Here is a 72,089-nt window from a genome sequence, read left to right as displayed (position 1 = left end):
TGCCTTGCAATGTGGAAACCAGGTAGTTCAATCACTGGTACCATAGAAGTCCAACTTCTACCACAGAACATGGAAGATCCAAAAAAAACCTAATCCCGAAGACAGAATAAATATAAAAAAGAGGATCCGTGTGTCTATGGACCAGCTACACATTTACATATATGAGTACACTAAAAAACAAAAAAACGTACACAAAAATTTTATAACAAAACCAACCGAACAGATCGTATTGCAACATCAAATAAAAAACATGCATAAAAAACGACGGAAGTTCTAGCACAAAAGGTGCAGAAGTCCAACTTGTAAGACATACAATAGAATCAATGAAAAAATACACACTGTCGAATTTGTTTTTCAGATTTAATCACTTGAGTGACTACAACTTCTCAGTCCGCGACCTCGAACGATATCCTACTACGCCCTAACATCAAAACATAAAGCCACCAAGCTGTCTCATCAAAGAACCGAACCAACGCGGGCGGAAACAAGATCCAATCGCCCGATTTCAGGTTGTATGCGCCTGCCCGACCAAATTAACAACGTATGAAGGATCCAATCTAACTACTGCAAGCAAATTCGCCCTCTGTCTTCATAGAAAAACAAGAAATCTACAGAAGCCACGGAAACCACTCCCGCAGATGAAGAACACAAAACCCGAAATCAAATCCGTTGAAATTAACGACAAATTGTCCACGAAACTCGTACCTACACCAAATTCACATCATGTTAGAGGTTCGAGAACATCCAGTGCATGCATTAAACTTGTAAACAGACACAAATTCATCCGCCGCGAGAGCGAATTCGCCAAAATGCAAAATTACGAATCAAAACGAGCATTTAGATGCAAGTATGGGTATTTGGATTACACTCACATCCCAAACAACTCAACCAACCGGAAAAATTTGCGGGGGAAGCCACGATTGCAAAGATAGCCCGAAGGTCGGGATTCTACAGAGGGAAGTTCAGGTGCGTGTAACACCCACGATGCGGCTATATCTCCCACGTGTCGGAGCACGACTTAGAGGCATAACCGCATAGTAGGCATGTCACAAGAGGGGTAATCTTTACACATCCCATGTACTGAATAAGAAAGGGATAAATAGTTGGCTTACAATCGCCACTTCACACAATACATGAATATAGCATTACATCATCCAGAATACAATCAAGGTCCGACTACAGAACCAAATAAAAGAAGACGACCCCTAATGCAACAGATCCACGATCGCCCCGACTTGGCTCCACTACTGATCAACTGGAAAAAACGAACACGATCTTCATCGAGCTCCTCCTTGAGCTCGGTTGCGTCACCTGCACGGTATCATCGGCACCTGCAAACTGGTTTTGGAAGTAAACTATGAGTCACGGGGACTCAGCAATCTCACACCCTCGCGATCAAGATTATTTAAGCTTATGGGTAGGAAAAGGTAGTGAGGTGGAGCTGCAGCAAGCACTAGCATATATGGTGGCTAACTTACGCAAATGAGAGCGAGAAGAGAAGCAAAGCACGGTCGTGAACTAGAAGTGATCAAGAAGTGGTCCTGAAACTACTTACGTTCAAGCATAACTCCAACACCGTGTTCACTTCCCGGACCCCGCCGAGAAGTGACCATCACGGCTACACACGCGGTTGATGCATTTTAATTAAGTTAAGTGTCAAGTTCTCTACAACCGGATATTAACAAATTCCCATCTGCCCATAACCGCGGGCACGGCTTTCAAAAGTTCAAAACCCTGCAGGGGTGTCCCAACTTAGCCCATCACAAGCTCTCACGGTCAACGAAGGATATTCCTTCTCCCAGGACGACCCGATCAGACTCGGAATCCAGGTTACAAGACATTTCGACAATGGTAAAACAAGACCAGCAAAGCCGCCCGAATGTGCCGACAAATCCCGATAGGAGCTGCACATATCTCGTTCTCAGGGCACACCGGATTGTCCAAGGTTCCGGTAGGCCAACCCAGAGTTGCCCCTGGTGGCCGCCGGTAGCTGACAGGTTGGACCAACACTCAGAGGAGCACTGGCCCGAGGGTTTAAAATAAAGATGACCCTTGAGTCTGCAGAACCCAAGGGAAAAAAGGCTTAGGTGGCAAATGGTAAAACCAAGGTTGGGCCTTGCTGGAGGAGTTTTATTCAAGGCGAACTGTCAAGGGTTTCCCATTATAACCCAACCGCGTAAGGAACACAAAATCAAGGAACATAACACCGGTATGACGAAAACTAGGGCGGCAAGAGTGGAACAAAACACCAGGCATAAGATCGAGCCTTCCACCCTTTACCAAGTATATAGATGCATTAAGTAAATAAGATATATTGTGATATCCCAACAATAAACATGTCCCAACAAGGAACAAACTCCAATCTTCACCTGCAACTAGCAACGCTATAAGAGGGGCTGAGCAAAGCGGTAACATAGACAAACAACGGTTTGCTAGGACAAGGTGGGTTAGAGGTTTGACATGGCAATATGGGAGTCATGATATAGCAAGTGGTAGGTATCGCAGCATAGGCATAGCAATAGAGCGAGCTACTAGCAAGCAAAGATAGAAGTGATTTCGAGGGTATGGTCATCTTGCCTGAGATCCCGCAAGGAAGAAGAACGAGTCCATGAAGAAGACAAACGGATGTAGCCGAACGGATCCTCACAACTCCGGAACGAAACCGAAGCTAACGAGAGAGGCAACCCGGAAAGAAGCAAGCAAGATAGTAAACAATCATCACATAAGCATGGCACGATGCGCAAACAAGTATGATGCATTTCCGGTTTAAAGAGGCATGGCATGGCAAAGTGCAACAAACAACACTACAAATTAAGTGGAGCTCAATATGCCACGGAGTTGCATATTGAAGAAAACACCACATGACTTATTTAGTTCTCTCTCGTTTAGGTACTCAACAATATTAAATGTTGGTTAGCATGGCGAGAGGTGAAGCATAGTAAAACTACCTATCTAGGCAAGTTTAAATGAGGCCGGAACAACAAGCAACAATTCTGGTAAAACCTCATATGCATTTATCAATTTGGTGCAACAACAATTTTAAACATTTAAATGTTATTATCATGATGCGGATGACATGTGCAAGTTTAATGAAATTTTTATTAAAAGTTGACATGAGCGTGATGACAGCATTTGTGTCACCGTGGTAGAAAGAAAGGGGTGCCACGGCGACGAAACGGAAATGATGCCGCGACAACATTCCAATGATCCGATAGCTCACGGGTATACCGGTGCAAAAGGAAGTGGGTGCGAGTGTGTCATGCAAGAAGATGGGGTGCTCCCGGATTCCGGGTTCCCACATGACGGTGGCAAGGCAAAAGAGGGGCTTCATGCAACGAACAATTCGGACACGGAGCAACACACGGTCCAACTCATACATCGCAAGCATTCATCCACAGGCGTCGTCTCGGTGGTATACATTCGAAGCATGCGTTTCGGGCGGAACGAGTTCGTAGAGGGAAGTAGGCGTTTCTCGTGACGGTAGTTGAACTTGATGTTCGCGTTACACGGGTCTTCGGCGACGGTCGTCGTACATGGTCCGGAGTGGTACTTGCATCTTCGGACTTGTCGGTCTCGATTCTTGCGACAGTAGCAGTATACATTTCGTTTTCGGAGAGGTACTTAACGAATCCAACGTCCTCGGGGCGACGGTAGTTGTACACGGTCCACGAGACATCGATCGTTCGGGGTCCGACTTGCGGGTCTTGCCTACATGAGGGGTACTTGGCCTTTTTGTGTAGACGAACTTGGCGCATCTGAAGGGTCACACTTGTCGTCGTGGGAACTTGGTGAATCCAAGTTCTTCGAGGTTGACGGTAGTTGTACATCTCATAGTGGAACTTGACGGATCCGAGGACTCCGACGTAGTGGTACTTGGCGTCTCATCGTGTAGTCATTTATCGTAGTCAGACTTGATAAAATGCACACCGGCTATAGTCGTGGTACATGGCAGCAGAAAACACACAACGTGGGCACACGAACTTGTCATAGGTAAGTTCTCCGGGGACGGCCTTCGAGTTTGACAGCGTGTGAAGCAGGGAAAGTGGCGGCAGCGTCAGGACATGGCAGCAAGGCGAGGCAGCGCTGCTGATGGGGGGGGTTCAGCGAGATGGGACCTGCAGGCACGGGAAACAACAGGGATCCACCGGATCTGACGAGGGGAACCGGTCCCCGATGTTGTGAGTTGAACAGGACGACGACGGGGCCTTCGAAGCCTCGCCAGAAGCGTGCGGGCGCGGCGACGCTGCCGAAGAAGATGCAAGCGACAAGGAGGGTTCGAGATGGAGATGTCTGCATGGCGAGGAGCGCTCGGGCTGCGGCTTGCTCGCCGGCAATGCCTGGAGGCGGAAGTTGCCAGCGTAGGGAGGTGAGGTAGCAGGCCGGTGCCGGGGTTGGTGCGGTCGGAGGCCAGGGCTGCGGGGCGGAGCTTGGCGGCGGCTCCCTGTCGGAGATGAAGATGGGGAGGCGTGGAGGACGCTGGCGCGGGCGGAGGTCGGGGCCGGAGCTCCTGGCCGCAGCGGCGCGGCGCCGGAGCAGGGTCCAGCGACGAGGAGGAAGTCGAGGTCCTGGAGCAGGGTGACAGGGTACGCTGCGTGAGGGAGAGAGCAAAAAGAGGGCAGAGTCCTGCGAGCGAGAGGAAGAGGGAGGGGAAGGGGAGATAGAGCGAGGCAGCACGCTCGTTGTCCCTTGGCGATGCAAGGGAGAGATCGAGAGGGAGAGGGGAGATGGGATCGGCGTGCTAGGGTTACCGCGGGGCACGGTTGGGCCTTGGAGGCCGGCCCAGAAGAGAAGGGGGTTGTGCCTAGATCTTGGTTTGGCTCTCTCTCTCTTATTCCCTCTCTTTCCCTTCTAAAGCCCAGATAAAAAATAGCAAAGGAAAGAAAAAGAAAGGAAGAGTGGAGACAGGATTTAGACATGGGGATAAATTTTCTGGACTCGCAAAAATGTGCATGGTCCAAGAAAATAGAAAAGGTCAAGTTTGAAAGATTAAATTCAAATTCCTTTGAATTTAATTCAAAAGGCTTGAACTAGGACAGGTTTTTCAAAGTGCCCAAAAATGTTGAGAATTTTAGATGGAGCTCCGGAAAATGACGAAAGGACATATGGCAAAGTTAGAGGCCAAGAGTTTTGATAACTAAAGCATTGGGATTTTTGCAAGTGTGTTGTGGTGAATTTGAAATTAAAGAAATATTGAATATAGCTCCTTACTATCGGGAGGATATGTTTTAAAGAGAAACCACCATGTGAGTTCCCTCGATTTAAATGGATCAAAGATCCATGCCATTTATTTAGTTGAGTTAATAAAAAGAAATGACATGATGGCATGATGACATGATGCAATGTACATGATGCAATGATGAATGTAACAGACAAAACAAAATCACACAACGAAACTCGAAAAACATGGAACACGTCTGAGGCTCCAGTCTTGGGGTGTCACAACACTACAGAACTACGAGAGGATCTCGTCCCGAGATCTAGGATGGCACCGGAGGAAAACGGAAGAGGAAAAGAAGAGGTAAAACTAAGTTGCTTCTTTGACAAACGAGTGAAACCAAAGAACCTTGAGAGGTTAAACCATTTTGAGAAAACAAAACAATGGAGATGATCGAAGTTGAAAACACTCCGTTAGAAAAGAGGAACAAGGAACATTACGAGAACCTTGTAGGTTGAAAGACAAAAGAAAAGGATTGCAATGGACAAGAAGTACATGCAAACACTCCGGTAGAAACGAGATGTACAAGGATTGATAAAGATCAATTGTGACAACACTCCGGTTAAAATAAGATAGAGAAGGAATAAGAATGATATAATTTGGACAGCACTCCTACTATAAATGGAAGGAATTGAACATGATCTTGACAAAACATGATGAGAAGGAACTTGAAAAGAGGACATGACACTCGGGTTAAAAGGATAAGCACGAAAAGAACACGATCCTCATAATTCGAGATGATGAGTGAAAAGAGCAACATCACAAAGCCTCCGAGAGAAAGAATCGAGGATTGATCATTGGAATGAAAGGATGGAGAAGAAAATGACAACTTCTGCCACCAAAGAGCTTGGAGAGCACCCTTCCAAGAAGGTTATAACGGATTTGTTGGGAAAAAAATCAGCAACAAAACGAATAAACTTGTAGTGGGCTTATGGAAAACATCTCAAAATTATGCGGTGAAATTCTGCCACTAACGGAAACAATAGATTGGATTGATATCAACAAGGAGACGAGAAAATTATTTCACCGGATGGGTAACTGAAGAACTAGGGTCATTTATAAGAACCCTAAATAGCAGCAACCCTTAGGGGAAAGCTTTAGGTGAAATATAACCCAAGATAACTCCAATGAAGAGATTGATTGGTTGCAAAGGATCTCAAGAACGAATTGAAAATGATGGGTTTAAAATATGTCTTTCCGGACAACTTGTGAATCATGAAACACGAAGGGAAATTGTCAACAATGACATAACACCACCTCAAAAGATGAGGTATGAAAGAATTGCACTTTGGAATGCAGGAAGAAGAATACTTGAACTCCTTTGAAAAGAATCTCGATGAAAACTTCGAGAAGGAATTAAATCATTTATGCCCCCAACATGTAGAGCCTTCGTGAGAACTCCGGTAACAAAAGGATGATCAAACGAAAAGAAGGATGAAAATAATAAGATTGAAGCCTTGTAATGATTAGATGAAGTTTTGCAACGAGATAAAGTGGAAACTTGGAACTCCGGAAGAAAAGATGAACAAATGAAATCAAGAATTTGATGAACCTCCGGAATAAGGAATTAATCACTTGGATGAAACAAGAATAAGAATTACGTTATGTGTATCCTTCACCAATTAAATTGATGACCCACATTGGATTTGGCATGCTACTTATTCTCGTAGAAAGGATTAAGATAGATATAGCGTCAAACTTAAGACGGTCTTCAACGATCCACCGGTAGGATTGAAAACAACAAATACATTGATATGGTAAACGAAGGAAGAAGAATCTTGAATGAACCACCATAAGAATTGAAAATGAATGAAGATACTTGAGTGAATCAAGATGCGAGAGAACGAAGAGATCACGAACTGATTAGAGAACACTTGAATGATACACCGGTAAGATTTGGAGAACAATAGTTGAAAGCTGAGAATGAATAACTCTGAGATGATGAGCTCCGAAGAAACAAACTAAAAAGATTCCTGAATTGCTCCGGATGGTTGAAAAGAATTCTCACAATGGAAAAAAATTATGAGAGGATGGCATCACGCTTGAACTAAGAATCTTCACGAGAACGGATATGATTGAAGAGAAACTCTTCCTCGGTCTTCAAAATCCGAGGATGACGACGGAAACACCATCAAGAATTGTTTAGACACTCCGGGAGAATCAAAAGTGAAGAGGTTGAGCCAATGATGAAAGAATTTTGAAAGATCTTGGAGAAAGACATTTGACTGATGACAATTCATTCTTACGTCAAACTTTGAAAAATTTAAGAATAACTTCGGTAAAATTAGAAGAGTCAGGTAAGATCCTGGGAAAAGACCTGTGGGTTAGGGCCCACTCAAAAGAAACACCGTTGAAATCATTACTTGAAAGATATTGCACCGGTTGATTTAAATGGCTTGAATAAGGTGACAACCACGAAATAACTTGAATAGAATTAGGAATGGAAATGCGAATCTTTGAGATATTTTCAGCACTCCGGAACAATTGAATAGCAAGCGGGGAATGATTAAGAGGTGCATCGGCATGAGAAAGCATTTGAAACAAGGAAAGGAAATATGATCAACAATGAAAACTTGAATTGAATCCACCGGAGAAGAAAAGGAATGAAGAATATTGAACTTGTAGCTTCCTTAGCATCTTCATGAGAATCACCGAATAAGAACATTGACGGAAAGGAATGGAGAGACTTCCCATCAATAAAAGGATACATGATTAAGAAATCTAAGTCGTTGAAGAAAAAGGGTGGGAGGGTGGGAAAACAAAGCCAACTTGGGACAGATAAAACAAATAACGTTGAGAAGACTTTGAGTTGATCTTGCGGATGTTGAAAATGATCGGATCCACTTGACGAGAAACATGCCAGTTGGAAAGAATTGACATGACAACCTCGATGATCAAGAAGGATTAGTATTCACATAGAAATATGAGAACACCACTTAGGCAAGGTATGGAATCAACATTTGACTTCGAAGCAACTCGAATACCACAACTGAAAACAAAAACAAAGGATTGGCTTGCAGAATAAGCCGGAACAAACATATGATAGAGATTTCGTCCGAAGTTTTCGTGGTGGGGCCCACACGGGCTTGATCGTACAGCACCATCATGTACAAGGAAGTGCACATGACATACGAAGCGTCCCCGAGTCAGCATAGCCAAGGACTCTTTAAGACACAACGAGACCACTATAAAACCAACCGTGGATAGGCAGACCACTAGACGTCGAACCCCAATCTCATATCATGCATCTGTCAGAAAGATATCCTAAGAGCTACTTGAATTCCCACTTATAAACTCCCAAAACTTTCCAGTTATGCAATCAGGTGTTGGGGATACAGGGGAAGCATAATATCTCACCCAAACTAACAATACCTACATCCAACTGTATCCATCCTTCAACACATAACCAAGAAACCTTCGGAAATCATTTACCACAACCTTCGAAAAGCATCCGTTATACGAGTTATGGCAATACTCCCGAACTCCCGCCCCAGTACTGGGTGGCGTCGAGGTTATCTCACCAACAACTGCATAAAGGAGATTTTCGATGTCGGTGGAACTCAGGTATTCCAAAACTGCAACGATAAAATTGTGACGACAACACCTCGGAGCTCAACTCCCCGGGATACTGTCACAACCCCTAAATGTCAGGAGGCACCAAGAACAATGTTCTCGTCACAAAACCATCGGAACGATTCCAAAATACCCACGTGATCCTAAAAAAATTTAGTGAAATTTGAGGAGAGAAGAGTCAAAACTCTACGTCGGGAGGCGTCACCAGAGCGATGAAGGGACTGAGGAGTAAAAAGAATCCTACTCTCCGATAAATATAATCTTATAAGACTCAAACATTTTTCTAGACTCAACAACGCCAGCGATTCGATCAAGCAGGGGGCTCCTAAGTCGGGGAAGGCTCTGATTACCAACTTGTAACACCCACGATGCGGCTATATCTCCCACATGTCGGAGCATGACTTAGAGGCATAACCGCATGGTAGGAATGTCGCAAGAGGGGTAATCTTTACACATCCCATGTACTGAATAAGAAAGGGATAAAGAGTTGGCTTACAATCGCCACTTCACACAATACATGAATATAGCATTACATCATCCAGAATACAATCAAGGTCCGACTACGGAACCAAATAAAAGAAGACCACCCCTAATGCAACAGATCCCCGATCGCCCCGAATGGGCTCCACTACTGATCAACTGGAAACGAAACAACACAACGAACACGATCTTCATCGAGCTCCTCCTTGAGCTTGGTTGCGTCACCTGCACGGTATCATCGGCACCTGCAAACTGGTTTTGGAAGTAAACTATGAGTCACGGGGACTCAGCAATCTCACACCCTCGCGATCAAGACTATTTAAGCTTATGGGTAGGAAAAGGTAGTGAGGTGGAGCTGCAGCAAGCACTAGCATATATGGTGGCTAACTTACGCAAATGGGAGCGAGAAGAGAAGCAAAGCACGGTCGTGAACTAGAAGTGATCATGAAGTGGTCCTGAAACTACTTACGTTCAAGCATAATTCCAACACCGTGTTCACTTCCCGGACCCCGCCGAGAACAGACCATCACAGCTACACACGCGGTTGATGCATTTTAATTAAGTTAAGTGTCAAGTTCTCTACAACCGGATATTAACAAATTCCCATTTGCCCATAACTGCGGGCACGGCTTTCGAAAGTTCAAAACCCTGCAGGGGTGTCCCAACTTAGCCCATCACAAGCTCTCACGGTCAACGAAGGATATTCCTTCTCCCAGGACGACCCGATCAGACTCGGAATCCAGGTTACAATACATTTCGACAATGGTAAAACAAGACCAGCAAAGCCGCCCGAATGTGCCGACAAATCTCGATAGGAGCTGCACATGTCTCGTTCTTAGGGCACACCGGATTGTCCAAGGTTCTGGTAGGCCAACCCAGAGTTGCCCCCGGTGGCCACCGGCAGCTGACAGGTTGGACCAACACTCAGAGGAGCACTGGCCCGGGGGTTTAAAATAAAGATGACCCTTGAGTCTGCAGAACCTAAGGGAAAAAAGGCTTAGGTGGCAAATGGTAAAACCAATGTTGGGCCTTGCTGGAGGAGTTTTATTCAAGGCGAACTCTCAAGGGGTTCCCATTATAACCCAACCGTGTAAGGAACGCAAAATCCAGGAACATAACACCGATATGACGAAAACTAGGGCGGCAAGAGTGGAACAAAACACCAGGAATAAGGCCGAGCCTTCCAACCTTTACCAAGTATATAGATGCATTAAGTAAATAAGATATATTGTGATATCCCAACAATAAACATGTGCCAACAAGGAACAAACTCCCATCTTCACCTGCAACTAGCAACGCTATAAGAGGGATTGAGCAAAGCGGTAACATAGCCAAACAACGGTTTGCTAGGACAAGGTGGGTTAGAGGTTTAACATGGCAATATGGGAGGCATGATATAGCAAGTGGTAGGTATCGCAGCATAGGCATAGCAATAGAGCGAGGTACTAGCAAGCAAAGATAGAAGTTATTTCGAGGGTATGGTCATCTTGCCTGAGATCTCGCAAGGAACAAGAATGTGTCCATGAAGAAGACAAACGGGCATAGCCGAACGGATCCTCACAACTCCGGAACGAAACCGAAGCTAACGAGAGAGGCAACCCAGAAAGAAGCAAGCAACATAGTAAACAATCATCACATAAGCATGGCACGATGCGCAAACAAGTATGATGCATGTCCGGTTTAAAGAGGCATGGCATGATAAAGTGCAACAAACAACACTACAAATTAAGTGGAGCTCAATATGCCACGGAGTTGCATATTGAAGAAAACACCACATGACTTATTTAGTTCTCTCTCGTTTAGGTACTCAACAATATTAAATGGTGGTTAGCATGGCAAGAGGTGAAGCATAGTAAAACTACCTATCTAGGCAAGTTTAAATGAGGCCGGAACAACAAGCAACAATTCTGGTAAAACCTCATATGCATTTATCAATTTGGTGCAACAACAATTTTAAACATTTAAATGTTATTATCATGATGCGGATGACATGTGCAAGTTTAATGCAATTTTTATTAAAAGTTGACATGAGCATGATGAGAGCATTTGTGTCACCGTGGTAGAAAGAAAGGGGTGCCACGGCAACGAAACGGAAATGATGCCGCGACAACATTCCGATGATCCGGTAGCTCAAGGGGATACCGGTGCAAAAGGAACTGGGTGCGAGTGTGTCATGCAAGAAGATGGGGTGCTCCCGGATTCCGGGTTCCCACATGACGGTGGCAAGGCAAAAGAGGGGCTTCGTGCAACGAACAACTCGGACACGGAGCAACCCACGGTCCAACTCATACATCGCAAGCATTCATCCACAGGCGTCGTCTCGGTGGTATACCTTCGAAGCATGCGTTTCGGGCGGAACGAGTTCGTAGAGGGAAGTAGGCGTTTCTCGCGATGGTAGTTGAACTTGACGTTCGCGTTACACGGGTCTTCGGCGACGGTCGTCGTACATGGTCCAGAGTGGTACTTGCATCTTCGGACTTGTCGGTCTCGATTCTTGCGACGGTAGCGATATACGTTTCATTTTCGGAGAGGTACTTAACGAATCCAACGTCCTTGGGAGATGGTAGTTATACACGGTCCACGAGACGCCGATCATTCGGGGTCCGACTTGCGGGTCTTGCCGACATGAGGGGTACTTGGTGTTTTTGTGTAGACGAACTTGGCGCATCCGAAGGGTCGCACTTGTCGTCGTGGGAACTTGGTGAATCCGAGGTCTTCGAGGTCGATGGTAGTTGTACATCTCATAGTGGAACTTGACGGATCCGAGGACTCCGACGTAGTGGTACTTGGCGTCTCATCGTGTAGTCGTTTTTCGTAGTCAGACTTGACAAAATGCACACCGGCTATAGTCGTGGTACTTGGCAGCAGAAAACATACAACGTGGGCATACGAACTTGCCGTAGGTAAGTTCTCCGGGGACGGCCTTCGAGTTTGCCAGCGTGTGAAGCAGGGAAAGCGGCGGCAGCGTCAGGACATGGCAGCAAGGCGAGGCGGCGCTGCTGATGGGGGGGTTCCGCGAGATGGGACCTGCAGGCACGGGAAAAAACGGGGATCCACCGGATCTGACGAGGGGATCCGTTGTGACGCCTGGATAATTAAGCTACAGTAATTCCCTGCTAATGGTGCCACATCATCATGACTACTGTTGTTAAACCCGCATTGGTTCGAATCTGGTCCATATTCAAATTTAAATTAAATTCAAAACATTTAAAGTTTTCAAATGTCCGAACTAAAATGTTCATAATGTTGCAAATAATCACCAAGTAATTTTAATGGAAAAATCAACGTTATTTGAATTAATGAAATGCCCCTAACCTTTTCAAAATAGAGCCAATATAGCAAATTTTAACTCATTTATATTTAAACCCAATCCTAATGAATTCAAAAACCCTCAAACTTTTTGTGACAGTACTAGGTTTTTCCCTAGTATTTATTCTGCTCAATAACACTTTTTTCAAAACTCATGTAGTGCAAGAAATAGTGCAAAACATAAAAGGATAACATAAAACAAAACTAAAAAAAGAAAGAAAAAAGAAAAGCAAAGCCCCCCCCTCTTCATGGGCCTAATGGCCCAACCGGCCACCCATGCCACCAGGAGGCCCATCCCGTCCCACCTTATCCCCGAGCAACCGAACCTAGCCCGCACCCACCACTCACCCCCACTCCCCCCATGTTCGTCCCTCCCTGATCTAGATTGGGATCGGGGGAAGGGACTGCATTGCTGCGTGCGCCCGTCGCCTACTCCGGTGCCCACCGCACCCTCTCCTCCTCCCGCGACCGCGCCACCGCCATCGCGCCCGCGCCCGGGGATCCGCCACCTCCCGCCGTCCTCGCACCATCGCCTCGCAGGAGCTCCTCCCATGGCCACCGCCTAGTTGTGTCGCGCCAAGTCACCCCTCGCCGGAGATTGACGGATCCCGGAGGCCCCGTCGCGGGTCCAGCCTCCCTCGCCTTCTTCCCGCTCGTCGGAGCCCCCCTCGTCACCCGCCGTCGTCGCCGGAACCTCCCCGGCCTCCTCCTCCCCGGCCTCCTCCTCACGGGTCGCCGCCACGCCTCGCCGCCCCCGCTCCCCGCCAACGGCTGTGAGCGCCTCCCTCGTCTCCTTTTCTCCTCGCCACAGTCACCGACGCCCCACGCCGATCCGTGCACCCTCTCACCCACGCATGACCTCGCCTCCCTCTGTTACTGCTCACCCGTCGTTGCTCGCGGCTGGCCTTGCCCAGTTTTGCATCTGCCGTGCCCCAGCCCGCTCCGGCGTGCCTGCGCCTCGTCGGCGTTGCTCCTATCCGGGGCCATGCCCTGCTCCCCCGTCGTGCTCTGCGCTCATCGCCGGTGCTCCTCTGTGAGCGGCCGCGCGTTGCCAAGCCATGGCTGCTTGTGCCACTGCCACTGGGACCAACCCCCCCTTAAAAAAGGAACGAAATGAATAACCAAAAGAAATAAATAAAATAGGATAAATAGTTAATTAATTTTTTGGTTAATTAACCTAATTAATTGGTTTAGCTAGCTTAACATAATATGACAGTGGAACCCCCTAGTTAAACTAAACTCTTGAACTAACCCTAGACTATGACATGTGGCCCCACCTTGGCCAGTTTGACCAGTCAAAGTGTTGACTGTGTATCACCTAGCCAATGACATATGGCCCCCACTGCACTGTTCACGTTTGACCAGTCAAATGTTGACTGCTGAGTCAACTGTTGACTTGGCCCACTGTTAGCCTCAAGCACACACTAATGGGTACACTTTCGGGTGCACTTAGCATTTAGTCCTTATAATATTTTGAATTAGTATTAAATACAGAAATTCAGAAAATAAATTAAAACTTTGAAAGTTAATATAAAATGATTCGTAACTCGGATGAAAAAACTTTGTACATGAAAGTTGCTCAGAACGACAAGACGAATCCGGATACGCAGCCCGTTCGTCCGTCACGCATCCCTAGCATAGCGAACACGCAAACTTTCCCCCTCCGGTTCATCTGTCCGAAAACACGAAATACCGGGGATATTTTCCCGGATGTTTCCCCCCTTCACCGGTACCACCTCATACCGCGTTAGGGCACCCCTAGCACCGCTACTTGTCATGTAATGCATTGCTATGCATCTGTTTGCTTAATATTTATTGTTTCTGCCCCCTCTTCTCTCACTAGACACCGAGACCGACGCCGTTGCTACCCAGTACGACTATGTTGCTGATGACCCCTCTCTCTTGCCAGAGCAAGCAGGCAAGCCCCCCCCCCTTCATCACCAGATGTCGCCTACTCTTCTCTATACTGCTTGCATTAGAGTGGTGTAGCATGTTACTGCTTTCCGTTAATCCTATCCTGATGCATAGCCTGTCCTTGTTACTACTGTTGTTACCTTTACCTGCAATCCTAATGCGTAGTATAGGATGCTAGTTTATCATCAGTGCCCCTACATTCTAGTCCATCTGCCATGCTATACTATCGGGCCATGATCATTCGGGAGGTGATCACGGGTATATACTTATACATATATACATGCTACAGGTGGTGACTAAAGTCGGGTCAGCTCGTTGAGTACCCGCAAGTGATTCTAATGTAGGGGCTGAAGGGGCAGGTGGCTCCATCCAGGTAGTGGTGGGCCTAACTTCCCGATGGCCCCCGATTGTTACTTTGAGGCAGAGCGACAGGGCAGGTTGAGACCACCTAGGAGAGAGGTGGGCCTGGCCCTGGTCGGCGTTCGTGGTTACTTCAAGATAACACGCTTAACGAGATCTTGGTATTTGATCTGAGTCTGGCTACTGGCCTATACGCACTAACCATCTATGCGGGGACAGTTATGGGCACTCGACGTCGTGGTATCAGCCGAAGCCTTCGTGATGTCAGCGACTGAGCGGCGCGCGCCGGGTTGGACCGCGTAACGCAACTTCCTTTGTAATGGAGGTTGCTAGGTCTGCTCACCGGCCGCGTACGCAACGTGCAGGTGTGCAATGGGCGATGGGCCCAGACCCCTGCGCCATAGGATTTAGACCGGCGTTCTGACCTCTTTGTTGTGCCTAGATAGGGCTGCAACGTGTTGATCTTCCGAGGCCGGGCATGACCCAGGAAAGTGTGTCCGGCCAAATGGGATCGAGCGTGTTGGGAAATGTGGTGCACCCCTGCAGGGAAGTTGATCTTTTTGAATAGCCGTGTCCCTCGGTAAAAGGACGACCTGGAGTTGTACCTCGACCTTATGACAACTAGAACCGGATACTTAATAAAACACACCCTTCCAAGTGCCAGATACAACCGGTGATTGCTCTCTCACAGGGCGACAAGGGGAGGATCATCGGTTAGGATTATGCTACATGATGTTACTGGGTGAAGTTACCATCTACTCTCTTCTTCTGCTGCAAGATGGAGGTTACCAGAAGTGTAGTCTTCGAAAGGACTAGCTATCCCCCTCTTATTCCGGCATTCTACAGTTCAGCCCACATATGATACCCTTATTCCATTTGATACCAATGCATACATATGTAGTGTAGCTCCTTGCTTGCGAGTTCTTTGGATGAGTACTCACGGTTGCTTTGCTCCCTCTTTTCCCCCTTTCTATTCTCGATTTCTGTGACCAGACGATGGAGCCCAGGAGCCAGACGCCACTGTCGATGACGACTACTACTACTCGGGAGGTGCCTACTACTACGTGCAGCCCGCTGACGACGACCAGGAGTATCTTAGGAGGATCCCAGGCAGGAGGCCTGCGCCTCTTTCGATCAGTATCCCAGTTTGTGCTAGCCTTCTTAAGGCAAACTTGTTTAACTTATGTCTGTACTCAGATATTGTTGCTTCCGCTGACTCGTCTATGATCGAGCTCTTGTATTCGAGCCCTCGAGGCCCCTGGCTTGTAATATGATGCTTGTATGACTTATTTTATTTGTAGAGTTGTGTTGTGATATCTTCCCGTGAGTCCCTGATCTTGATCGTACATGTTTGCGTGTGTGATTAGTGTATGATTGAATCGGGGGCGTCACAAGTTGGTAACAGAGCCGACTGCCTGTAGGAATCCCCCTTCCACGCTCCTTGGCCGAAGTCGAGTCTAGTCTTTGAAAAAAACTTTTACTAACATGGTTGTGTGGCTTACGGGCCCACGTCGCCATTGGGTGGCATTAGAATCTTTTACTCCTTGTCGATTCTCTGGGACTCTGATCTCTCTTCTTTCGGGTTAAATGAATTTTGCTAAATCTAACATTAGGATCTCGTTATCACTTTCACCTGGAGAGCCCCTAATTACTGATGATCGTCTGCTGCACGTGAAGGCCCCAAAGATACTATCCGCTGTTAACCCGAGAACTTGTGTTCATCGCGTTTGCAATTCCCCTTCCACCGTCAACCCTTAGGGATAACTACTTGTAGTTGTTATTCTTACATTCATCCCCAGTTGGTCTTGTAATTACAAGATACCCCGAAATACTCGTCGTTGTTTCGATAATCCTTTAAGCTTACTGCCTTGCTGTTCTTTGTCACCTGAATACCCCTATGGATAATTCTCGCACTTATCGAGTATCCACTCATCCCCCAGTTGTTCATGTGTTTCACAATGGTCTTCGAAATACTATTCGATCCTCCAAAAATCCTTAGTAGCTTATTGCTCTGCAATACTTGTCTGCTTGCATTATGGATGCTTTCCATATGTCTGGCAATATTCATCAGTATCCTTAGACACCGTCATTTTGATCCTATTGATTCAACATGAGTGCGAATGCACGCAATCATCAGTTGATCCTTTCAAATTATCTTTCTGCCTCAGACGTCATTTTTGAACACGAGCTTGTTCTCGACCAATCTGTTTGCCGTCAATTGTACCCTTAGGTCTATTGAACTTATCCACCCTTGATCAGAGCGTCTGCTTCTGATCCTTCTATTTGGAAATCATAATTCCTTTGATATCTAAGCATCGAATCATTCAGGTGTTCTATAATCTGATGCCCTTGCATCCTTTCTTCAACTGATTGTGTGTCGATGCTCACATCAGCTCCGCTATGGACCGTCAGATCCTTTATTGGATTATTATTCGACAGTGTCCTCCTTATTCAATAACCTAGTGAGCCTTTCCTCTGATACATAATGCTTTTGGTAAATTGTATCCTCTGTTTTCTCAACCATGCTCTATTTTCGAGCTGGTGGTATTTACGATTGAAGCTTGTGGTATATGTTTCCATGATACCCTGACGGGTTGAACCTATGCCTTTCTTAATCTGTGTGAACCCGAAGGTTTTCACGGGTCATACTCCTCTGGTAATTCACCAGGTAGGTTTTGACACTGAAATCATTTTTATCTAGAACAGTGAATGAAAGGTTATGCGTTGAAGAAGTGGGAGTCGACCTTGAACTTTGTGTTCATGCCCATGGACACGGTGTAGATCTTATCATTAAAGCTTCTCTTAAATTAATTTTTTCCCTTGGTATAAGTTCTTATACCTGGGATCCGGCCTTTTGCAATCGTGGTTTCGACCATATGTTCTTCTTTGACCCCATTTCACGGGCAAGTTTAAGCACTTGTCTTCTGTGGATCAATGCACCAGTCCAACCTTTACTTTGATCTTCCGTCGAGTATTACACCATGGTACCTCGATAATATCAAGTACTACATAACCTCTTATGAGTTCCTCATCAAGTACTACATTCTCACTGATTCCAATTTTTCACGGGCTCTGAGTTATTAAACACTCAAAAACCGATAACTGAACCGAGTCCACACTACGGTTCAGCAACTATTATAAATCTTCTTTGCTTACGAGTTTGTACCCGATCACATCCTTCCTACCCTATTTGGCTATATCATTTGTGACGCCCCCGATTCAATCGTACACTAATCATACACACAAACGTGTACGATCAAGATCAGGGACTCACGGGAAGATATCACAACACAACTCTACAAATAAAAATAAGTCATACAAGCATCATATTACAAGCCAGGGGCCTCGAGGGCTCGAATACAAGAGCTCGATCATAGACGAGTCAGCGGAAGCAACAATATCTGAGTACAGACATAAGTTAAACAAGTTTGCCTTAAGAAGGCTAGCACAAACTGGGATACAGATCGAAAGAGGCGCAGGCCTCCTGCCTGGGATCCTCCTAACTACTCCTGGTCGTCGTCAGCGGGCATCACGTAGTAGTAGGCACCTCCGGTGCAGTAGGAGTCGTCGTCGAAGGTGGCGTCTGGCTCCTGGGCTCCAACACCTGGTTGCGACAACCAGGTAGAAGGGATAGGGGGAAAAGAGGGAGAAAGCAACCGTGAGTACTCATCCAAAGTACTCGCAAGCAAGGAGCTATACTACATATGCATGGGTATCAAATGGAGTAAGGGTATCATATGTGGATTGAACTGCAGAATGCCAGAATAAGAGGGGGATAACTAATCCTTTCGAAGACTACGCTTCTGACAGCCTCCGTCTTGCAACATGTAGAAGAGAGTAGACTGAAGTCCTCCAAGTAGCATCGCATAGCATAATCCTAACCGATGATCCTCCCCTCGTCACCCTGTGAGAGAGCGATCACCGGTGGTATCTGGCACTTGGAAGGGTGTGTTTTATTAAGTATCCGGTTCTAGTTGTCATAAGGTCAAGGTACAACTCCAAGTCGTCCTATTACCGAAGATCACGGCTATTCGAATAGATTAACTTCCCTGCAGGGGTGCACCACATACCCCAACAAGCTTGATCCCATTTGGCCGGACACACTTTCCTGGGTCATGCCCGGCCTCGGAAGATCAACACGTCGCAGCCCCACCTAGGCACAACAGAGAGGTCAGCACGCCGGTCTAAACCTAAGCGCACAGGGGTCTGGGCCCATCGCCCTTAGCACACCTGCACGTTGCGTACGCGGCCGGAAGCAGAACTAGCCCCCTTAATACAAGAGCAGGCTTACGTTCCAATCCGGCGCGCGCCACTCAGTCGCTGACGTCACGAAGGCTTCGGCTGATACCACGACGCCGGGATACCCATAACTACTCCCGCGTAGATGGTTAGTGCGTATAGACCAAATGGCCAAACTCAGATCAAATACCCAGATCTCGTTAAGCGTGTTAAGTATCCGCGAACGTCGACCAGGGCCAGGCCCACCTCTCTCCTAGGTGGTCTGAACCTGCCCTGTCGCTCCGCCTCAAAGATCCACTCGCGGGTGCTCCTCAAGCCGACCCGTCTTTAGTCACCACATGTATCATGTATAAAGTATATAGTATATACCCGTGATCAACTCCCGAGTGATCACGGCGCGATAGTATAGCAAGGCAGACGGACAATAATGTAGGGCCACAGATGGAAATACTAGCATCCTATACTAAGCATTAGGATTGCAGGTAAAGGTAACAACAGTAGTAGCAAGGACAGGCCATGCATCAGGATAGGATTAACGGGAAGCAGTAACATGCTACACTACTCTAATGCAAGCAGTATAGAGAAGAGTAGGCAATATCTGGTGATCAAAGGGGGGGCTTGCCTGGTTGCTCTGGCAAGAGAGAGGGGTCGTCAACTCCGTAGTCGTACTGGGTAGCAGCGGCGTCGGTCTCGGTGTCTAGCAAGAGAAGAGGGGGAGAAACAATAAATATTTAAGCAAACAGATGCATAGCGATGCATGACATGACAAAGCGTGGTGCTAGGTGTGCCCTAGCGCGGTACAAGGTGGTACCGGGGAAGGGGGAAAACATCTGGGAAAGTATCCCCGGTGTTTCGCGTTTTCGGGCAGAGGAGCCGGAGGGGAAAAGTTACATGTTCGCTATGCTAGGGATGCGTGGCGGATAAACGGGCTGCGTATTCAAATTCGTCTCGTCGTTCTGAGCAACTTTCATGTATAAAGTATTTTCATCCGAATTACGAATTAAAAGATATGATTTCCTAAAGATTTAATTCATTTTCTGATTTTAATTATTTATTTAAATTAAATTCGAAAATAGATTAATGACATCAGCATGATGTCATGCTGACGTCAGCAGTCAATAGAGTTGACTGGTCAACCTGACCAGTGGGTCCCATTGGTCAGTGACACATTTTAATTAATAGTTTAATTAAACTAATCATAATTAATTAGGGGGTGGGCCCCACTGTCATTGTTTGATTAATTATCTAACAGTTAATTAGGTTAATCTAATTGTGATTAATTCCTTAATTAATTCCTTAATTAATTAATTAATTTAATTATTATTATCTATTTATTTATTTTATTTTATTATTATTATTTTTTACTAAAACGTTCTGGGGCTGTGCCCCACTTGTCATAGGGCCAAGGCCTTAGTGGATCGGGTGCTACGGGGAGGTTCGGGCGAACGGCCACAGGGCATGGCCCGCCCGAGTGGGACGAGGCCACCGGGCGTCGCGGCCAACCGTGAAGGGGAGCGGGCGCCGGCGCGACGCCGGCGAGGCCACCTCGAGGCGGGGCCGTGGCGAAGCGGGCAGTCGCCGAAGGAGGACGCCGGGGCCGTGGATGGTGCGGCCGGACCGAGCGGCGACGGTAGCAGGAGACGGCGCGGAGCAGGGCGGGGGGGAAAGCAGGGGCGCCACGGGGTCGGGCGCGGTGACCAACGGCGACGACAAGGCCGGAGCGGGGCGCGCCAGCCGTGGCCTGTGGAGAGGCGGCCGCGGGAAGGAGCGTTGAGGTCGGCGCCGTCGGCTGTGGCCGTGGCCGTGTGCAGAGTAGGCGGGGGCACGGGGGGGGGGGGGGCGACGGAGGCGTGGGCAGTGGCTGGGGCGCGCCCTGGCACAGCCAGGCGTGGCCACGGGCGCAACCAAAGTGCGGCCGGGCGCGTGGCCTGGACGCGCGAGGGCTCGGGGAAGAGGAGGGAGCTCACGTCGGGGGGTAGGGAAACTGGCAGCGGGCTCGGGGAAGGTCGGGGACGACTTGTGACGGGGAAGCAGACCGGTGGGGGAGCTCCTGGCGCCGGCGCGGTCCAGGCGGCGACGGGCACGCAGGGGAAGAGGGGCGAGGGGAAGACGAGGATGAAGCGGTCCGGCGGGGGGGGGGGGTCGAGGCGGAGGGCGACGGTGGCAGCTCCGGCGTAGTGGCCGCGGGGATCGGCGGCGGCGTCAACGGGATCCCGATCCAGATCGGATCGGGAGGGAGTGGACCGAGCGGGTGGGAGTGGGGAATATGGGCTAGGATTTCGGTGGGAGTGGGGGGTTAAGCAGGGGTAGGGTGGGCCGGTCGGGTAGCCTTGTCTTGCTGGGCCGAAGCCCAGGGGGCATGGGGTTTTCTCTTTATTTTTTTTATGTATTTTCTTTTCTTTTATTTATTTCCTTTTCTGTTTTTGGCTAATTGTTTGGGCACCAAATGAGTTTTGTAAAATATGAGAGTTGGCCCAAAATTCAAAACACAATATATCCTACCACCAAAAACTAGTTTGGGGTAATTATCATTTCATATTTATTTTTATTAATAAAAAGGTTAGTAAATAATGTTTTCAGCCACCGTTTGAGGTTGTTTAAGTCACTTATCAAATTTCAATAATGTTGTTTACAATTTTATCATAGCCTCTGATTTATCTACTATTTATTGAACATTTTAGTTTTAATATTTGAAAAACTTTTATTGTTTGCTTGATTTTGATTTTGAATTTGAATCAGTTTCGAACTAACGCGAGATTACTAACAGTAATCAAAGTGACGTGGCATCGTTAACGGGGGATTACTGTAGCCTAATTATCTGGGCGTCACAATTCTCCTCCACTACAAGAAATCTCGTCCCGAGATTTAAGAGGTAGTGAAAGGGGGAAGGTTTGGTAACGAATCTAGCAGGTCTTCTCATCCTGGCCTGCTCTTCTCGAAGAGGCCAGTCCAATATATTGATGTCTTCAATTCTCTACTTTAGGTCATCATGATGAAGTTGGCGTCCTTTCCTCAGGAACTCCATCGTACTTACGAAAGAATAAAGGGTGGGCATTCCGGGAGAACAGACCTCTGCAAGGTCGACTATCTGGTCGATAACATCGAGGGAGGTGGCGGAGGTAACTCTTGAATTGAAACTTACGAAAATATTGAGAGCAAAGTAAGGAGGTATCATGGGAAGTATTGAGCGGGCAGGCAATCGTTCGATGCCTGAAACAGGGCGTGAAAGGGGGTTCAAAGCAATGGGAATAAGTATTGTGTCTGATACCAGAATAGAGCACTAGGAAGGTGGCCCGTGAATTAAATACGAAGCCAAGCGCGAGGATTAACTTCGACAACAGGGTGTATAGGAGAGTCAGGTTTCGATCATGTGGAACTGTGGGTTATGGGCCCACCATGTGGGTTAAGACTAGGAAGGGCGTTGACATCTTGCATGGTCATGTAGGCAAGGCATGTCAGAGGTTAGTCTGTCGGTTATGTCGACAGCAGCATCGGTACCAAGAGCGAGGGACGAAGAGAACCATTTTTCCTGCTCGTTGAACGAGGCGGACCAATAGGCCAAGTTCTCGTCCATCGGTGGTTACCAGAATGTCATCAACAATAGTAACAGGGTCTTGCTGACAGAAATGTACACCGAGGTGTTTACATAAGCAGGAGAATATTACTGCTTATATATTATAGATCACAAGGAGGTTTAAACAAACCAATGGAAGGAAAATGTGATCATCAGATCAAACAGAACAGTGGAAAGGATAATGTGTTTGACACATATACCAGGGGTATACCCTTCCCAAGGACAAGCAGAGCATGATATCCAAGACAGTATATAATGTAGAAAACTCCTTAGGTAGGGGAGGAGGAATCTCATGATATTACCCATACAACGGTGTTAGGATAAATGATAAATAAAATTTAGCATCGTGCTTCAAATGTTCCTGTTGAAAATCGGAGTACCATTGACATGCTTCGAGATAGCATTTACATGGTCTTCAGGTGAAGATCAGACTTTGGAAACACGAAGGATCCATCAGGAATAACTAGTAGAATAAGTCTTACAATTTCCTCATGGATGAACGGATAACCTTGCTGAAAAGGAATCTATAATGATAGGTCCTCCAGCCGAGGGGGGGGGTGCTAGGCATGACATCATGTTACCGGGTCATCAAAGGATCAACATCATAACTCTTGGAAAGTTGTCCCAACCATCATATCTGACGGAGATTCAGGTATGATTGGTGTCAGGATACCTCAGGCTCAGGATGCCCGAGAAGAAAGGTGCAACACAAATTGACGGGATGACACTGTAAGATTCTCGGGAAATGAACTATGAAGTGATTTCCATTAACAAGAGTTCATCATTAACCCAAGGAGAGGATGAGGAGATGGCTGACGGGCTCAGCGACAATTCATCGAGAATTCCAAACGGATGGATTTCCATAATAAAGTGAGCAAGAAGATGACACTTGTCAATTCAAATGATATAATGTTGTATGCTCGAGGAAAACATACTCCATTAATCATTAGTTGAAAGGTGTGACCGTGACCTTAGGTAGCAAGATCACTGTTAGAGTGACGATTCAATATCCAACAGTCTAAGATCGAACTGTCGATCATTAACTTCAAAGCAATAGGGTTGTTAGAAGTACAAAATCCACGCAGTACCGTTCACTTGTTGGAATCCCGGTTGGAATCAACACGAGGACCAAGAAAGAATGGTGATGGTGAGAAGTATCACGATACCAAGAATTCTTAAGAGGTGGTGAAATTCTCACAACATTCTTGACATAAAAGATGGTAATACTCCAAGGTAAAGGAGAACAAATGCTGGATAGCAAGGATCTCAAGGTATAACACAAAACACGAACAAGTTTGTGTTGAACGGAAGGCAATCGAGTGGTCGATGATAACACAAATCATCGAGGGCAAGGATGGTATTTCTCATCAGGAATTCAATTGATATCCTTGAGGAGCTCGAAATGTTGATGATGATCATGACAATTTCTGTCAAGAGGTTTCATGGAGATGTAATCGGTCGGCGATGACATCAAGTCAAACGAATGATGAAGCGAAAGGTTATTGGAACCATGGGTGCGACACAAACTTGAAATCAAGTTTGTTGTTTGAGGTGAAACAATAAGACAAGAAAGATCAACGTAGGCTTAGCCCATCGTCATAATTGTGCTCCGGAAAAAAAAGGACCAGGTAGCACAGTTAAAATTTGGCACGATAATGATATAGACGAGTAGGCTCGGAATGACGTGATCGAGTTCAGACTCGTAAGTAATGAAGGTTACCAAGAGTTGTTGAATCGTAGTGCAGACTCAATTCAGTTGTCGGTGTCCTTGAGGGGTTCTAACAACTGAGAACCCGTTGGAAAAATGGAATCGGCAAGAATATTAGTTGATGAAGAACTCATAAGAAGTTATGTATCCCGTGGTATCCTTGAGATACCAGGGGGTAATACTCGACGACGGATCAAAGTAGAGGTTGGACTGGGGTATTGCTCTATAGAAGACAGGTGCTTAAACTTGCACGAGAAATGGTATTTAAAGGAGATCATGGTCGGAACCACGATTGCAAGGATCAATTCACAGATACCAAATGATATTATATCAAGGGGATAGTTATTATTACAAGAATCTTCCATGATAGGATATACATCGTGTCCATGGGCATGAACACAAGTTCAAGGTCGACTCCCACTTCTTCAGTGTATAACCTTTCATTCACTTCTCTTTTTCGAAGAAGTTGTAGGGTTGAATTATCTGGCAAAATACCAGACGACTATGACTCGTGAAAACTTTCGAGTTCACACATAATATGGAAGGCATAGGTTCAACCCATCGAGGCATCTTAGGAGCATATACCACAATTTCAGGAATAATTAACACAAGCTCGAGAGTAGAGCATGTTGGAGAAAGCAGATGATACAATTTACCAAAGGCATTATGTATCCGAGGAAAGGCTCACAAGCTTATAGAATATGAAGGAATCTGTCAGATAAAATCCAACAAAGGATCTGGTGGTCCACAAGGGGTCTGATGTGAGCATCGGTACTCAACCCGAGGAAGAAGTAATACAAGGAGATCAGTTTATGGAAACAACTGACTAACTCAAAGTTCAAATGCAAAGGAATTATCAATTCCAAGACAAGGGATCCGAAGCAATGCTCTGATTAGGGATGGATAAGTTGAATAGCCTTAGGGTTACAATCGGCAGCAATTTGATTGGTCGAGATCCAGCTCATGTTTTAAAATAACGTCTGAGCCGGAAAGATAATTTAAAAGGAGCAACTGATGATTGCGTGCATTCGCACTCATGTTGAATCAATAGGATCAAAAAGACGGTGCCTAAGGATACTAACGAATATTGCCAGACATATGGAAAGCATCCATAATGCAAGCAGACAAGTATTGCAGAGCAATAAGTTACTAAGGATTTTTGGAGGATCGAATAGTATTTCAAAGACCATTGTGAAACACATGAACAACTGGGGGATGAGCGGATACTCGATAAGTGCGAGAATTATCCGTAGGGGTATTCGAGTGACAAAGAACAGCAAGGCAGTAAGCTCAAAGGATTATTGAAACAATGACGAGTATTTCGGGGTATCTTGTAATAACAAGACCAACTAGGTATAAAAGTAAGAACGACAGGTGTAAGTATTTATCCATAGGGATTTTTCGGTGGTAGGGAATTGCAAAAGCAACGGCATAAGGTTTCGGGAGAACATCAGAGAGTATTGTCAGAATCTTCTGTTGAACCAGTCGATCATCTGGCCTGAATGGGGCTCTCCGGGAGGAAGTATTTTCGAGAACCTAAAGTTAGATTTTAGTCAAATCATTTAACCCGAATAGGAGAGATGTCAGAGTCCCAGAGTAAGGATCGAGGAGTAAAAGATCCTACTACCACCCAAATGGCGACGTGGGCCCGTAAGGCACACAGCCATGTTAGTAAAAGTTTCTGTAATGTCTAGACTCAACTTCGGCCAAAGAGTGTGGAAGGGGGATTCCTACAGGCAGTCGGCTCTGATACCAACTTGTGACGCCCCCGATTCAATCGTACACTAATCATACACACAAACGTGTACGATCAAGATCAGGGACTCATGGGAAGATATCACAACACAACTCTACAAATAAAAATAAGTCATACAAGCATCATATTACAAGCCAGGGGCCTCGAGGGCTCGAATACAAGAGCTCGATCATAGACGAGTCAGCGGAAGCAACAATATCTGAGTACAGACATAAGTTAAACAAGTTTGCCTTAAGAAGGCTAGCACAAACTGGGATACAGATCAAAAGAGGCGCAGGCCTCCTGCCTGGGATCCTCCTAACTACTCATGGTCGTCGTCAGCGGGCATCACGTAGTAGTAGGCACCTCCGGTGCAGTAGGAGTCGTCGTCGAAGGTGGCATCTGGCTCCTGGGCTCCAACATCTGGTTGCGACAACCAGGTAGAAGGGATAGGGGGAAAAGAGGGAGAAAGCAACCGTGAGTACTCATCCAAAGTACTCGCAAGCAAGGAGCTATACTACATATGCATGGGTATCAAATGGAGTAAGGGTATCATATGTGGACTGAACTGCAGAATGCCAGAATAAGAGGGGGATAACTAATCCTTTCGAAGACTACGCTTCTGACAGCCTCCGTCTTGCAACATGTAGAAGAGAGTAGACTGAAGTCCTCCAAGTAGCATCGCATAGCATAATCCTAACCGATGATCCTCCCCTCGTCGCCCTGTGAGAGAGCGATCACCGGTGGTATCTGACACTTGGAAGGGTGTGTTTTATTAAGTATCCGGTTCTAGTTGTCATAAGGTCAAGGTACAACTCCAAGTCGTCCTGTTACCGAAGATCACGGCTATTCGAATAGATTAACTTCCCTGCAGGGGTGCACCACATACCCCAACACGCTTGATCCCATTTGCCCGGACACACTTTCCTGTGTCATGCCCGGCCTCGGACGATCAACACGTCGCAGCCCCACCTATGCACAACAGAGAGGTCAGCACGCCGGTCTAAACCTAAGCGCACAGGGGTCTGGGCCCATCGCCCTTAGCACACCTGCACGTTGCGTACGCGGCCGGAAGCAGAACTAGCCCCCTAATACAAGAGCAGGCTTACGTTCCAATCCGGCGCGCGCCACTCAGTCGCTGACGTCACGAAGGCTTCGGCTGATACCACGACGCCGGGATACCCATAACTACTCCCGCGTAGATGGTTAGTGCGTATAGACCAAATGGCCAAACTCAGATCAAATACCCAGATCTTGTTAAGCGTGTTAAGTATCCGCGAACGTCGACCAGGGCCAGGCCCACCTCTCTCCTAGGTGGTCTGAACCTGCCCTGTCGCTCCGCCTCAAAGATCCACTCGCGGGTGCTCCTCAAGCCGACCCGTCTTTAGTCACCACATGTATCATGTATAAAGTATATAGTATATACCCGTGATCAACTCCCGAGTGATCACGGCCCGATAGTATAGCAAGGCAGACGGACAATAATGTAGGGCCACAGATGGAAATACTAGCATCCTATACTAAGCATTAGGATTGTAGGTAAAGGTAACAACAGTAGTAGCAAGGACAGGCCATGCATCAGGATAGGATTAACGGGAAGCAGTAACATGCTACACTACTCTAATGCAAGCAGTATAGAGAAGAGTAGGCGATATCTGGTGATCAAAGGGGGGGCTTGCCTGGTTGCTCTGGCAAGAGAGAGGGGTCGTCAACTCCGTAGTCGTACTGGGTAGCAGCGGCGTCGGTCTCGGTGTCTAGCAAGAGAAGAGGGGGAGAAACAATAAATATTTAAGCAAACAGATGCATAGCGATGCATGACATGACAAAGCGTGGTGCTAGGTGTGCCCTAGCGCGGTACAAGGTGGTACCGGGGAAGGGGGAAAACATCCGGGAAAGTATCCCCGGTGTTTCGCGTTTTCGGGCAGAGGAGCCGGAGGGGAAAAGTTACATGTTCGCTATGCTAGGGATGCGTGGCGGATAAACGGGCTGCGTATTCAAATTCGTCTCGTCGTTCTGAGCAACTTTCATGTATAAAGTATTTTCATCCGAATTACGGATTAAAAGATATGATTTCCTAAAGATTTAATTCATTTTCTGATTTTAATTATTTATTTAAATTAAATTCGAAAATAGATTAATGACATCAGCATGATGTCATGCTGACGTCAGCAGTCAATAGAGTTGACTGGTCAACCTGACCAGTGGGTCCCACTGGTCAGTGACACATTTTAATTAACAGTTTAATTAAACTAATCATAATTAATTAGGGGGTGGGCCCCACTGTCATTGTTTGATTAATTATCTAACAGTTAATTAGGTTAATCTAATTGTGATTAATTAACTTAATTAATGCCTTAATTAATTAATTAATTTAATTATTATTATCTATTTATTTATTTTATTTTATTATTTTTTTTTACTAAAACGTTCTGGGGCTGTGCCCCACTTGTCATAGGGCCAAGGCCTTAGTGGATCGGGTGCTACGGGGAGGTTCGGGCGAACGGCCACAGGGCATAGCCCGCCCGAGTGGGACGAGGCCACCGGGCGTCGCGGCCAACCGGGAAGGGGAGCGGGCGCCGGCGCGACGCCGGCGAGGCCACCTCGAGGCGGGGCCGTGGCGAAGCGGGCAGTCACCGAAGGAGGACGCCGGGGCCGTGGATGGTGCGGTCGGACCGAGCGGCGACGGTAGCAGGAGACGGCGCGGAGCAGGGCGGGGGGGAAGCAGGGGCGCCACGGGGTCGGGCGCGGTGACCAACGGCGACGACAAGGCCGGAGCGGGGCGCGCCAGCCGTGGCCTGTGGAGAGGCGGCCGCGAGAAGGAGCGTTGAGGTCGGCGCCGTCGGCTGTGGCCGTGGCCGTGTGCAGAGTAGGCGGGGGCACGGGGGGGGCGACGGAGGCGAGGGCAGTGGCTGGGGCGCGCCCTGGCACAGCCAGGCGTGGCCATGGGCGCAACCAAAGTGCGGCCGGGCGCGTGGCCTGGACGCGCGAGGGCTCGGGGAAGAGGAGGGAGCTCACGTCGGGGGGGTAGGGAAACTGGCAGCGGGCTCGGGGAAGGTCGGGGACGACTTGCGACGGGGAAGCAGACCGGTGGGGGAGCTCCTGGCGCCGGCGCGGTCCAGGCGGCGACGGGCACGCAGGGGGAGAGGGGCGAGGGGAAGACGAGGATGAAGCGGTCCGGCGGGGGGGGGGGGTCGAGGCGGAGGGCGACGGTGGCAGCTCCGGCGTAGTCACCGCGGGGATCGGCGGCGGCGTCAACGGGATCCCGATCCAGATCGGATCGGGAGGGAGTGGACCGAGTGGGGGGGAGTGGGGAATATGGGCTAGGGTTTCGGTGGGAGTGGGGGGTTAAGCAGGGGTAGGGTGGGCCGGTCGGGTAGCCTTGTCTTGCTGGGCCGAAGCCCAGGGGCAGGGGTTTTTCTCTTTCTTTTTTTTGTATTTTCTTTTCTTTTATTTATTTCCTTTTCTGTTTTTGGCTAATTGTTTGGGCACCAAATGAGTTTTGTAAAATATGAGAGTTGGCCCAAAATTCAAAACACAATATATCCTACCACCAAAAACTAGTTTGGGGTAATTATCATTTCATATTTATTTTTATTAATAAAAAGGTTAGTAAATAATGTTTTCAGCCACTGTTTGAGGTTGTTTAAGTCACTTATCAAATTTCAATAATGTTGTTTACAATTTTATCATAGCCTCTGATTTATCTACTATTTATTGAACATTTTAGTTTTAATATTTGAAAAACTTTTATTGTTTGCTTGATTTTGATTTTGAATTTGAATCGGTTTCGAGCTAACGCGAGATTACTAACAGTAATCAAAGTGGCATGGCATCGTTAACGGGGGATTACTGTAGCCTAATTATCCGGGCGTCACATCATTACTGTGATGATTTTAACTGTGCTAGTTGGTCCTTAAATCTCAGAGCACAACTTTCGACGATGAGCTAAGCTTACGTCGATCTTGCCCGTCATATCATTATGTCTTGAACAGCAAGCTTGATTTCGAGTTTGTGTCGTACCCATGGTTCCAATAGCCATTCGCTTCATCATTCTTTGACTTGATGCCATCGTCGATCGATTACATCTTCATGAAATATCTCGACAAATGTGTCATGATCATCATCAGCATTCTGAGCTCTTCCAGGCTATCAACTGAATTCATGATGAGAAATACCATCCTTGCCCTAAATGATTTGTGTTATCATTGACCACTTTATTGCCTTCTGTTCAACACAAACTTGTTCATATTTTGTGTTATACCTTGAGATCCTTGCTATCCAGCATGTGTTCTTCTTTGCCTTGGAGTATTACCATCTTTTATGTCAAGAATGTCATGAGAATTTCACCACCTCTTAATAATTCTTGATATAGTAATATTTCTCGCCATCTCCGTTCATATCTTGGTCCCCGTGTTGTTTCTAACCAGGATACCAGCCATTTAAGTATGGTGTGTGAAGTCAAAACTTCTAGCAACCCTATTGCTTGTAAGTTATTGGTCGATAGTTTCATTCTAAGTAAATTGCTTATTGAATCACCCTTCTAACATTGATCTTGCTACCTAAGTCCAGATTTCCGAGTGCGCCTTTCAACCAATGATTAAATTGTGTATGTTTCCCTCGAGCATACATCATTATATCATCTGATCTGACAAATGCTATCTCCTTGTTCACATAATTGTGGACATCCATCTTTTGGAAATCTCAATGAATTTTTGTTGAGTTCATCAGCCACCTCCTCATCCTCTCCTTGGTTTAATGATGAACCCATGGTTCGGAACTTGTTTCCATAGTTCATTTCTCGAGAATCTTACAATGTCAGCTCGTCAATTTGTGTTGCATCTTTTCTTCTCAGACATCCTGAGTCTGAGCTATCCTGACACCAATCAGATCTGAATCTCGTTCAGATATGATAGTTGGAACATATTCCCAAGAGTTATAACATTGGTCCTTAACCCGATAAGGTGATGTCATCCTAACACACCTGCCTGGAGGGCCTATTGTTATAGTTTCCTTTCTAGCAAGGTTAATCATTCTTCCATAAGTAAATTGTAAGACTTATTCTATGAGTTGTTCCTGATGGATCCCTTGTGTATCCAAAGTCTGACCTTTGCTTGCAGACCATGTCAATGCTATCCCGAGGCATGTCTGTGGTAATCCGCTTTTCAACAAGAACATTTGAAGTCCAATGTTAAATGTTTCTCGCTCAATTATCCAAACACCATTGTATGGGTAATGTCATGGAATTTCTCTCCCCTACCTAAAGAGTTTTCTACATTATATCCTGTCATGGATATCGTGCTCTTCTTGTCCTTGGGAAGGATATACCCATGAAATATGTGTTTAAACACATTTTCCTTTCCATTGTCCTTTTTAATCTGATAATCATATTTTTCTCTCCATTGTTTGGTTTAACCTTTCTGGTGATCTATATGATCTAAGCAGTAATATTCTTCTGCTTATGTAAACACCTTGGTGTACAACCGTGTCAGTAAGACCCTGTTGCTTTTGTTGATAGCATTCCAGTAACCACCGATGGACGAGAACTTTGCCTATTGGTCCGCCTCGTTCAATGAGCAGGAAAATGGTTCTCTTCGTCCCTAGCCCTTGGTACCAATGGTTGTTGCCAACATAATCGATAGTCTATCCTCTGGCATGCCTTGCTTACATGATCATGCAAGACGTCATCCCCCTTCCTACTTTTAACCCACATGGTGGGCCCATAACCCACAGTTCCACAGGATCGAAACCTGACTCTCCTGTACACCCTGTTGTCAAAGTTATTCCCCACGTTTGACTTTGTATGTAATTCACGGGCCACCTTCCTAGTGATCTATTCTAGTACCAGACGCAATACTTAATCCCATTGCCCTGAACCCCTTTCACCCCCTCCCCGTTTCAGGCAATGAATGATTGCCTACCCACTTGAAGCTTCTTATTACACCTTCTTACCTTGCTCTCGATGAATTTATTGAACTTTAACTCGACACATGCCCCTATGTCACGTTCACTGAGATGGCCCCGGGTACCTATCTTGTTTTGAGCTCCGTCCTTCCCGAGTCTTTCCCCCTTACTCCACGCCTTAAATCGCGGGACGAGATTTCTTGTAGTGGAGGAGAATTGTGACGCCTGGATAATTAAGCTACAGTAATTCCCTGCTAATGGTGCCACGTCATCATGACTACTGTTGTTAAACCCGCATTGGTTCAAATCTGGTCCATATTCAAATTTAAATTAAAGTCAAAACATTTAAAGTTTTCAAATGTCAAAACTAAAATGTTCATAATGTTGCAAATAATCACCAAGTAATTTTCATGGAGAAACCAACGTTATTTGAATTAATGAAATGCCCCTAACCTTTTCAAAATAGAGCCAATATAGCAACTTTTAACTCATTTATATTTAAACCCAATCCTAATGAATTCAACAACCCTCACACTTTTTGTGACAGTACTAGGTTTTTCCCTAGTATTTATTCTGCTCAATAACACTTTTTTCAAAACTCATGTAGTGCAAGAAATAGTGCAAAACAGAAAAGGATAACATAAAACAAAACTAAAAAAAGAAAGAAAAAATAAAAACAAAGCCCCCCTCTTCATGGGCCTAATGGCCCAACCGGCCACCCATGCCACCAGGAGGCCCATCCCGTCCCACCTTATCCCCGAGCAACGGAACCTAGCCCGCACCCACCACTCACCCCCACTCCCCCCATGTTCGTCCCTCCCTGATCCAGATCGGGATCGGGGGAAGGGACTGCATCGCTGCGCGCACCCGTCGCCTACTCCGGTGCCCACCGCGCCCTCTCCTCCTCTCGCGGCCGCGCGGCCGCGCCACCGCCGCCGCGCCCGCGCCCGGGGATCCGCCACCTCCCGCCGTCCTCGCACCATCGCCTCGCATGAGCTCCTCCCATGGCCACCGCCTAGTTGTGTCGCGCCAAGTCGCCCCTCACCGGAGATGGACGGATCCCGGAGGCCCCGTCGCGGGTCCGGCCTCCCTCGCCTTCTTCCCCCTCACCGGAGCCCCCCTCGTCACCCGCCGCCGTCGCCGGAACCTCCCCGACCTCCTCCTCACGGGTCACCGCCACGCCTCGCCGCCCCCGCTCCCCTCCAACGGCTGTGAGCACCTCCCTCGTCTCCTTTTCTCCTCGCCGCAGTCACCGACGCCCCGCGCTGATCCGTGCACCCTCTCGCCCACGCATGGCCTCGCCTCCCTCTGTTACTGCTCACCCGTCGTTGCTCGCGGCTGGCCTCGCACAGTTTTGCATCTGTCGTGCCCCAGCCCGCTCCGGCGTGCATGCGCCTCGTCGGCATTGCTCTTATCCGTGGCCATGCCCTGCTCCCCCGTCGCGCTCTGCGCTCGTCGCCGGCGCTCCTCTGTGAGCGGTCGCGCGTTGCCAAGCCATGGCTGCTTGTGCCACTGCCACTGGGACCAACCCCCCTGAAAAAGAGGAACGAAATGAATAACCAAAAGAAATAAATAAAATAGGATAAATAGTTAATTAATTATTTGGTTAATTAACCTAATTAATTGGTTTAGCTAGCCTAACAGAATATGACAGTGGAACCCCTAGTTAAACTAAACTCTTGAACTAACCCTAGACTATGACATGTGGCCCCACCTTGGCCAGTTTGACCAGTCAAACTGCTGACTGTGTATCACCTAGCCAATGACAGATGGCCCCCACCGCACTGTTCACGTTTGACCAGTCAAATGTTGACTACTGAGTCAATTGTTGACTTGGGCCCACTGTTAGCCTCAAGCACACACTGATGGGTACACTTTCGGGTGCACTTAGCATTTAGTTCTTATAATATTTTGAATTAGTATTAAATCTAGAAATTCAGAAAATAAATTAAAACTTTGAAAGTTAATACAAAATGTCCGTAACTCGGATGAAAAAACTTTGCACATAAAAGTTGCTCAGAACGACAAGACGAATCCGGATACGCAGCCCGTTCGTCTGTCATGCATCCCTAGCATAGCGAACACGCAACTTTCCCCCTCCGGTTCATCTGTCTGAAAACGTGAAATACCGGGGATATTTTTCTGGATGTTTCCCCCTTCATCGGTACCACCTCATATCGCGTTAGGGCACCCCTAGCACCGCTACTTGTCATGTCATGCATCGCTATGCATCTGTTTGCTTAATATTTATTGTTTCTTCCCCCTCTTCTCTCGCTAGACACCGAGACCGACGCCGCTGCTACCCAGTACGACTATATTGTTGACGACCCCTCTCTCTTGCCAGAGCAACCAGGCAAGCCCCCCCCCCTTGATCACCAGATATGGCCTACTCTTCTCTATACTGCTTGCATTAGAGTGGTGTAGCATGTTACTGCTTTCCGTTAATCCTATCCTGATGCATAGCCTGTCCTTGCTACTACTGTTGTTACCTTTACCTGCAATCCTAATGCTTAGTACAGGATGCTAGTTTATCATCAGTGCCCCTACATTCTAGTCCGTCTGCCATGCTATACTATCGGGCTGTGATCACTCGGGAGGTGATCACGGGTATATACTTATACATATATACATGCTACAGGTGGTGACTAAAGTCGGGTCAGCTCGTTGAGTACCCGCAAGTGATTCTGATGTGGGGGCTGAAGGGGCAGGTGGCTCCATCCAGGTAGTGGTGGGCCTGAGTTCCCGACGGCCCCCAACTGTTACTTTGAGGCGGAGCGACAGGGCAGGTTGAGACCACCTAAGAGAGAGGTGGGCCTGGCCCTGGTCGGCGTTCGTGGTTACTTCAAGATAACATGCTTAACGAGATCTTGGTATTTGATCTGAGTCTGGCTACTGGCCTATACGCACTAACCATCTACGCAGGGACATTTATGGGCACTCGACGTCGTGGTATCAGCCGAAGCCTTCGTGACATCAGCGACTGAGCGGCGCGCGGCGGGTTGGACCGCGTAACGCAACTTCCTTTGTAATGGAGGTTGCTAGGTCTGCTCACCAGCCGCGTACGCAACGTGCAGGTGTGCAATGGGCGATGTGCCCAGACCCCTGCGCCATAGGATTTAGACCGGCGTGCTGACCTCTCTGTTGTGCCTAGGTAGGGATGCGACGTGTTGATCTTCCGAGGCCGGGCATGACCCAGGAAAGTGTGTCCGGCCAAATGGGATCGAGCATGTTGGGAAATGTGGTGCACCCCTGCAGGGAAGTTGATCTATTCGAATAGCCGTCTCCCTCGGTAAAAGGACGATCCAGAGTTGTACCTTGACCTTATGACAAGTAGAACCGGATACTTAATAAAACACACCCTTCCAAGTGCCAAATACAACCGGTGATCGCTCTCTCACAGGGCGACAAGGGGAGGATCATCGGTTAGGATTATGCTACATGATGTTACTGGGTGAAGTTATCATCTACTCTCTTCTTCTGCTGCAAGATGGAGGTTACCAGAAGTGTAGTCTTCGAAAGGACTAGCTATCCCCCTCTTATTCCGGCATTCTGCAGTTCAGCCCACGTATGATACCCTTATTCCATTTGATACCAATGCATACATATGTAGTGTTGCTTCTTGCTTGCGAGTACTTTGGATGAGTACTCACGGTTGCTTTGCTCCATCTTTTCCCCCTTTCTATACTCGATTTCTACGACTAGACGATGGAGCCCAGGAGCCAGACGCCACTGTCGATGATGACTACTACTACTCGGGAGGTGCCTACCACTACGTGCAGCCCGCTGACGACGACCAGGAGTAGCTTAGGAGGATCCCAGGTAGGAGGCATGCGCCTCTTTCGATCAGTATCCCAGTTTGTGCTAGCCTTCTTAAGGCAAACTTGTTTAACTTATGTCTGTACTCAGATATTGTTGCTTCCGCTGACTCGTCTATGATCGAGCTCTTGTATTCGAGCCCTCGAGGCCCCTAGCTTGTAATATGATGCTTGTATGACTTATTTTATTTATAGAGTTGTGTTGTGATATCTTCCCGTGAATCCCTGATCTTGATCGTACACGTTTGCGTGTATGATTAGTGTATGATTGAATGGGGGCGTCATATCCAGTCCCTGATGGTGCGAGTTGAACAGGACGACGACGGGGCCTTCGAAGCCTCGCCAGAGGCGTGCGGGCGCGGCGACGCTGCCGAAGAAGATGCAAGCGACGAGGAGGGTTCGAGATGGAGATGCCTGCGTGGCAAGGAGTGCTCGGGTTGCGGCTTGCTCGCCGGGAATTCCTGGAGGCGGAAGTCGCCAGCGCAGGGAGGTGAGGTAGCAGGCCAGTGTCGGGGTTGGTGCGGTCGGCGGCCAGGGCCGCGGGGCGGAGCTTGGCGGCGTCTCCCTGTCGGAGATGAAGATGGGGAGGCGTGGAGGACGCTGGCGCGGGCGGAGGTTGGGGCCGGAGCTCCTGGCCGCAGCGGCGCGGCGCCGGAGCAGGGTCCAGCGACGAGGAGGAAGTCGAGGTCCTGGAGCCGGGCGATGGGATACGCTACGTGAGGGAGAGAGCGAAAAGAGGGAAGAGTCCTGCGAGCGAGAGGAAGAGGGAGGGGAAGGGGAGATAGAGCGAGGCAGCACGCTCGCTGTCCCTTGGTGGCGCAAGGGAGAGATCGAGAGGGAGAGGGGAGATGGGATCGGGCGTGCTAGGGTTACCGCGGGGCGCGGTTGGGCCTTGGAGGCCGGCCCAGAAGAGAAGGGGGCTGCGCCTAGATCTTGGCTGGGCTCTCTCTCTCTCTTATTCCCTCTCTTTCCCTTCTAAAGCCTAGATAAAAAATAGCAAAGGAAAGAAAAAGAAAGGAAGGGTGGAGACAGGATTTAGGCATGGGGATAAATTTCGTGGACTCACAAAAATGTGCACGGTCCGAGAAAATAGAAAAGGTCAAGTTTGAATTCAAAAGGCTTGAACTAGGAAAGGTTTTTTAAAGTGCCCAAAAATGTTAAGAATTTTAGATGAAGCTCCGGAAAATGACGAAAAGACATATGACAAAGTTAGAGGCCAAGAGTTTTGATAACTAAAGCATTGGGATTTTTGCAAGTGTGTTATGGTGAATTTGAAATTAAAGAAATATTGAATATAGCTCCCTACTATCGGGAGGATATGTTTTAAAGAGAAACCATCATGTGAGTTCCCTCGATTTAAATGGATCAAAGATCCATGCCATTTATTTAGTTGAGTTAAGAAAAAAAAATGACATGATAGCATGATGACATGATACAATGCATATGATGCAATGATGAATGCAACAGATAAAACAAAATCACACAACGAAACTCGGAAAACATGGAACACGTCTGAAGCTCCGGTCTTGAGGTGTCACACCGCGTTACTCAGGCAGTTTAGGTTGTGATCAGAATATTATTCTGATCCCTTGGTCAGAATAATGTTTATGTATGTATGTATGTATGTATATATAGAATAACACTATTCTAATTCTGAAATTAAAATAACTATTTAGATCACAGCACCCTGTATAAGGCCCGCTGGAGGTTCGTGCGATCCAAAAATGCCACCGAACAAAAAAAACCACCGTAACTCCCCACGCAACCCACTCCCTCCCCGATCCAGCCACCATCCCCGCGCCCCCACTTCCTCTCCGATCCAGCCACCCACAATCGCCGGCGCCGGCCCGCCCCGGGGTACGGCCACCGCGCAGCCCCCCTCCCGAGAACCGGTCGCCACGTGGCCCCCCGCCACGGATTGTGTCGCTACTGTCGCTTCCCTCCCCGGATCGCGCCGCTGACCCCGTCACCCTCCACGGATCATGTCGCCGCCGCCTCCCTCCCCGGATCGCGCCGCCACCATCCGCCGCTAGCTACAGCTGCCTTTGCCGTCCTTCTCTAGCTGCCACTGCAGACCACCGCTAGCTCTCGTGGGGGATGTGGTGCGGCTCCGGCTGCCGCCGTGAACGGCGTCCGGACGCCACCACGGACTGCCCCCCGGCGCGGCCTCCAGCCCGTATCCGCTACAGCCTCGGGACAACCCTCGTCCACGCGTGCGACTAGCCGCTCAAACTTCCCCTCGCCAGCCGTCGTGGACCTCTGTATCCTCTCATGGCAGCTCTAAGGTCGAGGCCTCCGACAATTCGCCTATGCCCCAGGCTGCAGTCCAGCTTCTCCGCCATTGGCATGATAGGAAACACCACACCGCTTTGCTGAATTTACCACTGGGTTCTTTATTGCTCATGCGAGCCACCGATGGGGGAGATGATGTGTGCGTCGCTGGGAGGATGTGGAGCGTGGAGGCGACCAGGTAGGACCTGTTGCAGACTGCCGAAGCAGTCGGAGCAGCCCACGGTGCTATGGCCTGCTGCCACTGGCTGCTCCATAGCGCTATGGCCTGCTGCGGCTCACTGCGTTCGTGAGCTAGCGTTGTGTTGGGTCCTGGATGTGTGTTTGTGCTGATGGTGAGTGTGTATTCTGTGTGTACACGAACAGAATGAAGAAGTTTCAGATCTTGTGCTTGCTCGTGTGCATCGCAACTGTTTGTGTTTATGCCCCAAAGGAGAACAAGGTTTTGTTTTTTAACTGTTTTTTACAACAAGTTTGCCCACCAATGCGCACAAAGATGTGCACAAAAAAATTGTGGATGAGAAGTTCAAAATGTTCGCATTAGGAAAAACACACACCTTGATTGCCCAAATATAAAGAGGCGAGCACACAAAAAAACGGTGACAAACGCAAGTGAGTACAAAATGTTCCATTCTAGAACATCATGTAATTAAGTTAAAAGTGATAGTATGAGAAAGTGAAACTTGTACACTCGTTTAGAAAAAAAAGGACCTACCCACGGTGCAAAAACCTTATTAGAAGTTCAAAAACGACAGCTGGATAAGTGCAGATAAGGAAAAAAGTTATAACATAACAAAAAAATGAGAAAGCTTCAAAACATAACAAAAACGTTGAATTCACTAAAAAATCTGAAAAATAAGTTCACGGGTAAAAGGTCCAGAAGTTCAAAATTTTGGGGAAAAATCAAAAATAAGGAAAATAAGTTGACATGCGAGGTTGAGTAAGTAAAAAAACACTAGAAGTTCAAGTGGAAAAATCCAAATAAGTTCACTAGATAATTCTTGAAAAAATAACAAAGTAATTGTTGTGGTGTACCGTGTATGTATATTTCCGTGTGTAATTTTTTTAAATTTTCAATAGCACGCGAAGTTAATGTTTCAGAAATTTCTAAGTTCACATGTACCACATACAGAAGAAAAATCATCAAAAAAGGGATCGGGGCATAAAATGTCGCGACACAAAAATGCATAAAATGTTGCGACATAAAATATCATAACCTCACAAGATACAACAAACTCCCTCTGGTCCGGTGTATAGGTCTCACTAGCAATTTCTATTTGTTCCAAAAAAAAACAGGAATAAGGCCCGCTAGAATTAATTACCCTAATTAATTGCCCTCTCTCTTCCACGTGAATAACTCTAGGGGGCCCACGGTTCCTTTTTCTTCGGTGGTGTTCGTTTCACACACATGTAGATGTGAACACAGATTCGTGGCTCCATGGCGATTTCCCCTCTTACTAAAAGAAATAAAACGAACAAATTCAAATTTAAAAATGAAACAGTTTGATGTTTATAAAAAACACAGATTTTCCTCGTTCCTAAAGTTTATAATCAAGAAGTTCAAATAAAAAATGGAGTAGTCGATGTATACAAAAAATCAATAAGTGGTTCAATGTTTATTAAGAATGCTAGGATTTTACTGTTATTAAAATACATAAAAACCCAATGTTATTAAACAATCAACCATGAAGTTCAAATTGAAAAAACATTCAAATTCAATATTTATTTAAAAGTTAAAAACAATTATTTACTAAAAAAAATTGAAGTTCAAATTAAAATAACACAGAAGTTCGGAGGTTATTAAAACCTAGGATTTACATGTTAAAATAAATCATTATGAGAAAAGAGTGCACCAATTAAAAAAATGCTAGTCCTAAAAACATACTAAGTTGAAATTAACATGACAACTCAATTTGATGTTTATAAAAAAGAAAATAAACCAAGAAATTCAAGTTAAAATAACAAAATGGTTCAATGTTTACCAAAATGATTTTTCCCGTTTCTAAAACTAAAACCAAGAAGGTCAAATTGAAATAATAGAGTAGTTCAATATTTTAATAAAAACCCCTAGAAGTTCAAATTTAAATAATGAGAGGTTCAATGTTTATTACTATATTAGGATTTTCCCGTAGCTGTGTGTGTTGTGTTCCCTGTCATCTTCCCCGCGCATGTCACCGAGTTGCTGCTGGCTTTGGTTGCTGTTAATTTGGGTGTATAGAGAAGAAGACAAAAGCATGGGGTGAAAGAGATAAAGATGAGTGTGTTCAGACGGTGTGGATAAGGAACGTGTCATGTGTGAGAGGATAAGGTACAATGTGTCTTACTATTCACTGATAAAAGAACGTGCGTGGTTCAAATAAAAAGTGATGTTTTTTACCTAGTGGTCACGATCAACTATAAAAGCCTATATTTTCCAACTCTGATTCCACTAGTACTTCATACAAAAAACTTTCACTAGGAAAACTACAGAATTATAATGTATAAATGTAGAAAAGATATTAAAAAGAATATGAGAAGTTCAAATTAAAATAACAAAGATTGTTTCGATGTTTATTACAAAAATTAGATTTTCCCCATTTCTAAAGAATAAACCAAGAAGTTCAAAACTGAAAAAATAGAGTAATTCAAAATTTAAAAAACTTGGATTTTCCCCGTTTCTAAAATACCCATAGAGGTTCAAATTTAAATAATAGAGAAGTTCAATTTTTCTTACAAAACTAAGAAGGTCAACTCAAAATAACAGAGGAGTTCAGTTAAAAAAAACCTAGAAGTTCAAATTTGAAAACACTAGAAGTTCAATTTGAAATAACCGAGAAGGTCAAAATACCTAGAAGTTCAAATTTTAAAACCTAGAAAATTGTTTGCTTATTTAAAACCATATTTTTCTCTAAGAATTTTAAAGTAAAACAAGAGAGAAGTACGAAGATTAAAAAAACTCAGATGTTTTCTCATTACTAAAGAATAAAATGAAGAAGTTTAAAATTAAATAAAAAGGAAAAACTAGAAAAAGTTAGAGCGGTTCGATGTCCATAAAAACTTGAATTTTTTCCATTAGTAAAGCCAAACAAAAATGTGAAGTTCAAATAAAAATAACACAGAAGTTCAACTACTACATGGAGTGTTTTTCATATACGAATAAAAGAATAAAAAGACAAGGTCTAGAAATACATTTAGCTAGAAGTTCATGTGGTGGGCCCAGGAAGTTCAAATATTCTTGTAAAAGGAGGTTCACGTACACAGAGAAGTTCGAAGTATATAAAAACTCAGATTTGTTGCAAGAGGTTCAAGTACTCTGTCCCGAGAAGTTCAAAAATTCTTGCGAAAGAGGTTCACCTTGTATTCTCCTTGTTCGATTTTTTTCGTATAAAAATCAAATACAATTCTTTACTCAAAATATAAAAAGGTGAAGTTCATATTGAAATAATAGAGAAGTTCAGAGTTTATTAAAACCTAGGATTTACCTATTCAAAAAATAAAAAACACAACGCCTTTTTTGCACTTTTAAAAACAACTCATAAAAAAAAGGTTGCTAGAAGTTCAAGTGCTCGATGAGGAAAAGTTCAAAAAAATCTTGTGAGAGAGGTTCACCGTGTAGTTAGATGTCCAAAATACATAAAAAATGTTGTTTTTTGTGTTTTAAAATAATTTTCTCAAACCGGAGAGAAGTTCAAAGCGATAACAACCAGAAGTTCGCGTACTACATGGTGTGTATTTCATATAAGAAAAATACAATAAAGTCTAACAGAGTGAAGTTCAAACAGACATGCCCCAGAAGTTCAACTACTTCACGCAGTGCAAAAAACAGCACGTCAAAAACAGAGTGAGGTTCAAACAGACATGCCCAAGAAGTTCAACTACTTCACGCAGTGCGTTTCCGTTCGCGATGAAGGCAGAAATCATAATCTTGCCATTTTCTAATTTACTTCAAAACGGCAAGAATATCATTTGTGTAAGTTCAAGTCCTCAATCGGAAAAAGTTAAAAAAATTATTGTGAGAGGTTTGTACAAAAGTAATATCATTTGTGTAACACTGACGAATGGATGAGAAAATTACAAACAAAAATACGTCACAGAAGTTCAACGTGAAAACAACAGGAAGTTCAACTACTACGCTGAATGAATTTTAGATGAAAAACTTTTAAAATCATCGCGAGTATGAAAAAATGATCAACACGGGAAACTTGTGTGTTTATAGCAGCTTTCCATCGGTATATCACTTGCTCAATTCCGGTGAGTGGATGGAGAGATAGGAGCAGGGGATGGAGATCTACGAGCAAAAAAAGCACGTGAAAAACAGAGTGAAGTTCAAGTAGACATGTCGAGAAGTTCAAGTTCTTCACGCGGTGCATTTTTGAACAATCTGTTTTGCGATAAAGCAGAATGCATGATCTCGCCGTTTTCAAAATTACTTGAAAACGGCCCGGATTCAGAGAAAACCATCAACATGAAAAAGTTTTGAATTTTCCGTAGCTTTTCAGCGGTATATTATTTGCCCCGTTTCGATAAAGTTTGTAGAAATTATGGCAAAAATACATTTTTAACCATTTTCAAAACTGACATAAAACCGTAATGAATTAGGAGAAACAATATATACAAAAAAGTTTCGCATTTCTTCAAGCTTTCCAACGCCATATCATTTGCTGCATTTGGACGTACGGTTAAAAAATTAACTCGAAAATACGAACTCGGTGGAACTTGTACCGTTTTCTAAATTACTTTTAAACCGTTCAAAATTAGAAAAAACTTTTAACATGAAAAAGTAGCGCATTTTCATAAGCTTTCCAACGCCATATTATTTGCCTCAATTGGATTAGCCGTTTAGAAATGTCATCGAAAATACAAACACGGGTGTTCCGTTTGTGAAATTCTACGATTTGCCGAATTACTCTTTAACCGTAGGGAATTAGAGAAGATTTTCAACATGTGGAAGGAGCGGTTTTGCAGCAGCTTTCCAACGCCATATTATTTGCCTCATTCCGATAAATGGTTTAAAAATGCGATCGAAAATATGATTCACGTTTTTTGTATGAAGAAAAAACGGTTTTCAAAACTGCTCTTAAACCGCTTACATTTTGCCAAAAATTTAAATTGGGTCATGATACTGATGTCAATAGCTATCCAACAGTATATCGCAAGCCCCATTTGGACACCTTTTAGCTGAAGTTCAACCTAGTACTCGGGGAAGGTCAGGCGCGTTACTCGGGAAGTTCATGTTGTGATCAGAATATTATTCTGATCCCGTGATCAGAATAGTGTTTATATACAAACGAGATCTCTTTTTTGCATATTCAAAGTTTGAGATTACTAGCCAGGCCTGCCGCCTGGTAAAATATACCAGAAAATCGAACCATAGGGTACAATCGTGATTTCTTACCGTGGAAAGAAAATTGGAGGTGAAACGATGAGCTCATGTTTTCATTCAAACAAAAACATGATGTTAGTTAATGTAAATGTTTTCAAATAGCACACGGTTCACTCACGAAAGACATGTGTCCACTAAACCGGGGCCGATCCCCCCCCCTCCTACCACGCGCGCGATCTAAGCCGTGCATTCTGATTGGCCAGAACCCAAACCCCATGGATCGTATGTCTACACAGTTGGATGCTCCTTGATCGAACGGCGATCCTGATCCCTTTCGACAACACATGCAGTTCCGGTTCATGTAAATGTTTTGAAATAGCACACGGTTCACTCACGAAAGTCGTGTGCCTACCAAACCGTGGTCGATGCCCCTCCCCCCTTGCTGCGCGCGTGATCTGAGTCGGGCGTTCTGATTGGCCAGAACCCAAACACCACGGATCATACGTCTACATCGTTGGATGCTCCCAGATTTAACGGCAATCCTCATCCCTTTCGACAGGAAATGCAGTCCGGCTAGGATTTTATTTATATGCCAAAATGCACGATAAATGCCAGAAAATGTCTTAAATATAGCACACGAGACCTGAAATGCGCTAGAAAATCAAACCCGTGGTATAATGGTGATTGATTAACATGGGCAAAATTTAGAGGCGAAACGATGAACTCACGTCTTCATTTCAAACGAAATTTTTCTCTTTGTGCACACGAGCGCTTAGAGGAAACCGTTTGCATAGGCCTTTCCGCGCGGCGACCTGGGATATTTTTCACCCTTTTCACCTAGGCCGCCAACACCCCCCTACCGCCCGCCGGCGTTTCGCTCAACTAGTCCACCCAATCTCCATCGCCAGCTCCCCCTCCCCCAGATGAGTTAATTGCACAAAACCACCACATATGGGGCATCGTTTGCAGAAAACCACGAGGTCACTAATTTTTTATGAAAAACAACGCACATTCAGCAAACTTTTTACAAAAAGCACTGATCAAGTGATTTAGATCGTTAATCACTTTCTGACAAGTGGGGCTGAATTGTCGGGAGTTTCGCCGCCGTAAGCCTCTGTAGCCACGAAATTCTTATCAATCATGTAACCTCCAGAAAGAACCCAAGATCGCAAGTTCCGCCGTCGACAGCCTCTCTAGCCACGAAAAACCAATCGGGAGCCCGTTCCAGCGCCCTGCCGGAAGGGGAAATCATCACCAGAGGCCATCTTCATCATCCCGACGTTCTTCGTGACGAGGAGGGAGTAGTTACCCTCGGGGTTGAGGGTATGTACCAGTAGCTATGTGTTTGGTTGATATGTCTCCAACGTATCTATAATTTTTGATTGTTACATGCTATTATATTATCATTCTTGGATGTTTTATAATCATTTTATAGTCATTTTATATCATTTTTTGGTACTAACCTATTGACATGGTGCCAAGTGCCAGTTGCTGTTTTTTTGCATGTTTTTACATTGCGGTAATCAATATCAAACAGATTCCAAACGCAACGAAACTTTTTGTGGATTTTTTTGGACCAGAAGACATCCAATGGGCCGAAGAAGCGCCTGGGGGTGCTCCGAGGGGATCACAACCCACCAGGGCGTGCCTGGAGGCCCAGGCACGCCCTGGTGGGTTGTGCCCACCTCGGGTGCCCCACCGACCACCTATTTACTCTATAAATACCCCAATATTCCAGACACCCTAGGGGAGTCAACGAAAATCAATTACAGTCGCCGCAAAGTCCACGACCACCAGATCCAATCTAGACACCATCATGGAGGGGTTCACCACTTCCATTGGTGCCTCTCTGATGATGTGTGAGTAGTTCTTTGTGGACCTTCGGGTCCGTAGTTAGTAGCTAGATGGCTTCCTCTCTCTCGTTTGATTCCCAATACAATGGTCTCTTGGAGATCCATATGATGTAACTCTTTTTGCGGTGTGTTTGTTGGGATCGGATGAACTTTGAGTTTATGATCAGATCTATCTTTTTATCCATGAAAGTTATTTGAGTTTCTTTGATCTCTTATATGCATGATTGCTTATAGCCTCGTATTTCTTCTCCTATATTTGGGTTTTGTTTGGCCAACTTGATCTATTTATCTTATAATGGGAAGAGGTGCTTTGTAGTGAGTTCGATCTTACGGTGCTTGATCCCAGTGACAAAAGGGGAACCGACACGTATGTACCGTTGCTACTAAGGATAAAACGATGAGGTATATTTCTACATAAATAGATCTTGTCAACATAATATCATCGTTATTATTGCATTACTCCGTTTCTCCATGAACTTAATACGCTAGATGCATGCTGGATAGCGGTCGATGTGTGGAGTAATAGTAGTAGATGCAGGCAGGTGTCGGTCTACTAATCTTGGACGTGATGCCTATATAATGATCATTTCCTAGATATCTTCATGATTATTTGAAGTTCTATCAATTGCCCAACAGTAATTTGTTTACCCGCCGTTTTCTATTTTTCTCGAGAGATGCCACTAGTGCAACCTACGGCCACCGGGTCTCTTTCTCATATTATTTGCCTTTGCGATCTATTTTCCTTTGCTTTTATTTTCAGATCTATTAAACCAAAAATACCTTGCTGCAATTTATTCTTATTTATTTTATCTCGTGTTCCTGCGATCCAATCTATCAATATTTACTACTCTCTCACGTTCATTTGCCAATTTCTGGCGCCGCTACCTGAAAGGGATTGACAACCCCTTCTACACATCACTTTGCGAGTATTTGTTATTTGTGTGCAGGTGTTGTTTATGTAGTGTTTCTTGGTTCTCGATAACCTTGGTTTCATCACTGAGGAAAATACCTACCGTCGATGTGCTGCATCATCCCTTCCTCTTTGGGGAAATACCGACATAGCTTCAAGTCGCATCAAAAGGAATTTCTGGCACCGTTGCCGAGGAGGATCTTCAACATATACTAGGTTCCAAATCACAAATCTCATCTCCTCGCAATTTACATTATTTTCCATTTTCCTCTTGTTTTCCTCTCCCCCACTTCACAAAAATTTGCTGTTTTATTCACCCTCTTTTTCGTTCGCCATTTTCTTGCCGGGTCTGTTTTTGAGTGCAATCTTGTTGCGTAGTCACTATGGCTCAAGAGAACGCAAAATTGTGTGATTTCTCAAATACCAACAACAATGATTTTATTGGCACTCCAAGTGCTCCCGCCACTAGTGCTGAATCTTGTGATATTAATACTGCTTTGTTGAATCTTGTTATGAAAGATCAATTTTCTGGTACTCCTAGAGCATGTCGCGTCACATCTTAATACCTTCATGGAATTATGTGATATGCAAAATAAAAAGATGTGGACAATGATGTTGTGAAGATGAAATTGTTTCCATTTTCTTTGCGTGATTCTGCAAAAATTTGGTTTTCTTATTTGCCTCATAATAGTATCGATTCTTGGAATAAGTGCAAAGATGCTTTTATCACTAAGTATTTTTCGCCCGCAAAAATTATTTCCCTTAGAACCCAGATCATGAATTTCAAGCAACTTGAACATGAGCATGTTGCACAATCTTGGGAAAGGATGAAAATGATGCTAAGGAATTGCCCAACTCATGGGTTGAATCTTTGGATGATCATACAAAAAATTTATGTGGGGTTGAATTTTGTTTCTTGTAATCTTTTAGATTCCGCCGCGGGTGGTACTTTTATGGAAATTACTTTGGGTGAAGCCACCAAATTGCTTGATGATATTATGGCAAATTATTCACACTGGCATACCGAAAGAGCTCCTACTAGTAAAAAAGTTAATTCGGTTGAAGAAATTTCTTCTTTGAGTGAAAAAGTTGATGCTCTTATGAAATTTGTTGCTAGTAAAAGTGCTCCTATTGATTTCAATGATATGCCTTTGTCTACTTTGATTGAGCAATGTAGTGATGTCGTAGGTGTGAATTTTATCTTGCGAAATAATTTCAATAACAATGCTTATAGAGGCAATTTTAATCCTAGGCCTTTTCCTAGTAATTCCTCTAATAATTATGGTAATTCGTATGGAAATCCTTCTTATAATAATAATAGGAACACTTTTGATCTTGATAATAATATTAAAGAATTTATTAACGCGCAAAAAGTTTTCAACACTACCTTAGAAGAAAAGTTGAATAAGATTGATGATTTGTCTAGAAGCGTTGATAGAATTTCTCACGATGTGGAAAATATCAAGATGAAAATTTTTATGCCTAAAGTTGAGTAACCAATTAAAGCTCTTTATGTTTCTATGGATGAAAATAAGAAAAGAACCGCTATGCTTAGAGCTAGAAGAGAATTTTTAGAAAAAGCGTTTTCTAGTGATTACTTTTGTAAAAGTGATGAAGATCTTAAAATGATTGGTGTTTCTTCTATTGATTCCTTGTTTAGTAAAGTTAAGATTGATGAAAAAGGGACTCGAGAAGAGTCAACTTTAGCTAGAAGGAGTCCCGATAATTTGGAGGGTGAAAATCATGTTGAGAAAATTGATAAAAGTGGGTTTGAAGAGGTCAAAACTTTAACTAGTGATGTGCCCACTCTTTTGGATTACAAAGACTTTAATTATGATAGTTGCTCTTTGGTTGATTGTATTTCTTTGTTGCAATCCACGATAAATTCACCCCATGCTTATGAACAAAATAAAGCTTTTACTAAACATATTGTTGATGCTATGATGAAAGCTTTAGAAGAAAAGTTGGAATTAGAAGTTTCAATTCCTAGAAAATTGCATGATGAATGGGAACCTACTATCAAATTCAAGATTTAAAATTATGAGTGTTTTCCTTTGTGTGACTTGGGTGCTAGTGTTTCTACAATTCTGAAATCTTTATGTGATGTGCTTGGTCTTACCGGTATTGAAGAATGTTCTTTAAATTTGCACTTGGCAGATTCTACTATTAAAAAACCTATGGGAAGAATTAATGATGTTCTTATTCTTGAAAATAGGAATTATGTGCCCATAGATTTTATTGTTCTAGATATTTATTGCAACCCATCTTGTCCAATTATTCTTGGTAGACCATTTTTACGCACCATCGACGTCGTGATTGATATGAAAGAAGGCAATATTAAGTTCCAATTTCCACTATGGAAGGGTATGAAACACTTCCCTAGAACAAGAATTAGGCCACCATATGAATCAATCATGAGGGAATCTTATGGATCTTGAATCAAAGATGACAAAACTTAGATCCTTGCTTTATGCCTAGCTAAGGGCGTAAAACGATAGCGCTTGTTGGGAGGCAACCCAATGAATAACATTTGTTTTTTCTTTTTGATTTCTATTCTTGAGTGTTAGAACAATTATGCTAATGTTATGATTTTTTTGTGTTTTAGTTAGTGTTTGTGCCAAGTAAACCCTTTAGGATCTTCTTGGGTGATAGTTGTTTGATCTTGCTGAAAAACAGAAACTTTTGCACTCACGAAAACAATTCTCATTTTTAACCAGAGAGTGGTAAAACACCAATTCTTTTTACAGGAGATTAATATAAAATTTTCTCAGGTTTTCCTAATTTCTCAAGATTTTTGGAGTTAAAGAAGTATTCGAAATATCCAGATTCCTACAGACTGTTTTGTTTTTGATAGATTCTGTTTTCTTTGCATTGTGTGCTTGTTTTGATGATTCTATGGTTTTCTTTGATGAGTTTTTGCCATAGAAAAGTTTGAATATAGTAGATATAATTCAATAATAAAATATGAATTGGTTTTCTACAATACTTATAATAGTGCTTTGTTTTCTTATACTGACAGATCTTACGAAGGTTTTGTTGAGTTTTGTGTGATTGAAGTTTTCAAGTTTTGAGTTATCTTACGATGGATGAAGGAATAAGGAGTAATAAGAGCCTAAGCTTGGGTATTCCTATGGCACCCCAAGTTATTATCCAAATAGAAGCAAGCAACTAAGCTTGGGGATGCCCCGAGTGGCATCCCCTCTTTCTTCTAAGGACCATACTCGAAGCTATATTTTTATTCGTCACATACTATGTGTTTTGCTTGGAGCGTCTTGTATGATATGAGTCTTTGCTTGTTTTGTTATGTGTTTTAAGTCTTGATTCATTGCTGGACACACCTATTTGAGAGAGCCAAAATTATGCCATGACTTGCTAGAATTTCTCTCCATGCTTCACTTATATCTTTTTGAGCACGGTGTGCTTTAGTATTTTTGAAGAAATGCTCTCTTGCTTCACTTAGATTTATTTGAGAGTTAGTAAAATTTTCAGGAAACTCTCTCTTACTTCACTTAAATTAATTTGAGATAAAGAAATATTGTTCTCGTGATCTTCACTTATATTTTGTTTGAGCTTATCAAAAGCAACACATGACAATTAGTTTCAAAGTGATAGATATCCAAGAAGGATATAATAAAAACCTTCATGAAGATCATTGGACAAAATAAACTTGATTCTTAGTAATAGTTTTGAGATATGATGATGTGATATGTGAGTCATGTTGATGAGTAATTGTGCTTTAGTAAGAATATTGGTGTTAAGGTTTGTGATTCCCTATGCAAGCACGAAAGTCAATAGTTATGCAATGAAATTATATCCTACTTGTGGTGCATTATTCGGTGTTAATTATGCTTAATGCTCGCTTATGAGATTATTCGTTTCTTGGTTGGTCGCTTCTCAATTTTTTGCTAGCCTTCATTTTGCACTAAGTATGATCACTACTTGTGCATCCAAAATCCTTTAAACCAGTTTTGACACATGAGTCCACTATACCTACCTATATGCGGTATTCTTTTGCCGTTCTAAGCAAATTTGTATGTCCCATCTCTAATATTCAAAATAAATTTCTCTTTTTTGTGCTCGTACCGCTCGCGAGGTGGTGAGGGGTGGCTAATATTTTCATGCTAGATGTGTTATTCTCACGATGAGTGTTTATTCACTTGTCATTGCACGAGAGTAAGGCAAAGGTATTAGGGATGCCCAGTCCCGAAATGAAAGATGAATTTACTTTATGTTGTCAGATAATAAATTCCTTGGAAAGTGTTGGTATGGAAGGCACCCGTGGATATGGTTAGCCATGGAAAGTGAAAGTATGGTGGAAAAAGGAATAAACTTTAATTTCTGTTTGGGAACCGCCTATGATACATCTAGCATGGAAAGTGTTGGGAACTCTAAGTCGTTTTCGTTGTTGGGAAAAGTATGCCTCTCAAAATGTGTTTATCTCTCAATTTTCTCTTTGAGCTCTGGCACCTTGTAACATCCCAAAATTCTAAATTTTGGAATGTTATAACAAATAGATAGATTGTTTGTTTGTTTGATTGTTCTGTGATTGATTGACTGAAAGTGAGTGAACTCGAAACTTTTTGAAAGTTAAATGAGAGGGAATAAAAGGACTTTCCCAAACTTTCACCTTTTTGCATTTTGATCTCCGTGAATTCAAATTCTTTTCAAATACAAAACCCTCGAGAGAAGATGATATGACTTCTTCCATTTAATTAAATGAAAAGGGGTTTTTGAAAAGATTTGAATTTTATTTGGAAATATTTCAAATTCAGAAGCTTTAAGCAACTCAATGATTTTCATGAGAGAAGATAAAATGACTTCTTCAAAATATATGAAATACGAGTTGGAAGTTTAAAAGGATCAAATTTAAAGTTCGTTTGAAATTATTTTCAATTTGGAGTTATTTGGGTTTTATTCAAATTATTTTTCTCCAAAAATAAAATATATTGAAAATAGGGTAACATGATTCCCTACATCAGAAAATTGGAGATAAAAAAATTTGAAATCATTTTGGTATTTTTAAAATGATTTTTATTAGGTTTTATTGTAGAAGTAGCACTGTTTGAATTATTTGAACTTTTGCGAATTTTATTTGGCACTAGGGAAATGTCCACGTTGTAGAAAATCTTTTTCTGAAAATTTTGATATATAATATGCCTATATAAAATATTATTTTATTATCGTTATTCAGTTTTCTTTTTTTGTTTCTATATAAAAAAAGAAAAGATCTACACGTGCGTCTAGAACTAACCGCCGCCCACATGCGTAGCATAATAGCAGGCCGGCCCATTTTTCTTTTGTTTTCTTTTATCTTTTTTTATTTATTTTATTTTCGTTAATGTTTAGTTTTTTTTTGAAACAAATTTCAGAAAAAAATAGACTTCGAAAAGGAAAAAAACTACAGCCCGTGTACGCGCGGCCGGCCAAGGCCTTTAGGCCCGTGCGAGGCGTTAGCCTTTTTCTTCTCTATTTCGTATATTTTCGTCTACCTTTAGTCCCACATTGCCTAGCCTTTAACCCTTAAACCTCTTTTTCACCTATAAATATATACCCATAGAGCCTCTAAAAATCATCCGATTCGGGTTAAATCAATATTTTGGTTTAACTAGATTTATTTAATAAAAATATATTTCTTCTCTCCGGCGCGACTTCTGGAAATTGTCTCTTCTCTCCAAAGTTGTCTTTTCTCTGCCTTATAAAGGTATCTTTCTTTGTTTTTTATACTTCCGTAGTTTATTATTTCTAGACTAATACGATAGAATAATTAGATTATCAATTAGTCTACGTATTTATACATTAGACCTTAGTTGTAGCTATTTTTTTTCCGTAAAACAACTTGGCCCTGATTTTTCAAATAGTCATAAATTTTCACTCATTTATCCAAATTAGATGAAACCAGCGTCTATAGCTTCGTCTTGTTTTCACCTATCCAGTGAACCTGTCACGTCAACTTTTTGAAATTTTCAAATTTCGAATTTTGTTCAGATTCATATTCAAACTTCTTTTGATCATAACTTGAGTTTTATAACTCTGATTTAGTTGATTCTTTTTGCAAATCGAAGCTCTTGACTTAAACTTTCTGATAAGGCCAAATTTATATAATTTTGGTACTCTTAGAAATTGTTTTATGTTGCAAGAGTTATTTGCCTGGTTTGATGTTTTTTGAATCGTCTTCTTCGATCTTTCCGATCTTTTGAGTGATTGCTTATGTGTGGTTACTATTGCTTGCTCACGATAGATTAAACAGAGTGTGATGAGTAGAAATATCAAGAGTTATGAGTGTGAATCATCTTCATCAACAGTACAAGGCAAGTAACACTTTGATCATACCCCTTTATCACCCAGTTTTTATGCATTAGTTCCAATCCTCAAACATGGCATGGTTAGGATGACATTAACTTGTGGGTTGGGAAGTAGTTGATGAGGTAGAACCTATTGCCCTGTTACATTCAAACCCTGGGGAGTTACTTCTACGCATTGCTTATATTGCTATGCTATGCTCGTAGACGTGGTTTGGGTGAGTGAAATCCATGATCGATGTAAGATTGTTAATGAATGGTTCAACTTAAGGTGGCAACTTAAATTTACATCTGGGTGGATTGAGGCACCTGGAGTACCCAGTGTTGCCTGTATTTTTTTGGAAATCCCGGAGTACCCGTGTGATCTTCCTATGGACCACCACCCAGGCTCAAAGGGAACTGAGATTTTTCATGCTAGAAACTTCCGTGTGCAGCCACAAGCTATTATGGGCTCTAACATAGTTGAGTAAGTTACGTGAAGCTCTTGAAGAGGTAGATCAGCAGGTAGTGGGTTTGTAGGTTTGGTATGGTCTACCCGGAGTAGAGAGTTAATGTTTCTGAAAGACTGTGTCTCGGTCATCCGTTTCTCAAACATCATCTAGTGCGAGAAATCCAACGGAGGCGATCGAGTCTTGTGGGGAAAAATGCGCAAACCTCTGCAGAGTGTATAAACTAATCATGGTTAGCCATGTCCCCGGTTATGGACAATCTTGAGTATCTAGTACTTGGAGTATCTTAAGTATCTCACCACTCTTAATTAATATTGTTGGGTTGTTAATCACTTTATTTGGGATTGAGTTGGAGGAACCTTCTCAATGATGTTTCAACTACCATGATAGTTAAATTAAAATCTATTCCTTTGTTGTAGGGAAAAATTGGCTTTTCGCAAAAACATTATAACCATAGAGCTTTTCCACCAGCCAAATATGCATGTAGTGATAGCCTTTATTCATCATTATCCTATGGTGTGAATTTGCCAGTACATTCAATGTACTGACCCTCTGTGGCTGCAATGTCTCATGTTGCAGGACTTCTTATGACACGGAAGTGATACGTTAGGGTTACGATTTCTACACTCAACTTTGCCGTTGGTGTTGATGGGAATCCACAACCTTGTTGTTACTTCCGCTATTTGGATTGAGGTAATAGTATTTACGTTATTTTATACATGTGATTTACCTCTGTTATAAATCCTCGAGTACTGTGTGTGTTAGCATACCGATCAGGGATGACACTTAAGCACAGAGACTTGACCGTCTGAGGTCGGGTCGCTACAACATGGTATCAGAGCACATGTTGACTGTAGGATGTGACCCCTAGAAACTGGCAAGCCCATAGGAAGGATTTTCTCTAAAACTTTCTTTTTCAAAAAGATCTTTTACCTCTCTTCTCTTCTGAGCTTATTCAAATATTCCCTTTTAATGAGACCATACCCCTTTTCCCTTTCGACCATGAAGATTCGACTGATGAGACCACTCCAAGAAGTACAAGATATCAGACAACTAAGACCACTTCGGAATGAAGAGGATTTTACCATGAATTATAATAATGGAAACTACAACGGTTGAAGACTCCGAAGACTAGGAGAATTTGAAGGCCCTGTAGAATTTCTAGATTTGTATGACCTAGGAAGGCACCCCTTATGGAACTTGGTAGACTAAGGAAGCTGTTAATACCCGAGATCAAGGTGTATCAGAGAAAGACCGAAACATGGAGCATGAGAACTCAAAGTTTTGTCAAGAAAACCCTAAGGCAGGAGATATCAACTATGGAAGATAGCTCATGGCAATGACAAGGGCAGAAACACGGTTATCCGTGATGTCATCGCCACTGATACTATGGTCACCGAGCTGAGCTAAGCATGCATTTCTTCGGAAGGATTGGATGGTAGAAGGATGATGGAGCACCTAGCAGTAAGATGAAGTTTTAACCTTAGCTGGTGTATCGCCAGAATCTGGTGTAATACATCAAGAATTTTAAGATGGGGCTCCAGGAAGCCGTATTAGACAAGGAAGCATTTCGTGAAGAACTCAGGAACCAGAAGCTGAAAGTAGCCAAGCTGGAGGAGCTACAACCTCAAGATACCGGAGATTTGTCAGGAACTGAAGGACAGTAGGACCATGGTTCATGCCAAGGATGTTGAAACCCAGAAGTTTGGAACGCAACCCCAGAATATTGAAGGACGTCATGAGAGACTTTGCGTCGACGGAGATGATCTGGCAAAATAACTTGAGAAGGACAAGCACGATCGAAAGAAGCCATCGGAGACATGAACGAGACTCGAAGAGTTTGACGACTTTGAAGATTCATTGACCTTTAGAAGACCAAGACCATGTTATATACCTACGTTAGATGCGACGATTCTAAGCTGTCATTTGTTTGATGTTTTTCCGACAGCCACAAATAAAATCTGTCTCTTCAAAACTATTGTTTGTATTGTGTGCATCCCCCTTTGTCTCTCTCATCTCACCCCAAACCCATGGACCCAACAGAGGACGAATGGAGATGAACTCATGTTTCCCTGGACCGATAAGTCAATTGGAGACGGACCGATGGATTCAGAACATAGAGGATCACATGAAGAATAACCCTATAGCCGGAAACGATATGGCCCAGCATGCTCTTCAGTGCTTTGAAAGAGGTGCTGCTACTTGGTGGAGGATGTACCAAACCATGAATGGATGGCAAGGAGTAACCACTTGGAAAGAATATAAGTTGACTCTGCAAAGATCTCATCTTGTGTCCCAGAAGTTGAAGCCTTATGGAAAGGATATGAAGAAACCTTGTGCATGCAAGATTTGTGGAGAAATAGGACACACCCATAAAGAACACAAGGATGGATGCCCTAATTGTGAAGGAAGTCACCTAGTTGAAGAATGACCAACTAGGTAGATTACTTGTTTCTTGTGTGAAGGGATTGTTGGGTTTCGTAGTAATTTCAAAAAATTTCCTACGCTCACGCAACATCATAGTGATGTATAGCAACGAGAGGGGAGAGTATGATCTATGTACCTTATAGATCGACAACGGAAGCATTTGGTTGATGTAGTCGTACATCTTCACGGCCCGACCGATCAAGCACCGAAACTACGGCACCTCCGAGTTCTAGCACACGTTCAGCTCAATGACGATCCCCGGACTCCGATCCAACAAAGTGTCGGGGAAGAGTTCCGTCAGCACGACGGCGTGGTGACAATCTTGATGTACTACTGCAGCAGGGCTTCGCCTAAACTCCGCTACAATATTATCGAGGACTATGGTGGAAGGGGGCACCGCACACGGCTAAGAATATGATCACGTGGATCAACTTGTGTGTTTCTGGGGTGCCCCTGCCTCCGTATATAAAGGACTAAAGGGGGGAGTGCGACCGGCCTAGGAGAGGCGCGCCAGGAGATTCCTACTCCCTCTGGGAGTAGGATTCCCCCCCCCCAATCCTAGTTGGAATAGGATTCACGGAGGAGGGAAGAGAGAGAGGGTGGCCGGCCCCCTCTCCTTGTCCTATTCGGACCAAGGGAGGGGAGGGGCGCACAGCCCACTTCGGGCAGCCCCTTCTCTTTTCCACTAAGGCCCACTATGGCCCATCTAGCTCCCGGGGGGTTCCGGTAACCTCCCGGTACTCCGGTAAAATCCCGATTTCACCCGGAACACTTCTGATATCCAAACATAGGCTTCCAATATATCAATCTTTATGTGTCGACCATTTCGAGACTCCTCGTCATGTCCGTGATCACATCCGGGACTCCGAACAAACTTCAGTACATCAAAAATGCATAAACTCATAATATAACCGTCATCGAAACCTTAAGCGTGCGGACCCTACGGGTTCGAGAACAATGTAGACATGACCGAGACATGTCTCCGGTCAATAACCAATAGCGGAACCTGGATGCTCATATTGGCTCCTACATATTCTACGAAGATCTTTATCGGTCAGACCGCATAACAACATACGTTGTTCCCTTTGTCATCGGTATGTTACTTGCCCAAGATTTGATCGTCGGTATTCCAATACTTAGTTCAATCTCGTTACCGGCAAATCTCTTTACTCGTTCTGTAATACATCATCCCGCAACTAACTCATTAGTTGCAATGCTTGCAAGGCTTAAGTGATGTGCATTACCGAGAGGGCCCAGAGATACCTCTCCGACAATCAGAGTGACAAATCCTAATCTCGAAATACGCCAACCCAACATGTACCTTTGGAGACACCTGTAGAGCTCCTTTATAATCACCCAGTTACGTTGTGACGTTTGGTAGCACACAAAGTGTTCCTCCGGCAAACGGGAGTTGCATAATCTCATAGTCATAGGAACATGTATAAGTCATGAAGAAAGCAATAGCAACATACTAAACGATCGGGTGCTAAGCTAATGGAATGGGTCATGTCAATCAGATCATTCACTTAATGATGTGATCCCGTTAATCAAATAACAACTCATTGTTCATGGTTAGGAAACATAACCATCTTTGATTAACGAGCTAGTCAAGTAGAGGCATACTAGTGACACTTTGTTTGTCTATGTATTCACACATGTATTATGTTTCCGGTTAATACAATTCTAGCATGAATAATAAAAATTTATCATGATATAAGGAAATAAATAATAACTTTATTATTGCCTCTAGGGCATATTTCCTTCAGTCTCCCACTTGCACTAGAGTCAATAATCTAGATTACACAGTAATGATTCTAACACCCATGGAGCCTTGGTGCTGATCATGTTTTGCTAGTGGAAGAGGCTTAGTCAACGGGTCTGCAACATTCAGATCCGTATGTATCTTGCAAATCTCTATGTCTCCCACCTGGACTAGATCCCGGATGGAATTGAAGCGTCTCTTGATGTGCTTGGTTCTCTTGTGAAATCTGGATTCCTTTGCCAAGGCAATTGCACCAGTATTGTCACAAAAGATTTTCATTGGATCCAATGCACTAGGTATGACACCTAGATCAGATATGAACTCCTTCATCCAGACTCCTTCATTTCCTGCTTCCGAAGCAGCTATGTACTCTGCTTCACATGTAGATCCCGCTACAACGCTTTGTTTAGAACTGCACCAACTGACAGCTCCACCGTTTAATGTAAACACGTATCCGGTTTGCGATTTAGAATCGTCCGGATCAGTGTCAAAGCTTGCATCAACGTAACCTTTTACGATGAGCTCTTTGTCACCTCCATATATGAGAAACATATCCTTAGTCCTTTTCAGGTATTTCAGGATGTTCTTGACCGCTGTCCAGTGATCCACTCCTGGATTACTTTGGTACCTCCCTGCTAGACTTATAGCAAGGCACACATAAGGTCTGGTACACAACATTGCATACATGATAGATCCTATGGCTGAAGCATAGGGAACGTCTTTCATTTTCTCTCTATCTTCTGCAGTGGTCGGGCATTGAGTCTTACTCAACTTCACACCTTGTAACACAGGCAAGAACCCTTTCTTTGCTTGATCCATTTTGAACTTCTTCAAAACTTTGTCAAGGTATGTGCTTTGTGAAAGTCCAATTAAGCGTCTTGATCTATCTCTATAGATCTTAATGCCTAATATGTAAGCAGCTTCACCGAGGTCTTTCATTGAAAAACTCTTATTCAAGTATCCCTTTATGCTATCCAGAAATTCTATATCATTTCCAATTAGTAATATGTCATCCACATACAATATCAGAAATGCTATAGAGCTCCCACTCACTTTCTTGTAAATACAGGCTTCTCCAAAAGTCTGTATAAAACCAAATGCTTTGATCACACTATCAAAGCGTTTATTCCAACTCCGAGAGGCTTGCACTAGTCCATAAATGGATCGCTGGAGCTTGCACACTTTGTTAGTTCCCTTTGGATCGACAAAACCTTCTGGTTGCATCATATACAACTCTTCTTCCAGAAATCCATTCAGGAATGCAGTTTTGACATCCATCTGCCAAATTTCATAATCATAAAATGCGGCAATTGCTAACATGATTCGGACAGACTTAAGCATCGCTACGGGTGAGAAGGTCTCATCGTAGTCAATCCCTTGAACTTGCCGAAAACCTTTTGCGACAAGTCGAGCTTTGTAGACAGTTATATTACCGTCAGCGTCAGTCTTCTTCTTGAAGATCCATTTATTCTCAATTGCTTGCCGATCATCGGGCAAGTCAACCAAAGTCCATACTTTGTTCCCATACATGGATCCCATCTCAGATTTCATGGCTTCAAGCCACTTTGCGGAATCTGGGCTCACCATCGCTTCTTCATAGTTCGTAGGTTCATCATGATCTAGTAGCATGACTTCCAGAACGGGATTACCGTACCACTCTGGTGCGGATCTTATTCTGGTTGATCTACGAGGTTCAGTAGTATCTTGTTCTGAAGTTTCATGATCATCATCATTAGCTTCCTCACTAACTGGTGTAGGTGTCATAGAAACAGTTTTCTGTGATGTACTACTTTCCAATAAGGGAGCAGGTACAGTTACCTCGTCAAGTTCTACTTTCCTCCCACTCACTTCTTTCGAGAGAAACTCCTTCTCCAGAAAGTTTCCGAATTTAGCAACAAAAGTCTTGCCTTCGGATCTGTGATAGAAGGTGTATCCAATAGTCTCCTTTGGATATCCTATGAAGACACATTTCTCCGATTTGGGTTCGAGCTTATCAGGTTGAAGCTTTTTCACATAAGCATCGCAGCCCCAAACTTTCAGAAACGACAACTTTGGTTTCTTGCCAAACCACAGTTCATAAGGCGTCGTCTCAACGGATTTTGATGGTGCCCTATTTAACGTGAATGCGGCCGTCTCTAGAGCGTATCCCCAAAATGATAGCGGTAAATCAGTAAGAGACATCATAGATCGCACCATATCTAGTAAAGTACGATTACGACGTTCGGACACACCATTACGCTGTGGTGTTCCGGGTGGCGTGAGTTGCGAAACTATTCCACAATTTTTCAAATGTACACCAAACTCGTAACTCAAATATTCTCCTCCACGATCAGATCGTAGAAACTTTATTTTCTTGTTACGATGATTTTCAACTTCACTCTGAAATTCTTTGAACTTTTCAAATGTTTCAGACTTATGTTTCATTAAGTAGATATACCCATATCTGCTTAAGTCATCTGTGAAGGTGAGAAAATAACGATATCCGCCACGAGCCTCAATATTCATCGGACCACGTACATCTGTATGTATGATTTCCAACAAATCTGTTGCTCTCTCCATAGTACCGGAGAACGGTGTTTTGGTCATCTTGCCCATGAGGCACGGTTCGCAAGTACCAAGTGATTCATAATCAAGTGGTTCCGAAAGTCCATCAGTATGGAGTTTCTTCATGCGCTTTACACCGATATGACCTAAACGGCAGTGCCACAAATATGTTGCACTATCATTATCAACTCTGCATCTTTTGGTTTCAACATTATGAATATGTGTGTTACTACTATCGAGATTCAATAAGAATAGACCACTCTTCAAGGGTGCATGACCATAAAAGATATTACTCATATAAATAGAACAACCATTATTCTCTGATTTAAATGAATAACCGTCTCGCATCAAACAAGATCCAGATATAATGTTCATGCTTAACGCTGGCACCAAATAACAATTATTTAGGTCTAATATTAATCCCGAAGGTAGATGTAGAGGTAGTGTGCCGACTGCGATCACATCGACTTTGGAACCGTTTCCCACGTGCATCGTCACCTCGTCCTTAGCCAATCTTCGCTTAATCCGTAGTCCCTGTTTCGAGTTGCAAATATTAGCAACAGAACCAGTATCAAATACCCAGGTGCTACTGCGAGCATTAGTAAGGTACACATCAATAACATGTATATCACATATACCTTTGTTCACCTTGCCATCCTTCTTATCCGCCAAATACTTGGGGCAGTTCCGCTTCCAGTGACCAGTCTGCTTGCAGTAGAAGCACTCAGTTTCAGGCTTAGGTCCAGGTTTGGGTTTCTTCTCTTGAGTAGCAACTTGCTTGCCGTTCTTTTTGAAGTTCCCCTTCTTCTTCCCTTTGCCCTTTTTCTTAAAACTAGTGGTCTTGTTGACCATCAACACTTGATGCTCCTTTTTGATTTCTACCTCCGCAGCTTTCAGCATCGCGAAGAGCTCGGGAATAGTCTTATTCATCCCTTGCATATTATAGTTCATCACGAAGCTCTTGTAGCTTGGTGGCAGTGATTGGAGAATTCTGTCAATGACGCAATCATCTGGAAGATTAACTCCCAATTGAATCAAGTGATTATTATACCCAGACATTTTGAGTATATGCTCACTGACAAAACTGTTCTCCTCCATCTTGCAGCTATAGAACTTATTGGAGACTTCATATCTCTCAATCCGGGCATTTGCTTGAAATATTTACTTCAACTCCTGGAACATCTCATATGCTCCATTACGTTCAAAACGTCGTTGAAGTCCCGATTCTAAGCCGTAAAGCATGGCACACTGAACTATTGAGTAGTCATCAGCTTTGCTCTGCCAGACGTTCATAACATCCGGCGTTGCTCCTGCAGCAGGCCTGGCACCCAGCGGTGCTTCCAGGACGTAATTCTTCTGTGCAGCAATGAGGATAATCCTCAAGTTACGGACCCAGTCCGTGTAATTGCTACCATCATCTTTCAACTTTGCTTTCTCAAGGAACGCATTAAAATTCAACGGAACAACAGCACGAGCCATCTATCTACAAACAAGCATAAACAAGCAAGATACTTATCAGGTACTAAGTTTCATGATAAATTTAAGTTTAGTTAATTTACTTAAAGAACTCCCACTTAGATAGACATCTCTCTAATCCTCTAAGTGATTACGTGATCCAAATCAACTAAACCATGTCCGATCATCACGTGAGATGGAGTAGTTTCATTGGTGAACATCATTATGTTGATCATATCTACTATATGATTCACGCTCGACCTTTCGGTCTTCGTGTTTCGAGGCCATATCTGTATATGCTTGGCTCGTCAAGTATAACCTGAGTATTCCGCGTGTGCAACTGTTTTGCACCCGTTGTATTTGAACGTAGAGCCTATCACACCCGATCATCACGTGGTGTCTCAGCACGAAGAACTTTTGCAACGGTGCATACTCAGGGAGAACACTTCTTGATAATTAGTGAGAGATCATCTTATAATGCTACCGTCAATCAAAGCAAGATAAGATGCATAAAAGATAAACATCACATGCAATCAATATAAGTGATATGATATGGCCATCATCATCTTGTGCTTGTGATCTCCATCTCCGAAGCACCGTCGTGATCACCATCGTCACCGGCGTGACACCTTGATCTCCATCGTAGCATCGTTGTCGTCTCGCCAAGCTTGTGCTTCCACAACTATCGCTACCGTTTAGTGATAAAGTAAAGCATTACAGCGCGATTGCATTGCATACAATAAAGCGACAACCATATGGCTCCTGCCAGTTGCCGATAACTCGGTTACAAAACATGATCATCTCATACAATAAAATTTAGCATCATGTCTTGACCATATCACATCACAACATGCCCTGCAAAAACAAGTTAGATGTCCTCTACTTTGTTGTTGCAAGTTTTACGTGGCTGCTACGGGCTTAAGCAAGAACCAATCTTACCTACGCATCAAAACCACAACGATAGTTTGTCAAGTTGGTGCTGTTTTAACCTTCGCAAGGACCGGGCGTAGCCACACTCGATTCAACTAAAGTTGGAGAAACTGTCACCCGCAAGCCACCTATGTGCAAAGCACGTCGGGAGAACCGGTCTCGCGTAAGCGTACGCGTAATGTCAGTCCGGGCCACTTCGTCCAACAATACCGCCAAACCAAAGTATGACATGCTGGTAAGCAGTATGACTTATATCGCCCACAACTCACTTGTGTTCTACTCGTGCATATAACATCAACATATAAAACCTAGGCTCGGATGCCACTGTTGAGTTTCGTAGTAATTTCAAAAAATTTCCTACGCTCACGCAAGATCATAGTGATGTATAGCAACGAGAGGGGAGAGTATGATCTATGTACCTTATAGATCGACAACGGAAGCGTTTGGTTGATGTAGTCGTACGTCTTCACGGCCCGACCGATCAAGCACCGAAACTATGGCACCTCCGAGTTCTAGCACACGTTCAGCTCGATGACGATCCCCGGACTCCGATCCAGCAAAGTGTCGGGGAAGAGTTCCGTCAGCACGACGGTGTGGTGACGATCTTGATGTACTACTGCAGCAGGGCTTCGCCTAAACTCCACTACAATATTATCGAGGACTATGGTGGAAGGGGGCACCGCACACGGCTAAGAATATGATCACGTGGATCAACTTGTGTGTTTCTGGGGTGCCCCTGCCTCCGTATATAAAGGACTAAAGGGGGGGAGTGCGGCCGGCCTAGGAGAGGCGCGCCAGGAGAGTCCTACTCCCTCTGGGAGTAGGATTCCCCCCCAATCCTAGCTGGAATAGGATTCGCGGGGGGGGGGAAGAGAGAGAGGGTGGCCGGCTCCCTCTCCTTGTCCTATTAGGACCAAGGGAGGGGAGGGGCGTGCAGCCCACTTTCGGCAGCCCCTTCTCTTTTCCACTAAGGCCCACTATGGCCCATCTAGCTCCCGGGGGGTTCCGGTAACCTCCCGGTACTCCGGTAAAATCCCGATTTCACCCGGAACACTTCCGATATCCAAACATAGGCTTCCAATATATCAATCTTTATGTCTCGACCATTTCGAGACTCCTCGTCATGTCCGTGATCACATCCGGGACTCCGAAAAAACTTTGGTACATCAAAAATGCATAAACTCATAATATAACTGTCATCGAAACCTTAAGCGTGCGGACCCTACGGGTTCGAGAACAATGTAGACATGACCGAGACATGTCTCCGGTCAATAACCAATAGCGGAACCTGGATGCTCATATTGGCTCCTACATATTCTACGAAGATCTTTATCGGTCAGACCGCATAACAACATATGTTTTTCCCTTTGTCATCGGTATGTTACTTGCCCGAGATTCGATCTTCGGTATTCCAATACTTAGTTCAATCTCGTTACCGGCAAGTCTCTTTACTCGTTTTGTAATACATCATCCCGCAACTAACTCATTAGTTGCAATGCTTGCAAGGCTTAAGTGATGTGCATTACCGAGAGGGCCCAGAGATACCTCTCCGACAATCGGAGTGACAAATCCTAATCTCGAAATACGCCAACCCAACATGTACCTTTGGAGACACCTGTAGAGCTCCTTTATAATCACCCAGTTACGTTGTGACGTTTGGTAGCACACAAAGTGTTCCTCCGGCAAACGGGAGTTGCATAATCTCATAGTCATAGGAACATGTATAAGTCATGAAGAAAGCAATAGCAACATACTAAACAATCGGGTGCTAAGCTAATGGAATGGGTCATGTCAATCAGATCATTCACTTAATGATGTGATCCCGTTAATCAAATAACAACTCATTGTTCATGGTTAGGAAACATAACCATCTTTGATTAACGAGCTAGTCAAGTAGAGGCATACTAGTGACACTTTGTTTGTCTATGTATTCACACATGTATTATGTTTCTGGTTAATACAATTCTAGCATGAATAATAAAAATTTATCATGATATAAGGAAATAAATAATAACTTCATTATTGCCTCTAGGGCATATTTCATTCAGGGACTACCCACTATCCTGCTCAGTGTCACATTTACCCCATGGTACGAAGAACCGTACAACAGAAGAAAGAAGTAAAGAAAGGAGCCCTTATGGAAATTTTAGAAGAACCCGTGATGAAGGAAGATGTCAGAGACACACCCAAAGAAGAACCAATTAGACCCTGCAGCAAGTCATGCTATTCATGTGGAGAAGGAGGACACATCTCCCAGAATTGTATGAATGGGGATCTAGTAGTATTCCCGACGGAGGAAGTAGAGTATGACCCACAAGAAATAGAAGCCATGATTGGAACAGAAAAGTCTAGGAAGAGAAGTAGATTGGATTCCAGGAAGGACCTGAGTCATATCACCTGTTTCAGGTACAAGGAGTCAGGGCACTACTCCAGCAGTTGCCCAAAAAGGAAACCTCGAGACTTGACAGAAGTAATATGTTTTCGTTGTAATGAAGCAGGGCATTTTGCCAGAGAATTCCCCAAGGAGAAGGAGACTTGTGATAATTAGTGGTGTCTGTGAGAAGTATAGTAGTAGTAGTGAGAACATTTTCCTTTATATTGAGGTGTTGAGTTGAGGCATGTAATGGAAGTGAGGGAGATTGTAATACTTTGAGAATTTGAGAAAGTTAGCATCGTTGGTACTGATTTGGATTTTATGAGTAGTTACTCTATGAAGAAAGATTTTGACCATTTCTGAGGATATGAGAAATATGGTCTATGGATGAGTTTGTGCATTTCAAGGGTGGTAGTACCCTGTAAGAACCCTTGACCCCTGGAAAAGATAAGGATACTCCACTGAGTGGATTTAGGACAAAATGAATACGAGTTTTGCCTCGATATGTGTGATACCCCAAGAGTATGTGGGATGAAGTTGGAGACCGTCAGATGTTTGGACCAAATGTGATCAAGGAGTCAGAAGAGAATGTTAAGTTGATTCGAGATAGACTGAAGGTAGCCCAGTCCAGGCAGAAGAGTTATGTAGACTCAAAAACGCAAGGAGGAAATCTATGAGATTGGAGACAGAGAATGTCTTCGTGTGTCCCCTCTGCGAGGAGTTAAACGATTTGGAGTTAAGGGAAAGTTAGCCCTGAGATTTGTAGGACCATACCGAGTTTTGGAGCGTATGGGAGAAGTGGCCAACAAGTTGGAGTCACCCGAAAGACTGTCGAGAGTTCATGATGTGTTTCATGTTTCCCAGTTGAAGAAGTGCCATGCAGAGATGGCCAATATTCCCCTGTAAGGATGCTTGACCCTGGAAAGGATATTGATGTTCCACGATGTAGAATATGGACTTCATATAAGTTTTTTATCTCGGTATGAGGGATATCCCACGAGGATGAAGAGATGAATTACTATTGGATATAAAGGAGGTATGATGTTGGTATTATGGATCAATGGAAACACCATGATGAATCTGAGTAATCATGTCCTAGTTTGGTGCCAATAGAAGGAAGGGAAACAGTACAATAGGAAGGATTTAAGAATGCCTGGAAGTTGGAAGTTGGAATAATGATTAGTTGCCTGATGATAAATTCAGGGACTACAAGTGATGAGGTGGGCCATAACCCACAGGCCCAGGACCTGCCAAGAAGCAAGCACATTCTTGCTGAAGGAAAAAACCTGGAAGAAGTTATGATTTTATCGATAGACGATCTTATAGGAGTAACGCAAAACCTGAGAGTTGTGAAGGAACGATAGATGTTTGTTTGGCTTGCAGAATCAATGGATTTATCCAAACCTTGGATCGTCGACAAGAAAAATTCTGCAATGCTTGTGAGGATGACCGAGTGTTAGAATGCGAGATTCGCTAAACCGTGTACAAAGTAATGATTTGGGTGCGGGATGGATTGATCACCATACTGACTTACTCTTATTATTCGCCTTGCTATATGGGATGGTAAATCTGAGTGACTTGCCTATAGTAGAGAGACGGCGATATTAAACCTTGTTTGAACCTAGAATGGTATAAGTATTTTCCCTTGTACAAGGCAGCTGTTGCCACACGTAGGATATACGGTGAGGATCAACCCAGACCCATTTCCTGCAGGAGAAACCATAAATTGTTGACCACCATGAGATATCGATAGTTGTTTAGTATTGGCGCCAGACCCATCAGCTAAGAGGACCCAGTCTCGGGATAACCTTACCAAGATGAAAGGACAGAAGTATTGAGGAAAAGGTTATGCCACTACCGGAAGAGCCAGAGACGGAATTATACTGAATATCTGAGAAGACCGGCCCTGTCAAGAATAAGGATGGAGTATATGAGTATTGATGGGACCGTGACAATGTTTCTAAGGGTGGTAGTACCCCAGACCCCCTCCTGCGACAATTGATGGATTCTGAGGAGACCCCCAAACCCTAACCTTTTTCTTGCTAGCCTCTCCGAATCTCGAGGACGAGATTCATTTTAAGGATGGTAGGTTTGTAACATCCCAAAATTCTAAATTTTGGAATGTTATAACAAATAGATAGATTGATTGTTAGTTTGATTGTTCTGTGATTGATTGACTGAAAGTGAGTGAATTCGAAACTTTTTGAAATTTAAATGAGAGGGAATAAAAGGACTTTCCCAAACTTTCACCTTTTTGCATTTTGATCTCCGTGAATTCAAATTCTTTTCAAATACAAAACCCTCGAGAGAAGATGATATGACTTCTTCCATTTAATTAAATGAAAAGGGGTTTTCTGAAAAGATTTGAATTTTATTTGGAAATATTTCAAATTCAGAAACTTTAAGCAACTCAATGATTTTCATGAGAGAAGATAAAATGACTTCTTCAAAATATATGAAATACGAGTTGGAAGTTTAAAAGGATCAAATTTAAAGTTCGTTTGAAATTATTTTCAATTTGGAGTTTTTGGGTTTTATTCAAATTATTTTTCTCCAAAAATAAAATATATGAAAAATAGGATAACATGATTCCCTACATCAGAAAATTGGAGATAAATAAATTTGAAATCATTTTGGTATTTTTAAAATGATTTTTATTGGGTTTTATTATAGAAGTAGCACTGTTTGAATTATTTGAACTTTTTTGAATTTTATTTGGCACTAGAGAAATGTCCGCCTTGTAGAAAATCTTTTTCTAAAAATTTTGATATATAATATGCCTATATAAAATATTATTTTATTATCATTATCCAGTTTTCTTTTTTTGTTTCTATATAAAAAAAGAAAAAATCTACACGTGCGTCTGGAACTAACCGCCGCCCACATGCGTAGCATAGCAGCAGGTCGGCCCATTTTTCTTTTGTTTTCTTTTGTCTTTTTTTATTTATTTTATTTTCGTTAATGTTTAGTTTTTTTTGAAACAAATTTCAGAAAAAAATAGACTTTGAAAAGGAAAAAAAAACTACAGCCCGTGTACGCGCGGCCGGCCAAGGCCTTTAGGCCCGTGCGAGGCGTTAGCCTTTTCCTTCTCTGTTTCGTATATTTTCGTCTACGTTTAGTTCTACATTGCCTAGCCTTTAACCCTTAAACCTCTTTTCCACCTAAAAATATAAACCCATAGAGCCTCCAAAAATCATCCGATTCGGGTTAAATCAATATTTTGGTTTGACTAGATTTATTTAAGAAAAATATATTTCTTCTCTCCGACGCGACTTCTGGAAATTGTCTCTTCTCTCCAAAGTCGTCTTTTCTCTTATAAAGGTATCTTTCTTTGTTTTTATACTTCCGTAGTTTATTATTTCTAGACTAATACAATAGAATAATTAGATTATCAATTAGTCTACGTATTTATACATTAGACCTTAGCTGTAGCTATTTTTCTTCCGTAAAACAACTTGGTCCTGATTTTTCAAATAGTCATAACTTTTCACTCGTTTATCCAAATTAGATGAAACCAGCATCTATAGCTTCGTCTTGTTTTCACCTATCCATTGAACCTGTCACATCAACTTTTTGAAATTTTCAAATTTCGAATTTTGTTCAGATTCATATTCAAACTTCTTTTGATCATAACTTGAGTTTTATAACTCTGATTTAGTTGATTCTTTTTGCAAATCAGAGCTCTTGACTTAAACTTTCTGATAAGGCCAAATTTATATAATTTTGGTACTGTTAGAAATTGTTTTATGTTGCAAGAGTTATTTGCCTGGTTTTGATGTTTTCCGAATCGTCTTCTTCGATCTTTCCGATCTTTTAAGTGATTGCTTATGTGTGGTTACTATTGCTTGCTCACGATAGATTGAATGGAGTGTGACGAGTAGAAATATCAAGAGTTATGAGTGCGAATCATCTTCATCAACAGTACAAGGCAAGTAACACTTTGATCATATCCCTTTATCACCCAGTTTTTATGCATTAGTTCCAATCCTCAAACATTGCATGGTTAGGATGACATTAACTTGTGGGTTGGGAAGTAGTTGATGAGGTAGAACCTATTGCCCTGTTACATTCAAACCCTGGGGAGTTACTTCTACGTGTTGCTTATATTGCTATGCTATGCTCGTAGACATGGTTTGGGTGAGTGAAATCCATGACCGATGTGAGATTGTTAATTAATGGTTCAACTTAAGGTGGCAACTTAAATTTACATCTGGGTGGATTGAGGCACCTGGAGTACCCAGTGTTGCATGTATTTTTTTGGAAATCCCGGAGTACCCGTGTGATCTTCCTATGGACCGCCACCCAGGCTCAAAGGGAACTGAGATTTTTCATGCTAGAAACTTCTGTGTGCAGCCACAAGCTATTATGGGCTCTAGCATAGTTGAGTAAGTTACGTGAAGCTCTTGAAGAGGTAGATCAGCAGGTAGTGGGTTTGTAGGTTTGGTATGGTCTACCCGGAGTAGAGAGTTAATGTTTCTGAAAGACTGTGTCTCGGTCATCCGTTTCTCAAACATCATGTAGTGCGAGAAATCCAACGGAGGTGATCAAGTCTTGTGGGGAAAAGTGCGCAAACCTCTGCAGAGTGTATAAACTAATCATGGTTAGTCGTGTCCCCGGTTATGGACAATCTTGAGTATCTAGTACTTGGAGTATCTTAAGTATCTCACCACTCTTAACTAATATTGTTGGGTTGTTAATCACTTTAATTGGGATTGAGTTCGAGGAACCTTCTCAATGATGTTTCAACTACCATGATAGTTAAATTAAAATCTATTCCCTTGTTGTAGGGAAAAATTGGCTTTTCACAAAAACATTATAACCATAGAGCTTTTCCACCAGCCAAATATGCATGTAGTGATAGCCTTTATTCATCATTATCCTATGGTGTGAATTTGCCAGTACATTCAATGTACTGACCCTCTGTGGCTGCAACGTCTCATGTTGCAGGACTTCTTATGACGCGTAAGTGATACGTTAGGGTTACAATTTCTACACTCAACTTTGCTGTTGGTGTTGATGGGAATCCACAACCTTGTTGTTACTTCCGCTATTTGGATTGAGGTAATAGTATTTATGTTATTTTATACATGTGATTTACCTCTGTTATAAATCCTCGAGTACTGTGTGTGTCAGCATACCGATCCAGGGATGACACATAAGCATAGAGACTTGACCGTCTGAGGTCGGGTCGCTACACACCTCTACAAATCCCTACTTCCCTCTGCGAAGGGCCTTTCTTTTACTTTATGCAATTTTATTTTGAATTTGAGTCGCCATCGTCTCTTATAAAGCACCAACTAGGAGGCACTGTGATCGTACTTGAGCATTGGGTGTAGTTCATATGCGAGTGTGTTTCATGAATGGATCAACGATTGAGCATGATGGGCTAGGGATAACTTATTTTAGCATTGAGATTTTGAAAGACATGGTTGCTTGTTGATATGCTTGAGTATTTAAGTCTCATGTCCATGTCATATAAAAGTCCAAATGTCCAAATGTCCATATGTCCAAATGTACAAATGTCATATAAAAATCCAAATGTGCAAATGTCCAACTATTGCTTTGAATCATATAAAAGTCCAAATGTCCATGCTTTAAAGAAAATAATATGAGATGACATGTTAGGCAGCATTCCACATCAAAAATTTTGTTTTATCATTTACCTACTCGAGGACGAGCATGAATTAAGCTTGGGGATGCTGATACGTCTCCAACGTATCTATAATTTTTTTATTGTTCCATGTTGTTATATTAACATTCTTGGATGTTTTATGGTCATTTTATATCATTTTTTGGTACTAACCTATTAACATAGTGCCAAGTGACAGTTGCTATTTTTTGCATTTTTTTACAACGCATGTAATCAATATCAAACGGAGTCCAAACGCAACGAAACTTTTTGTGGATTTTTTTTGGACCAGAAGACATCCAATGGGCCAGAGAAGCTCCTGGGGGGTGCTCCAAGGCGAGCACAACCCACCAGGGCGCGTCTGGAGGCCCAGGCACGCCCTGGTGGGTTGTGCCCACCTCGGGTCCCCCCCCCCCCGGACCGCCTATTTACTCTATAAATACCCCAATATTCCAGAAACCCTAGGGGAGCCAACAAAATTAATTCCAGCCGCCACAGAGTCCAGAACCACCAGATCCAATCTAGACACCATCACAGAGGGGTTCACCACTTCCATTGGTGCCTCTCTGATGATGTGTGAGTAGTTCTTTGTAGACCTTCGGGTCCGTAGTTAGTAGCTAGATGGCTTCATCTCTCTCGTTTGATTCTCAATACAATGGTCTCTTGGAGATCCATATGATGTAAGTCTTTTTGTAGTGTGTTTGTTGGGGTCGGATGAACTTTGAGTTTATGATCAGATCTATCTTTTTATCCATGAAAGTTATTTGAGTTTCTTTGATCTCTTATATGCATGATTGCTTATAGCCTCATATTTCTTCTCCGATATTTCGGTTTTGTTTGGCCAACTTGAACTATTTATCTTGCAATGGGAAGAGGTGCTTTGTAGTGGGTTCGATCTTACGGTGCTTGATCCCAGTGACAGAAGGGGAACCAACACGTATGTATCATTTCTGCTAAGGATAAAACGATGGGGTCTATTTCTACATAAATAGATCTTGTCTACATCATGTCATCATTCTTATTGCATTACTTTGTTTCTCCAAGAACTTAATACACTAGATGCATGTTGGATAGCAGTCGATGTGTGGAGTAACAGTAGTAGATGCAGGCAGGAGTCGGTCTACTAATCTTGGACGTGATGCCTATATAGTGATCATTGCCTGGATATCGTCATGATTATTTGAAGTTCTATCAATTGCCCAACGGTAATCTGTTTACCCACCATTTGCTATTTTTCTTGAGAGAAGCCACCAGTGAAACCTACGGCCCCCGGGTCTCTTTCTCATATTATTTGCCTTTGTGGTCTATTTTCCTTTGCTTTTATTTTTAGATCTATTGAACCAAAAATACAAAAATATCTTGCTGCAATTTATTCTTATTTATTTTATCTCGCATTCCCGCGATCTGATCTATAAATATTTACTACTCTCTCACGTCTGTTTGCCAATTTCTGGCGTCGCTACCCGAAAGGGATTGACAACCCCTTTTACACGTCGGGTTGCGAGTATTTGTTATTTGTGTGCAGGTGTTGTTTACATAGTGTTGCTTGGTTCTCCTACTGGTTCGATAACCTTGGTTTCATCACTAAGGGAAATACCTACCATCGTTGTGCTGCATCATCCCTTCCTCTTTGGGGAAATACCGACGTAGCTTCAAGCCGCATCATTGATCTCTGTCTCTCTCATGTTCTTGATTTGGCACGATCTTGTTGTACCGCGAGCTTTGTTACTATAGTTGGATCATATGGTGTTCTTCCCCCTCTACCTTCTTGTGATGAATTGAGTCTTGCTCTTTGAGGTTTCGTTATGTTGGATTGAGTATTGGATTTGAGAACACTTGATGTATGTCTTGCGGTGGGATATCTGTGGTGACAATGGGATGTTCTATTGATTCACTTGATGTATGTTTTGGCACTCAACTCGCGGATTCCCGAGGTGACATTGGGGTAATCTATGCATAGGGGTTGATGCACGTTTTTGTCCTACATTATCTGATAGAAACTTTCGAGTGATTCTTTGTTGCACGTTGAGGGATTGTTATATG

The 72,089-nt window shown here is 43.6% G+C and overlaps 1 long non-coding RNA gene across 1 annotated transcript; it reads left to right on the top strand.

The window, feature by feature from the left end:
• Nucleotides 1-32,773: 32,773 nt before the first annotated feature.
• LOC147984719 (uncharacterized) lies at nt 32,774-36,033 on the top strand. Its single transcript, XR_015616193.1, has 3 exons — nt 32,774-33,219; nt 34,287-34,361; nt 35,711-36,033. It is a non-coding gene; the product is annotated as an uncharacterized LOC147984719 (long non-coding RNA).
• Nucleotides 36,034-72,089: the final 36,056 nt, after the last annotated feature.

Source organism: Triticum urartu, chromosome 2A, assembly GCF_056163025.1.
Source record: "Triticum urartu cultivar PI428250 chromosome 2A, HENAU_Tu73, whole genome shotgun sequence".
NCBI lineage: Eukaryota > Viridiplantae > Streptophyta > Magnoliopsida > Poales > Poaceae > Triticum > Triticum urartu.
The sequence above is the reverse complement of the archived record's forward strand: the minus strand, read 5'-3'. Positions and strand labels throughout refer to the sequence as shown.